This window comes from Populus nigra, chromosome 8 (assembly GCF_951802175.1).
Source record: "Populus nigra chromosome 8, ddPopNigr1.1, whole genome shotgun sequence".
NCBI classification, from domain to species: domain Eukaryota; kingdom Viridiplantae; phylum Streptophyta; class Magnoliopsida; order Malpighiales; family Salicaceae; genus Populus; species Populus nigra.
Window position 1 is genome coordinate 20,675,745 of NC_084859.1, and position 72,089 is coordinate 20,747,833.

The following is a 72,089-nucleotide window of genomic DNA, read 5'->3' on the forward strand; positions in this document are numbered from 1 at the left end:
AAAACATTGAGGGCCTGACTTTAAATATAATCAAACTTTGAATTGAAGAATAAAATTGAAAACCAAAATTAATTCACAAAAGAATCCAAAATAAAAAATAAAAACCAAGAGAATAAGAATCAAAATTAAAGAAATTGAAAATCAAGATTATAGATTCAGAGATGAAATTTAAAACAAATTAAGAATTGATAAAAATACTAAGACTTAAACTTAGAAATCAAAATATTAAGGATTAAATACGAAATGTCATAAAATAAGATAGCAAAATTGATTTTTTAATGGCCAACACGAAATTTGATGGGAGAGAGGAAAATAAAAAGAAGAGGTGATCGATGAGAAACTATTATTGCAAACACCACATGCGTCCCCCACGTGGAAGCTGGTGTCGTGAAGCTTCAAAGACCGTAGCGGAAACTGGTGTTTTATCGGACGACGACTTAGGCGTTGGTCAAAGAACGCGAAGTAGTCTCATATGCGAGCACATGTGTAACAAATTTTTTTTAATAATTGTTAAAAATGGAGAAAGATGATTGAATACCCCTAACCCAATTTAATAATAATAAAACAACTTATATAAAATGACAAAAACATCTATGGATGCCAAACTTAGAAAAATTAATTTTAGAAGTAATTTAGTCATTTTAATTAAAAAAAAACATTAGAAACCAAAAATACCCTTTAAAGTAATTAAATGAAAATAACTTTTAAGAGTAATATAGTAATTTAGCTCTGCTATCAAAATATAAGATAATTATAATAACCCTCTTGAATTTAACACCGAGTTACCGACCTAGCTAACCAAGTTGTTCATGTAAGGAAAGGGTAAAATGATAAATTTATTATGCTAAACACAGTAAATTAAGAGTGTATGTACAGTAAAAAACCGATCGCCTTTTAATTTTTTTTTTTAACCTTTTGATATAATAATTGTCTCAATTTTCCTGCATCTGTGAAGACACCTGAACAATGGTAACCCTCTATTAAATGCCAGAGTTGCAAACAAACTAGCCCTTGACTCCAAACAACTAAACTGTGACCATCCAATTATACCAAAAAAGGAGGTTCAAATTTGTGTACGTTAAAGCTTATAGCCAGTACTACAAGAATCATATAGAATTTGCTAGACCACTAGCAGATGGCACCAGGTGCTTAGGTCACTAAAATTTGGAACTGGTTCCCTAGGAGGCTCTGAAATGGTCTAAATTTGTTCTATCAGTCGCGGAATTCAAGGCTTAACGTGACAAAATGTTTATAGCAAATGTGAGGTGAGGTCCACTCGTGCTACAGACCAAATTGACCCTTTGTCGTCTACTTGTGGATCTTGGCATATTGCAATTTAAAGGGTTTGTTTTTGAGAAAGTAGTTTTTAAAAAATTAATTTTTAATTAATTTTTATATTTATTTTTCATTAAAAAAATTAATTAATAAAAAATATTTTTAATTAATAAAAAACATTTTCTAATCAAAGAAAAATTTAGCTTGGTTTTCAGGAAAGTGTTTTCCTTTTATTTTGGATAGAAAATACTTTCCAGAAGTTGTGAAAAATTTAGAAATGTCATATTACTTGCCGATTATATCAAATTTGATCCTCAAACTTTTGATTGCTATATAAATATATTTTGTTTTGAATATTTGTTTTTCAATTTCATCTCTTAGAATTTAATTTTTATATTAACTTTGGTCCTCATTTTTATTTTGTTTTTTCCCTTATCATTTTTTAATTAAAATTTTTTATCTATTAAATTTGGTTCTTATTCTTTTGATTGTTACTTATTTTATTTAAAATAATTTATGAAATGTTAATTATTATTATTTTAATTTCTTCATCTTTCAATTTTTTTATTTTTTATTTGATCTCTATTATTTTGATTATTATTTATTTTATTTGAGATAATTTATGAAATTATATTTTTTTTAATTTTATTCTCATTCAAATTTTTAATTTGTAAGTTTTGTTCTTCATTATTTTAATAAACTTGAAAAAAAAGTTATTTTCCAACTCATTTTTCATGACATAACCAAACACTGAAAAATATTTTTCAATTTATTTTTTATTACACTATCAAATATCAAAAAATATATTTTTAGAATTTATTTTCTCTAAAATTCATTTTAAAAAAAATATTTTCGATAGTACTTTAATGAGAATCGGCCCCCCAGTCATCAACCCAACTTGTTATGTTATGGTTGCCGTAATGGACACAGGGAGAGGGTCGCAGAGGTTGGTGGCCCTTACTTTCCTCTTATAATTGACAAACATCAGTAGGTTACTTTAGTGTTTTGTTTTTCTAAGCCCAGCTAGGTGGAAAGACATATCATTTCAGTTCTTGGACAAGCAATCGATCGAATGTGAGCTTCAATTGTAGTTATCACATTATCTATATATCCCCATAAATTTCCAGTGAAAGCTAGAACATAGAACTAAAATTGTGCCCTATGGCAATTTGGTGTGTGGCGGGGCAATTCTATTCTCATCCCTCGTAATATATTCTATTGCTTCAAGAAAAAATTATCAAAAGTTAGGTCACGTGCAATGTTGAGTGTACGATTTGCATGGAACTTGGCATCATGTTGTAAGGTCATGGACACGCTTTTGAATTTTGAGCCATATCCAGTCCATTTTGTCAAAAGCTTGATGGATACAAACCATGAAACAAAGTGGATCGAGTTGGTGCCAAGCTCTCAAGCTTCTCTAGTGTCATGATCATCTCAAGTAAAACAAGAAGAAAGGAGGCTTTGATTATGAGTTTGTCCCCCTTTTACTAGTTTTGACCATGACTAAACTTTGGAACCCTCTTTTCAATGTCAGGCCAGTGTTTGGTTAATTTTACTATGATGTTTTCAACATGCATGGCATCTATGTTTACCGATGAAGAACAGGATCTTCGTGACCATGATACTTTAACATTTTTATGGTGCTATAAAGGCTATTCTCTAAGTAGTCAAGAGAGTCAAAGCAGACATTTGGTTTTGAATCTTTTGATGAATGGGATCTCTAGGATCCTTTAGTAATATCATATTATGTTTGGATTGAAAGTAATTAATTCAGTTCAAGGAAATTATCAACTTCTATTGCCCGTTAAAATGATTTCTAAGTTAGGTAATTAACAAGATTTCCTTTTCAAAGTTAGGACTTCCAACCTCTCGAAGTAAGGACTTGAAACCTTTTGTAGGTGGTTGTAAAAGCATATAGTTTTGTAAGGCTAAATGTTCATTTACATATTTGATGATGGGTGCTGCTGCCTGGATTTTGCTACTCGGCCTCTTATGCAACTACAAGACTTTCATTTTCTGGGCTCGAGCATTGGACTGTTTGTACTTTTTTCATGCTGGCGGCTCTTGTTTCTTCTTCTTCTTCTTCTTCACTTCTCTTTTTGCCCTTTGTTACACTAGGATAGAGACCCATTGGGCTTTAGCTACAGAATTATAGCCTATAGGAGGAGTAGCTCTTTCTTTCCATGAAATCTCTTTCCCTAGCTTTTCTAACCTAGTAAAAAAACAATTGGTTTGTTGACTAAGGAGGTATGTTCACTTCCTTAACTTTAGGAATTCAAACCTTGAAACAGGAAAATTTATTAATTTTTTTATATATATCACATCAATACTGAAAGTATTTTTTTTTTAAATTATGAAATTTAGTCTTAATTGATACATAAATTGATTCAATTATACCCCTTATCATTAAACAAAATTTTATTTTTCTAACATTGATGATTAAAGTATTTTTAGACTAGCTTTCAATATTTATCAAACACTAAATTCTAATGGATACAGAAAATTCATTAAATTCAAACTCAATATGAATGCAGAACAAATCTACTTACCAAAGTATTATTATTAAACGAGCTAGTCAAGATAGCTTCCTATTTCTCCTTTATCAAATAATGAGTCAATGTGGCTAAATTACTATAGTGTCTTTAGACCAACTGCATACACCCTTTTAGCAATTAAACTTCTTCAAGGTTGAAATGATTTCTACTCTGGTAAATAAGTTACTTTTTCAAAGGCAGAAAGTAGTTTTAATGGTCAGTTATGTGACTTTAAGGTTGAATACATCATATCTATGTTGTAGAACTTGAAACCGGCAGCTTCAGTCGAATGTTTCCTCTTTCAAACACATAATCACTTGTTCTTAAGTCAAGACATATAAGATCATAGGACCATTCTATAAGTAGGCAATAATTTCCAGTTGAACAAGGATCCTACAAGGAAATGTAGGAAATATCTCGACACCCATAAATTAGTTGACCTGGTTTATTTCTCTTTTTTGGTAGAGAATAATAGTACCATAGAGTAAATGCAGAAAAAAAGGTACCCTAGTGGAAATGTAGGAAATAGAGGCTAGCACACATAATTATGTCTAGAATCACCGGTAAAAATTTGCGATTACGTACTGGTAACACTTGATTTTTACATGACAAAGAACAATTGTCCTTGAAAGTGGAGAAAATTCGTACGTAAAAAGGATAAAGTGATCAATCATGTTCATTAAGCTTGGATATAGAAGGTTACTTAAATATTTCTTGAACAATTTAACATGCTCCCTCTTCGTAGTTTCATGAGGATATCAAAAACTTAACACACACATATCTTTTCTTTCATCTTTTAAAGTCTTTTTAATCTCTCTCTTGATTGAGAGAGAGAGAGAGTATTCAAAGTTAATTACATGATCTAAAAGTAACTTTGAAGTGCAATTTTACTTCCATTCTAAAAGAAGTGTCGAGTACTCTAAGGTTATGTGGTATTTTTTCTCAGTTATTATACAGAAAATAAAGATTTGAGTTCATAATTTTATAACATTATCAAGGTTTAGCGTGTGATTGGAATTAATATTGCGATTGGAATTATTATTTTAGAACATGTGGTATAAGAAAGGGAGAAATCATAAAGGAAATGAATGTAGATCCAGGAGTAAGTGGATGAGAAAGTAACATTCAAAGAAAAAGATAAAGCACATGCTTCCAATAAGAGAATATGGACCTTGTACCAGGTGAAAGATACAGAAAGTCCAAGATATATTGGGTGCAAGATGATAAGCCCACAATAAGGAGAATTTTTTATTTATTTATAAAAGCCCACAATAAGGAGATGAGTCCTTGTATGAGAGATGATGTGATATAAGAGGCGACAACACATGAAGAATGAGAAAGAGTGAGAGATATTAGTTCTTAAAGAGCCATTTAGAGAGGAAAATCATGGAAGAAAGATTTTTGGCCAAAAAAATGTGAAATGGTTAAGAGAATCCATGTTCAAGCAAATAAATTTATTGAAGAAAATACAAATAAAGAGATGGCAATTTGATGCCGCAAACTAGCCATGGTGAGAAGAGAATGACTAAGACGAAGATACAAGAACTAAAATTTGAACACCAAAAAAATATAAACGTGAGTTTATTCAGAAAATCCTTTTAGTTCTTACAGGTTTATATACGTAAAGCATTAATGGTTTGATTATCCTTAAATTAATAAATGTATATGTTGCAAGTATTATATTTCAACTCCAAGTTCACATCCTCCTTCCCCCATTTAATATGATATGATAATGTGAGATGTGTTTCTATCAAGCTTCCTCCTCCTCCTTCCCCCATTTTTTTTACTAACAACGTGATAGAAATAGCACTGTGAAGGGACACATACGGCCATAATTATACCCAATATAAGAAGTTGAAAGCAGTTGATTGTTAGGTGTGATATAAAAGTTGCAGCTCTCGATTGCATATTTGTGGACAAAATGAAATTTCCACCTCTAGAGAGTTCAGCTCCCTAGCCTGATTTTTCTTTAGCTAGTTTAATTGTTGCGTTTTGTCTAGTTTTTGATGTTTGAGCTTCTACCCTTTTGTATTTGTTTGTTTCGTTGGCTAATCTTAACCTTTTATAATTTTTTTTTTCTTCATCGCATTCAAAAAAATAAAATAAAAATGAAAGCATGCTTCATTACCATGAAAAAAAAGGAGAGTACTGATTGGAAAATCTAACACTATCACATAAGGAAAAGGTGTCAATTTGTTTTTTGATCTGCAAACCACAGCTTGCTTATCTTCAATTCTTTAAGAACGGTGAGCTATGCTCTTAACTTAAACAATACATGTAGCTAAATTGTTATTAATTAAGCTGAATTAATTTTATGTTTTGACCGTTTTATACACCCTTTCTGCATACTTGCAAGGTTATGATTTCTTTTGAGGTAATTAAGTTTCTTTTTCTAAGGTAGAACGTAGGTTCAAAGGTCAGTTATGCGACTTTAAGAATTGAATACATCATATATATGTGTTGGGACCAGCAAGACAAAATGACTGTGTGTCCTTCTCTTTCAAGTTTCAAATTCACAACAATGGAGAAACGAAAAAAATATATAAGAAAAAGTTGGAAGTGAATTAAATAAGGATATCTAGAGAGGACCACTTCTATAAGTTGGCAATAATTCCAGTTCAATTTAATCACAAGGATCCAATGGTGAAGAGCAAACAATTTCATAATCACCGAGGCAGTGTAATAGTAACAGACAACACAAGAAACAGTTTTATGTGTTCTTTGTAAATCAAAATTTGTTATACGACCTGTGCCAGAGTACTATTTAATTTGATCAAATTAACCTCTTCAACATCCATTGACAATATAAATTGTTGTATAAATCGATCAAGTTTGAAGCACATATTGATGGTAAGACGATCAATAGCTCAAGATATAAGGGTTTAATAGGTGATCTTTCATTAAAAATTGCGTATTTTTATCGCATTAGTCTCTAATTAGTGATCAATTTTTATTTCATAGATTTCGTTTCGCCATTAATATAAGAAGATGACATGTAGTTGAGAAAATTCCAAAAACATGTTGGTTAGATAGTGTAAAAACTTGTAACGTTTTTTTTTCTTTGTGAATTAAAACATTGTTTCTCGAGTGAAAAAGGAAATTGAAAATGATTGATGGAGACAATAAGGAAGGAAACTAAAGAAGAAAAAAAAGGGAGGATTTTTCACGAGATAAATTTGGTGATCTACAAACCACAAACATTTTGCTTATCTTCAACAATCTTTCCGTATCTGTAAGAACCTGCTCGCACTCATGTTTTAGCAACTCTATCTATCCCTCCTCCTGTGTCCTAAGAAATGATAAAGCAATTTAATCGTAGCACTGGCCAAGAATGGGTCATACACATTAAACGAATCCTTGATGAAGGTATAGATGATGAAGATGTAGGCGTTCCTGTCTGCATCTTCAGTGTATCCAAAGCCATAGTTTCAACCAAACAAGAAGCATACATCCCTCAACTAGTTGCAATAGGCCCTTATCATCATCGACGCGTAGAGCTCTTCGAAATGGAGCGTTACAAGCTCATTGAAGCGGAAAGAGTCCAGAAGAAGTATCAAAACATTAGGTTCAGTGACATAGTTGAGCATTTGGAGGAAAATGATGCCACTGTCCGAGCTTGTTATCATGCCTACTTGGATTTTGATCGAGAAGAACTGGCCTGGACTTTTGCCATTGATGCTTCCTTCTTGCTTGGGTACCTCCGAACCTTCACAATTAGAACTGAAGAGCCATCAAGGAATCGTTCATCTTCTAGTCTAGCAGATATGGTCAACCACATCGCCAAGAAGAAAACCATTCGCCAAGCAATCCTCGGGGATATGCTGATGATGGAAAACCAAATCCCTCTTTTCGTGCTAAGAAAAGTCAATAGGTATTTTCAGTATGAAAATCCTGATGAAGCGTTGGCCATGATGTTAATGAAATTTTGTAAGCATGCGTCTCCGATTAAAATCGTGGATGGACAGCAACGTGTCAGCGAAGAATGTCTCCAAAAGAACCATCTTCTTGATCTTATCTATTGCACGGTTGCACCAAAATCCGAAGATATTGAAAGGGAAATCGAAGAGTCGAACGAGGGCAACGAAGAGCATGAGGAGAATGGTTGCCGTAAGAAAACTTGGAAGTCAATATGGAGCTTTTTATGTTTCATTATTGTAGTTCCTCTTCGGTTTCTTGTACGAATACTCAAATCAAAAGCTGTCAAGGCTGCAGTAACCTTGCCATGGAAACTCATAAAGAGTGTTTGCCATCTTAAACCCACAAGTGAAATAACCAATCTTGTATCAACAGCAGAAACTGTAGCTGCAGAGATCGAAAGTGTGTCTGCATTGAACGATGCGAGTCTATTGATCGAAGAGCTATCGATTCCATCTGCGACAAAACTTTTTGGGATTGGTGTCAAATTCATTCCCACAAAGGGAGGCTTGAAGACTATCAGCTTTGACAAACCTCGTGGAGCATTTTATCTTCCGGTGGTGAACTTGGACGATGACTCAGAGGTGTTACTGAGGAATCTTGTAGCTTATGAGGCTTCTTTATCACCAGAATGCACGGTGTTAGCACGCTATGTTGAATTGATGAGTGGGATTCTGGACACAAAAGAGGATGTGAAGATTTTGAGGGATTCAGGGATTGTCTTGAATCGACTCAAGAGCGACGAGGAAGCAGCAAATCTTTGGCATGGAATTACTAAATTCATGAAGCTAACCAAAGTTCCAATTCTTGACAACGCAATAGAGGAAGCAAATTCTTATTACTCAAATAACTGGAAAGTTCGGATGTCAACGTCTTTGAAGAAGTATGTTTATAGCTCATGGCCTATTCTCACATTCTTAGCAGCTAATCTTCTCATCCTGCTGTCTGCTTTGGAGGCCTTCTGTTCTGTGTATGGCTGCTCTAAATGGTCAGCTTCTCTATGATAAATTTGTAGTACTGTATTTTTTAACATTTCTATTGCCAATGTCATTGTAACACACTTCTAAGAAGTTTCAAACAAGTGATCATTTTCATCCATACTATTACAGGGAGGCAAACCATGCAGCGGATAACCTGGCAAAATTATGGAGGACTTCATAGAACAAAAGACCTCATTGCTTGGCTTTAATTTCTGTAACAGATTTGATTAGTTTGGATTTTTTATTTCTGTTTTTGACCTTTTAAGAGCTTTCTTATTATGTAATCTATGAATCTTGTTGGCTTCAAATTATGGGACACAACATCCTTGTGTTCCTCGTTTCCTTAATGAAAAAATATTGAGAAGAAAAAAAATTATAGAAAGAGTTGGGAGTGAATTAAATAAAGATATCTAGAGAGGACCACTTCTGTAAGTAGGCAATGATGCCCAGGTCCATAAGATCACAAGAATCCAATGAAGAACTGACAATTTCATAACCACGATCGATGCTCTGAAATAGACAACACTTAATTAAACAGCTTTATGTCTACTTTGTAAATCAAAATTTGCTGTACAAATTGTGCCAAAGTATAATTTAATTTGATCAAATTACGTTTTCAACATCTTGAAAATATAAATTACAAATACTTGTGTCAAATTCATAATCTCTTTGATCATAAGATTTTTCTTTAAATTAGATAAAATAACATTATTGAATAGATCTACAAAATGTTCCCAGAAATCATAAAATAAAAATAAAAAAGTAGTGGATGAAAAAGCAATGAAATCTTTTAGAGAATAATATAAATTATTTATTAAATTTTACATAAAAATTAATAATTATAATTTAAATAGTTTTTCAATTTTAAAAAATAAAATACAGAATTGATTATTCAAAATAACGGTAAACGTACTTCAAGGTCTCATTTTTTATTTCAAGTTTTTCTCTCTCTCCTCCCCTGGTAAGCTTGGTGGTCCTCTGTTTTATTTTTCTTCTCTCCTGCTGTCCTGACTTTTTTCTTCTCCTTCTGGCCCATGAAATGTTTGGGCTTTTTTTTCGTCTCTTTCTAGCCCGTGAGATTACATTGCCGCTTTGGGTGAAAAGGAAATTGGAAATGATTGATGGAAACAGTAAGGAAGGAAAGGAGAGAAAAAAAAAAAAAGGATTATGCATGAGCTAAATTTGGTGATCCAAAAATCACAAACAACTTGCTTATCTTCAACAATATTTCCACTTTCCAGCTCTTTAAGAAGTTTGAGCTGCACTCATGTTTTAGCAACTCTCTAACTATCCCTCCTCCTGTGTCCAAAGAAATGATAAAGCAATTTAATCGTAGCACTGGCCGTGAAGGGGTCATACACATCAAACGAACCCTTGATGAAGGTATAGAAGATGAAGATGTTCCTGTCTGCATCTTCATTGTACCCAAAGCCATCTTTCAACTAAACAAGAAGCATACATCCCTCAACTAGTTGCAATCGGCCCTTATCATCATCGAAGTGTAGAGCTCTTCGAAATGGAGCGTTACAAGCTCATTGAAGCAGAAAGAGTCCAGAAGTATCTAAACAATTGGTTCAGTGACATAGTTGAGCATTTGGAGGAAAATGATGATAGTGTCCGAGCTTGTTATCCTTCCTACTTGGATTTTGATCGAGAAGAACTGTCCTGGACTTTTGTCATTGATGCTTCCTTCTTGTTGGGGTCCCTCCGAACCTTCATAAGTAGAACTGAAGAGCCATCAAGGAATCGTTCATCTTATAGTCTAGCAGATATGGTCAACCACTTCGCAAGAAGAAAACCATTCACAATGGAATCCTTAGGGATATGGTGATGCTGGAAAACCAAATCCCTCATTTCGTGCTCAGAGAAGTCAATACCTATTTTCAGTATGAAAATCCTGATGAAGCGTTCGCCAGGATGTTAATGAAATTTAGTCAGCACGTGTCTCCGATTAAAATCGTGGATGGCCAGCAACGTGTAAGCGAAGAATGTCTGCAAAAGAAACATCTTCTTGACCTTCTCTACTGCAAGGTTGCAGCAAAATTACAGGATGTTGAAAGGGAAATCGAAGATTCGAAGGGGGGCAAAGAAAACCAGGAGGAGATTGGTTGCTTTAAGAAAGCTTGGAAGTCGATATGGGGCTTTTTATATTTCATTATTGTAGTTCCTATTCGGTTTCTTATACGAATACTCAAATCAAAAGCTGTAAAGGCTGCAGTAACGCTACCATGGCAACTCATCAAGAGTCTTCGCCTTCTTAAACCCAAAAGTGAAATAACCAATCTTGTATCAACAGCAGAAACTGTGGCTGCAGAGATCGAAAGCGAGTCTGGATTGAACGGTGCAAGTCTATTGATCGAACAACTCTTGATTCCATCTGCTACAAAACTTTCTGGGGTTGGTTTCAAATTCATTCCACAAAGGGTGGCTTGAAGACTATCTGCTTTGACAAACCTTGTGGAGCTTTTTATCTTCCTGTGGTGATCTTGGACGATAACTCAGAGGTGTTACTGAGGAATCTTTTAGCCTATGAGGATTGTTTAGCACCAGAATGCACGGTGTTTACACGCTATGTTGAATTGATGAGTGGGATTCTGGACACAAAAGAGGATGTGAGGATTTTGAGGGATTCAGGTATTGTCTTTAATCGACTCAAGAGCGACGAGGAAGCAGCAAATCTTTGGCATGTAATTACTAAATTCATGAATATAACCGAAGTTCCAATTCTTGACAAGGCAATAGAGGATGCAAATGCTTATTATTCAAATAACTGGAGAGTTCGGATTTCAACGTCTTTCAAGAAGTATGTTTATAGCTCATGGCCTATTCTCACATTCTTAGCAGCTGATCTTCTCATCTTGCTGTCTGCTTTGGAGGCCTTCTGTTCTGTGTATGACTGCTCTAAATGGTTGGCTTCTCTATATTAAATCTGTACTGCATTTTAACATTTCTATTGCCAATTGGCACTGTAACACACTTCTAAGAATAAGTCTGAAACAAGTGATCACTTTCATCCGTACTATTACAGGAGGCAAGCCATGCAGCAGATAACCTGGTAAAGCTATGGAGGATTTCATAGACCAAAAGACATCATTGCTTGGCTTTAATTTCTGTAACAAATTTGATTAGTTTGAATTTTTTTATATCTGTTTTGGGCCTTCTTAGAGGTTTCTTTTGTAATCTACGAATCTAATTGGCTTCAAATCATGGGACACAACATCCCCTTGTTCGTCTTTTTCCTTAATGCAAATCAACTTAAGTTCATCAAAATATTATGGGCATTGTAAGAAGAGTTTTTGAGTCTGTTAACATCAAATTGAATTTTTTACAAGTTTTAGAAAAGGAATCGCAACCATTCATCAGAAAATGAGTACGAAGATGAAAAATCAAAATGGTAAGAAAGTATTATAAAATTATTATTGGAACCTTTACACCTTAAATTTTTAGAAAAGTTAATTTTTTAATATAATATCAGAGTTTTGTTGACCAAGTGATCACAAGTTCAAATCTCACCATTCAATTTTAATTAATAAAAATTAAACACAAAATAGTATGGAGCTATACAATCTTTAAGTTCAAATAATTTTTCACTTGAGAAATGTGTTAGAAAATAAATATAGATTTTTATAAGTTTCAAGTTCAAAAATTTTTACATGAAGAATCTTAAAAAAAAAACTCACTTAAACTTTTAAGTGAGATAATTCTTTAATAAAAAAATAATAATAATTGCATTAATTTTTTTTTGTTTGGTTTTTTTTTATGAAATGACTAAAACAAAAGTTATTAAACCCTGAAATTTGATTAGTAATTAAAGCTTCATTTTGAATAATTTTTCTAAACCAAGTTTTTAATGGAACGTTGAATATTTAAATATTGGATCAAAATGAGTAAATTTATTGTTGATTTTTTTTTTATATAAAAAAAACCAGTTAAGATTAGTTTATTTAGCATGCCTAGCTATCATTTGACTCTTAAGGAGTTGGCCTAGTAATTAAGATGATTTACTTCCATTTACTTATTTGAATCGTGAGTCTAAAACTAGAGGTAAATGGAAGTAAATCATCTTAATTACTTCCATTTACTTATTTAAATCGTGGGTTTAAGAAAAATAAGCCTTGCCCATCCTGCAATGGTGGTGGGTTGGGTTGGGGTACAGAACTCTCGGTTCGACATGGACATTAATTGTGGTTATTGGGTCTAGGCTTTGGATCTCTTTAGCTGGACCAGATAAATTTTAAACCCATCTAAAACTAGAAATAAATAATATTTTAGCTTATATTTTCACCTTCTTCAACTGTATACCCAGCATTAATAGCTTATATATTAGCAATAAGCTCGACATGGACGTTTTTAATTGATAGATTTGTTTTACAAATATGTTGTTTTCCAAATCGTAATGTTGCCTTCGTATATATAATTGGCTGTCTAGAGATAAGGTTTATATGCATGTGGTTGTTGTTAGCTTATTGCTAATTAATACATTGATTAATGGAGGAGGATGGAGCAAAAATGAATTTAAAATAATACTTAAACTTGAATTATTTGTGTCCTTTACTGATGTCCAAGTACTGTAAGCCTCTAGGAAGCATGCCACGATTAATTTCTTGAAATATGCAATGATTGATTTAATAAAATATAGTTTTTTTAAAAACAATTTAATATTCTAAATTCTATGGGGATATTGAGTATGTCGAGGTGTTTGTTAACAATAGTATACAGCAACTAATACCAGTCCAATACATAAAACGCTGCCAGATCTTCCATGATTCAAAACAATGCATAAAAAGGTGATTAACATACTCAGTTTCCTTGGTATAGAAAGGACATACTGCTTTGCTCCAATTGATTAAATTTCTTCAACTAAAAATTCCCTTGTACTATCTCTATCTTGAAGAAGCAGCCACAAGAACACTTCAACCTTTGTTGGCGCAATTGATATATATATATATATACACTCCAAGAAATTCAATTCGATCCAATATATTGGTGCTAGACTTGACTGTATATACACCTTGACTTTCTGCTATCCTCTTAATTTGGACTCAAACTAACATCATTTAGCAATTGTAGGAGTTGTTGACAGTGAGAGTTCTGATGGGCTTAATGAAGCTTCTTTTCCAGTTTAACTTCCAATGCCAAGTTTCCTTCACATACTCTCCCATGTCAGCCAAACAATAAGCAGGTGCATGCAGCAGACAAAGCATAAAGGCCTGGAAATTTGTCCCTTAAAATCCCACTTTGTAACCATTTGTCTGTTAAAAAATAAATTGTTCTTCCTTTCCCAGCCTTGAAATAGCACTCACTCTTCAAAACTGATATAGTTTCAGAATTGGAGTCTATAAATACTCTTTCCATGTTTCTGAAAGTGGGACATTAATTAAAATATGGAAGACCATATTTTGGAATAACCTTAAACTCACCTTGTTTTCTTGGATCAATTTAGCAACCAAATTTAATGGTTCCCGAGATTAATTTTGGAAGAGAAGCTAAGCTTCCTTTTCATCAATAATTTATCTTTTCATGTCCCCGTAGAATCAATCATATATTTACTTTTCTTGTCGAATGATGCGAGTCGGATGATATTTCAAGATTAAATTAGTAATTTGATTGAAACAACCTCGCAGATCCTCCATAATTTGAACTCGTACGATAACCTCCAATCAGAGAGGAAAAAAGGGCTAGAAATTATTGTTTGATCTACCAAGTTTTCCTTTCCTGCCCCACTAATGTATGATTACAAAGCCAGCTGAGATGAAAGAGACGTACGAGACATTTTTTGAGCAACTTGTCCAATTCTCTAACCTACATATTTGGAAGCAACGACAGCCAACCAGGAGAGGTTTCTTTTCAGCTATGGAGACTTGAAGAAAGATATTTAACACAAATGTCCCATCACATGAGAGCTTTGTGTAACAAGAAGGTATTCTTAGCAGTTACAGGACATTTATGACCATACACTCTCTTATAAAACTTGGCTGGACACTGTGCTTGAGACATGGAACTAGGATTATTTTAAAAAATAATATTATTTTAGATTTTATTTTTAAAAATGTTAAACTAGGATCCTTGAACAATTTTTTATTTGGTTTGATATAAAACCTGACTCGAACTAAATTTTGTGCTATTAGATCAGGTTAAATTTGTTTTTTATAATAAGAAATCAAAAACCAACTTCCTACTAGTTTGATAATACTTTATAATATAAATTTTATACCAAAGTTTTAGGTTATGGATTGACTTGCTGGAACGAATCTTATTTTTATAATAATACTTTAATATATATATATTGATGGAAACAAGTTAACAATGCAGTTGCATTTGCAATAAATATCAGGAAACCGCTGTGACAAAAGGGAAAGTGTCATATTTTATTTTATTTTAAATTAAAAAGAAGAGTTAATTTTCATGGGAAGTATCGAATCCATCCAATTACAAATCGCATCATATGATACTCTCTTTCTCAATCTATTCTGCAACTTGCATGGATGATTTGGCCCTTTGGATAAATTCAACCAAATAATTCTTAAAATAGCTGGTTTATTAATTGATTGTCCTTTTCATGCCTTCTATATTCCCTTCACAATTTATTATATGAATCCCAGTGGACCCTAATGAAGAAAGCTACTAAGAATATTTTAATTATTGGTCGCGTGCATTGCTACTAACCTGCCAATAATAATTAAAAAAAACTTACAGCAAATTTATGAGAGATGTCCATTTTCAATCTAAATTTTTTTACTAGTTGGGATCACAAGTTTGAGTGGTGATAATTAATACAATGATTGATATTTTTTTTCAATTCTATATATATATACACGTGTGTCTGTGGATATGGTATGTATGTATGAATGTATGAGTGATATCACATACGTTAATATTGAATAAGAAATGTTTAAGATTAATTGAAATTTATTATTGTCAAATTCAGTAATTAAAACCATAAAAAATATGAATTAATAAAATAAATTTAAGAAATTATCATCATCTCAAATTTTATTCAAATTAAGTACATGAGCATATAGGAATCAACAAGCCTGGATTTAATGGAAAGAAGTCTCGAGTAGCTTAATTGTTTTTAAGGACTGGGGAGGTGAGGTCAACCTTCCTTTATCAATATTTAATAAAATGGGAGGAACTAAAAGATCAATTTACAGTACATACTTCATTTGATATTAAATTAATAGATTGATTACATACTCGACTAGAAAGATAATTTATCAAATAATAATAATAATAATATAACTCAAACTTAAAAATTAAAATTAAATAAATTACCCTTTATTAACTCTGCTATACTTCTAGAGTGCCTTTTTTTTCCAACTTGTTTTTCAAAGTTTTTTTTTTAGAAAAACATTAAATTGATTTTTAGATATTTTTTAATGATTCTAATTAACTGATATAAAAAACAATATAAAATAAAAATAATTTTTAATATAGATAGACAATTAAAAAATATTTTTAAAAATCACAAAACATCACATTATTAAACACTGTTCATGCTGTCCAACAGTTGAGGTATTGTTTTTTTCTTTCAAAAGTTATCATACGGACATTATTGGGTGGAGAAGTTGGCTTTGGTATTTTTCATATCATCTTTTAGGTTTCGACTCCAATGTTATGAGAAAAGACATTTTTTCATAAATTTTTTAATTCTGGTATAGATAAATTATTTGTCAATATTAAATATAAACTTAATTCTTACATCTAAAGATTAACATTAAATAAAAACAAGGGAAAGAAATTCCATAAATTCCAAATTTCATATAGTGATTAATGAAAATCTAAAGCTAACGACGAAAACTTTCATCAAATATTTTGTGATTTTTGCTTCGTAAACAAGATTTTTATTTTTAAAAATTAAAATAATATTATTTTAGTTTTTTAAAAAATTAAACTAGATTTTGATAAATTCAGTTAACTTTCACTCAGTTTTTTTTAAGCCTAAATTGTACCCATAACACCTTTTGTTGAGATGGTGATTCCAATAATAATTGAAAAAACTAAATAAATTCTTTTACTTAATTTATTAATTTGGTTTAGATGATTTATCTAAGATTTGACGAGAAAAAAAATTTAATCTTTCTATACCAAATGAGCAAAAACCGTTCTCTTCTTGTTCCAAATCTGGAAATCCAATAAAAACAGGAACAACCCACAAAAAACCCGGGAACTTAAAATATTTACAACTTATATATATATATATATATATATATATATATATATATATATATATATATATAACCCTTTTAACAGCTAAGTTCTTACTTTATATTTAAATAGATACATAGCTCTGTGTTGTTGTCTCTCAACGGTTGTCAAAAGATAGATTCTATGTTTTTGTAGTTTTACTAATCAGATACTGCAGATTCCTCTGTTCCAGTTCTGCAAATTTTAGTCATAAGCAGCCTTCCATAGAAACCGACACCTTATCCGTGATTCTTCTCTGTCATCTTATACTCTCTCTTGTCTATTCTAAATCCCTCTCCCTCCCTCCCTCCCTCCCTCTCTCTCTCTCTCTCTCTCTCTCTGTATGTGTGTGTGTGTGTAGAATACACATTCCTTGTTGTTTTTGGTTTCTTTTCTTTTCTTATCTTTTGTTTTTTAATGTGCACGAAACCAAATTCTTGCCTTTCACGAGATGATAAGAGAGTAGTAGTGGTAGTAGGAGGAGTAATAGCTTCTAGTCTTTTTAGCTTGATATTTTTGGACTCTTTCTTGCTATTGTTGGCGTTGTGTGTATGTATATATAGGGACTTCACGTGCCCTGTTTTATTCAGCTATTCAAGGCCCTTTGGTTTTGATTCTTTCTCGCTTCGTTTTTGGTTATTTTCTTTGACTTGGAGTCTTGTACAATTCTGTGTTTATTGCTATAAGATCAGTACCACTTGAATTTGATGATTTTGAGCTTTGTTTCTGGAAATTTTGGTAAAGTGCGATTTTAGTTTCTGGGTTCTAGTTAAAGTTCATGTTTTGATTCTTTTTAATTGAGTTTGAACTCAAAAGAGTTGTTCTGCTAAGCTTAAGTTAACTCAAATTGGGTGTTCTTGAACTGTGATTTATGCAAATGGAAAAAGAAATGAAGGGTTTGTTAGTTTTGGCCATGGTGTCTATGCTATGTAGTTTTGGTATCAGCAAGGAGTGTACAAACATCCCGACTCAGTTATCTTCACATTCATTTCGATATGAACTGTTATCATCACAGAATGAAACATGGAAAGAAGAAATGTTTGAACATTATCATTTGATACCTACCGATGATTCTGCCTGGGCCAGTTTGCTGCCAAGAAAGATACTGAGAGAAGAAGATGAGCATAGTTGGGAAATGATGTATAGAAATTTGAAAAGTCCTTTGAAATCCTCTGGAAATTTCCTTATCGAAATGTCATTGCATAATGTGAGATTGGATCCAAGTTCAATCCATTGGAAGGCTCAACAAACAAACTTGGAGTACTTGTTGATGTTGGATGTGAATAACTTGGTCTGGAGCTTTAGGAAAACGGCAGGTTTGTCTACACCAGGAAAAGCTTATGGTGGTTGGGAGGCACCGGATTCCGAGCTTCGAGGACATTTTGTTGGTTAGTTTTTTGTGGTTTTTGCTGATGATCTTGACTTTAGTGTTGATCAATATTGGTACATATATTTTTATGACAAACAAATTTGATTTGGCTTGTTGAAGGGCACTATTTGAGTGCATCAGCACAGATGTGGGCTAGTACTCATAATGAAACTCTGAAGAAGAAAATGTCTGCAGTAGTTTCTGCTCTATCTGCCTGTCAGGTGAAAATGGGAACAGGATACCTTTCTGCTTTCCCATCTGAATTATTTGATCGGTTTGAAGCTATAAAGCCAGTCTGGGCTCCTTATTACACCATTCATAAGGTAGTATCTACTTCAAAATGGTTCACTGTAGTGATTCTTTAGAAAGTTGTACGACTAACCATTTGTGTTGTTGACTTTGACAGATCCTAGCAGGTCTTTTGGACCAATATACATTGGCAGATAATGCTCAAGCTTTAAAAATGGTTAAGTGGATGGTTGATTACTTTTACAATCGAGTTAGAAACGTTATAACCAAGTACAGTGTTGAAAGGCATTATCTATCACTCAACGAGGAAACTGGTGGTATGAATGATGTCCTTTACAAGTTATTTAGCATAACAGTAAGTACACTAATCTGTGCAGTTTCCTTTGCTTCTCCTGATTCTTCACTTCATGAGTCCTATGAATTGTCTCCCTGGAGCTGGAATGGATATATTTTTGAATTTACTCTGTTCCGTGGAAGATAAACCTCTGGATATCTTTAACTCTAGCCTTAAATGTTACTTTGGTGCAGGGAGATTCCAAGCATTTGGTGCTGGCTCACCTGTTTGACAAGCCTTGCTTCCTTGGTTTGCTTGCAGTACAGGTAATTTATGACTATCAGTTGTTGTTTATCAGCTTTTGGCTGATGTTTTAGTCTTCTGGTTTTTCAGGTCTTTTCCTTCCTTTTGCTGATAAGAATAGTTTCCCTTTGAGAAAACAAGCTTCTGATTTTGTAAAATGAAATGTTATCATCTTTGACATAACCATTCCAATCAGTTAGAGCAAGCCTAATTTAAGATGAACTTCTGAGTTTTTTATATTGCAAATAGAATGAATTTGGAATGCAGGCTATTTTATAGAAGCTTCTTCTCTTCCTTGTAGGCCGATGACATATCAGGTTTCCACGCCAATACACATATCCCTGTTGTCATCGGTGCACAGATGCGATATGAAATCACTGGCGATCCTCTTTATAAGGTTAATGCTTTATATTAATCATAGATTACCTGAGCAGCATTTTCTATGAAATGTTGTAGCATTTTGATTACTGTTCTACTGAGCTATTGCAGTTCATGTTAGAGTAGTCATGCATACATGATCTCTGATCTTAAAACTGCCTAAGACAGATTTGATCTTCCAGGATATAGGAGCATTCTTCATGGATGTAGTCAACTCTTCTCACAGCTATGCAACTGGAGGAACTTCTGTTAGCGAGTTCTGGTACCGATTGTTGTTTTTCGTTCAATAATAATAGTGATATTCTGAAGTAGGTTTAATTCCTCCATATAGAAGAATCTTGCATCTACTTTCATAAAAAAAGCTTGCTAAGATCTTATCCTGTGTTGGTTGACACCTTGCCTGATGTGTGAGTAGGTCAGATCCAAAGCGACTGGCTAGCACGTTACAGACAGAAAATGAGGAATCATGCACAACTTATAATATGCTGAAGGTGTGTTTCATTTCATATCTCTGCTTACTGATTTAGATTTTATGTGTACTTGATGAATAGAATTTGTTTCGATCTTTTCAAAAACTTATTTTGACTCCAAGGTCTGTATGTCAGTAAACATTTTGGCATCTATACGGCATTTACCTGGCAGTTTTTTCATCTTCGTGTTACATAAAATTTTCCTGCTTAAATACTCTGCACTTTTTTTGCAACCTGTAGGTCTCTCGCCACCTGTTCAGATGGACCAAAGAAATGGCTTATGCAGATTATTACGAGCGAGCTCTGACAAACGGTGTGCTAGGCATCCAAAGAGGAACAGAACCTGGAGTGATGATTTACATGCTTCCACAATATCCTGGAAGTTCCAAAGCCAAAAGCTATCATGGATGGGGGACTTCGTATGATTCTTTTTGGTGCTGCTATGGAACAGGTGTGGAAACTGTTATCTGCCTCATCCTTTCTTAGCTGCTAATACAGTTCACTATTTTTAATCATTTTTTACTTGTAAGAGTAGAAACATACCTCTGCTTCTGTGCTAACAATTTGATATTATCTTTTGTTGTTGTACCCACAGGAATTGAATCATTTTCAAAGCTGGGAGATTCCATATATTTTGAAGAAGGAGAAGCCCCAGGCCTTTACATCATTCAGTATATATCAAGCTCTCTTGATTGGAAATCTGGACAGATTGTGCTCAATCAGAAAGTTGATCCTATCGTTTCTTCGGATCCATATCTTCGGGTGACATTAACCTTTTCTCCTAAGAAGGTATTTACTGAATCGATTTATCATATGAGCATACGGAAACTAGTGTTACTTTTGAAGGAGGCACTTGCCAATAAAAAAAAATTCAACCTGGATCCTCCTTGGCTGGGAAAAGGATGTTAAAAAGTGGCTAAATGTACTGGAAATTTATAATTATTTTTGTAGTGTGCAAGTGCACAGAGAATAGAAAGTCTTAACAAGAGGTGGAAAAAAAAGGCTTACCTGTGACCATAATGGATCTGATTCGTGCAGGGGACTAGCCAAGCATCGACCTTGTATTTGCGGATACCAATTTGGACAAATTCAGAAGGTGCTACTGCAACAATAAATTCTCAGAGATTGCGTCTACCGGCTCCAGGTGTGAAGTATAATCTTGACTATTTGCATCTGTTAATCTACAGGTTTCTCATATCTGATTTAATACATTTTATAAGTGCTAATAGGAGAGTTCATTTGGCATCTTCAGAGTGATACCTGGAATAATCTCTAATACTCTGCTTCTAATGCAGGTAGTTTCTTATCAGTCAATAGAAAATGGAGAAGCAGTGACAAGCTAACCCTTCAGATTCCCATCAGTTTGAGAACAGAGGCCATTAAAGGTATTTTCTTTGGATTCCTGTTCGTAATGTAAAATATTTTCGTGAATGTCTATAATGATGATGGACGTAGAGCTGACAAAGTTCTCTGAACAACATTCAGATGAGCGGCATGAGTATGCTTCTGTTCAGGCAATACTATATGGTCCTTACCTACTTGCTGGTCATACAAGTGGTGACTGGAACCTCAAAACCGGGTCAGGAAATTCTCTTTCAGACTCAATAACACCAATCCCTGCCTCTTATAATGGACAATTAGTATCTTTTTCCCAAGCGTCTGGAATTTCGACTTTTGTGTTAACAAATTCTAACCAATCAATATCCATGGAAAAGCTCCCGGAATCAGGCACCGATGCTTCTCTTCAAGCCACCTTTAGACTTGTATTTAAAGATTCTTCTTCCTCGAAACTCTCAAGTGTTAAAGATGTTATTGGAAAATCAGTCATGCTTGAACCCTTTCATCTTCCTGGAATGCTTTTAGTGCAGCAAGGAAAAGACAGAAGCTTTGCAGTCACAAATTCTGCTGATGATGATGGATCATCTATCTTCCGCGTGGTTTCTGGATTGGATGGAAAAGACGGAACTGTATCCCTGGAATCAGGTATCCAGAATGGTTGCTACGTGTACAGTGGTGTGGATTATAAGTCAGGTCAAAGCATGAAGCTTAGCTGCAAATCAGGGACATCATCAGATACTGGTTTTAATCAGGGAGCCAGCTTTGTAATGAACAAGGGACTAAGTCAATATCATCCAATCAGCTTTGTTGCAAAGGGGGACAAAAGAAATTTTCTTCTTGCACCATTACATAGTCTGAGAGATGAATCTTACACTATTTATTTTAACATTCAGCCTTAACAAGTGTTGATAGAGCTGTTGATTAGTGACTCTGCTTTTAGATAAATTAAGTTCAAAGAGGAGGGTTGAACTTGAAACCTCTTACGAGTAAAGGGGACACTAATTGGTGTGGGGCACTTTCTTCATTAGTTTAGTATAATTATTTTTATTATATTACTTCCTTAACTGTTAAGATTTTTTGGTGTTTGAAAAGACTCTAGTGTAAGAACATGCTTATCTTTTGATTCCATCAAACTAAAATGTTTTTAGAATGTTTTAAATGTCTAATTATATAGGATAACCAGCTTACAGGCTGTTTTTGTTTTAGGCTCAAATTAAGCTCGAAAGCTACCATTTAATTTAATTTTTTTGTTGTTTTTAAATTCTTTTTTTCCTATTTAATTAGAATAGGATTTTTGATGTGCGACAACTAATCCAAGATTTTATGGATCAAATTGACAAATAAAAATGGTTAAAGACTCAAAATAATTATAGTTTTTTATTTAATTATTAGATCAAATTCAAATTTTACAGTGAATTCTTGATAAAAAAAAAACAATTTGAACTTATGATGAGCATCTTTTCGCACTCCAAACATGATCACTGCACATACTCACCAAATTCCACTTCAAAAATCCTGAATTCCACTTCAAAAGTCCTTAAAATTGCCTTCAAAGTTTTGGACCCTATTTTGAACCTTTTCCTTGTTAATTTTGGATGTTAGCTTTATTATTTTTCAAAATTAGTTGTTTTCTAGCTATTTATGAATATTTAGGGTATTTAAATTTATATTCTCATATTTTATATGACTTTCTGATTAATAAAACTATAGTCTTGTAGAACTTTGATTGTGTTTATATCTTATCGTGTGTTAATTAAATTCAAATCCTTAGCTTTCTCTACATCAATTTTTAATTTAATTATGATTTTACAAATTAAGTTTTTTCTTGTATTGAAACAGCTTTTTAAGCTATTTTTTTTTAAATAACCTTAGATTTAAGAACACTAATTTTTTTCTCTCTATAGTACAGAGCCCTAAAATCTTAGGAATTAAAGATCCTATCTATGTTATAATAACTAGTAGAAAACTAATCCTATTCCTTGTATATACTCAAGATTTTCATTTGCCATTTAAATCATAATTTTCTAATTCCTTTAACATATAATCCATATTTCTTTGCTAAAGCAGGCAGTTCGATCAAGAGGTCAGCTTTATTTTTTAATTATTAGATTTTTTTAGGACTCACATTTTTTGTTCTCTCTTTGACTTTTGATCATCTCTTGTACATGTGCCTTAAAATAATATACTGAAGAATATATATGCCAACCGTGATTTTTTTTCCTCAATGATTGGATGAGCTACGAGAGATCGCACATTGATATTGGGCAAGCAATCGCGTGAAGGATCCACGCAATATTTCAAGTTCTTCGGCGCTGTACATAGAACCATTATAAAGGAAATCCTGAGCGAAAAAAGTACAAGTTAATCCCAGTCTGAAGCTGAAAATGATGCAAGTTCAGGGAAATAGCCAGCATGTTTTGCTGCAACAAGCTTAGCAACCACTTTGAATTGATTCTTTAACATAGTATTAGAATCTTGATGATTAAACGATCATGAGTTCGAATCTCATCATTCTCATTTATTTGATAAAAGTTAAACATAATATAATGTAAGCCTGTGTAAGTTTCAAGTCCAAAAAATTTTCACTTGAGAATGTGTATTAGAAAATAATATAAATTTTATTTTGAGACCTTACACAAAAATTTAAGCTATTTGATTGAATTAGTTATTTGACAAAGTATTCAAATAGGAGGGCGCGTTAATTTCAAGCAGGAGAGACTGATAGATGACAGCTTGATGAAGGAATCCTGGACCACATGGAATAATAGTTTTGCAAGGAAGAAAACACCTCAAGCCTGCATCCGTTCTTTAACTTATTTAACATAGACTCCTATATTGGGGTTCTTATTTTATTAATATTGCTGCTTAAGTTTAGGACTTTGATTTATGTCTTTAGTTGTAATTTTTCTATTCTTCCTTATTTTGCTATTTATTTCCATAAGTAATTATCTTATTAGAATTAGGATTGGCAACTTATAAATACGAGCAGCCCTACTTATTGTAGACACTCTTGATTTTTGAAATAAGAAATTTTTTCAGAAACATTACTCTATTCCTCGTGAATTCGGGTATTGTACTCTTGCTGGTGGATTCGAGTAAATAACAAAAAAGGGACGGAAACCTTTTTTCATTGTTAGTTTTCCACTATAATAATCTTCAAATTAGTGTTGATTGCATTCAACGATAGACAAATACCAAAAGATAACGTTGACTGTTTGCATGGTCTTTGTATCACGTTGTAGGCTTTTAATTTTCTTTTATCATCTCTCTTTTGTTTCCTCTCCATTGGATCTCTTTTATATACAAACTATATCTTTTCATGACGGCCATCCTCTAAATGGCTAGCATGATTTTAATAATACCTTCTATTATTATTATATATAAAAAAAGAGTTGCGTAATTAAAATCGAGGCTGATGATCACTAATCAAACTCAAGGCATGTGAGAAATATAAGTAAGGTCAATGAAGCTTTTAAAAATTTTTATGTACTGTGACAATCTGGCATTTATATTATTCACACCCGAATTCAGATCGGCATTATGTAGGTAAGGTCTATTCTGGTTTATTAAGAAGTGCAAAAACGACGTATGCAATATGATATCATGCTGCTGCTGCTAGCAATGATCATCCTCGAAGAATAATTACAGAAAGGACAGGGCTTGAGCTTTGAGTCTTGTTTATTTATATAGTTTAAAATTATAATCAATAAATCGGGGTATATATTTGATGGAGGAGGTTCTAATCAATTAGAAACAAATTTATTATATTCAATCCACGTTTGATAACCTAACAAATATGTATTTGGATCTAACAAATAGGTACAAGCCTAAAAAGAGGTTTAGTCCTCCCAGATGACCTATCTAAATGAAAATTAAGCCCAAAACTTTTAGATTCGATTATTGGAAGTGACTCAAATTTATTTGGAGATTCTACAAGTCTAGGGTCAAATTGTTCTATCAAATAGATTTGCACTAGTAGTTCAAACAATACAAAGCCATAATTAAAGGGCTTTTAAATAATGACTTTTTTTTTTTAATTTTATATTTTGTTAGACAGGCTGAAGCTGAACGAAATGAAGAAGTTTGCAACATTTTAGACCCTCATTTGTGACGTGGGAAAGCTTCTTCGCTATATTTTTTTTTGTATAACAATGTTTATTACATTAATTAATCAATGATTAAGATTTTTATTTTTTTTAGAGTTAAAAAAAATTCTAGATGCAGTTTAGTAAATTAAACATAATTTATAATTTAACTGTTAAATTAAGTTTAATTTTTTCTAGAAAAATTCAAAGGCCATGTTTTGTATTTGATTAAAATTTTATGATGATCACAAGTCAAGAAAACCTTAAAATAATTCTTAGAAGTTACTATGCGAGATTTTTTATTTATTTTTCAAGTTGTATTTGAATTCTTTTTTCTACTTGACTTAGAACTTTAATTCAATTAGTATTTTATTTTATATAAATCCTAATACTAGATAAGTTTTATTAGTTAGGTAAGTTTTAATTAAGAATTTTTTTCTATAAAGGATTTTAGTTTAATGAAGATTTATTTTTTATAAAGGATTTATGACTAATATAATTAGGGATATCAAGTTTATGTTAAGATTACGCATATTAATGAGATTTTTTTAAAATACCATAGTTTTCTTTAAATTTTTCTATAACTTAGGTTTATAACTTTAAAGCTCCAGAATTCTACTTTCTATTAACGCCATACGCCATGTCAATTTATTTTGCTTATACAAAGGGGTTAAATATTTATCACAATTGAAGGATAGAGCACACCGTTTGTATGACAGTGAGTACTAGGAGAAAAGTAGCAGCAACAACGGAGATGCCAGTCCATTGATTGTTGAAGTAAACCTGCTTCAAGGTTGCCTTCCACTTGTACCTACGCTTTCTGCAATGTAAATTCAGCTCTTCGCAGAGACTCGAAAGAAAACTTTCTAAAGAAATTGTTGTGCGTACTGGACCAAAAATAAACATAAATAAAACATAAATAAATAAATTTATGTGGTTCTTTAAAACCAGGTATGTCCATGAAACAACAGATTATATATTATTAAAAAAATAATACAAACACTCAACTAAACCCAATATAATCCTACAAAATTTAGTGTTTCACTCTTATACTCGGTATTTCTCTCAAATCTACTCCTTTTCATTTTCAAAGTTGTACTTACACTCATTTGGCAGCAATAAAAAAAAAACAACTCATAACTATTATAATAAATATAGTGGTCAAAAGTCGTGGTTGATGATGGTTGAAAAATGTTGTTAAATTTGCTACAGAGAAAACATTTTCTATGAAAAGATTTGACACTGCTTCGTCACGGCTCAGCATATTTTTCAAATTCTCAATCTGAGCAAGTACTTCCACATCTTTGGTAGCACTGACGAGGCAGCTAATGAAAGTAATATAGTCATTTACGAAAGTATCCCCGTGCACAAGATGGCATTGCTCATAGGCCTAGAGATTTCTGAATAAGATTTCTATCACATCATTTATTTTTAGTTGTGGAATGTCTAGAATCCCATTACTGAATGTTATGTCAAATAGTGAGCTTTTTTTCTGTATTTTTAAACTTCACTCCAGATTGTTGGAGCGCTTAAGAAAGTAGTTTCTTTCGCTGGAAGACTCTGTTCCGTTGGGTACTGACACGAAATGAAATGAAAGACCATTGACCTTTCAATAACCCACAGGTATTCCCAGGATAGAGTGGCATTTTTTAAATTCCCAAGTTGTACTGCCTTAGGAGGGAGATTAATTTATTCAGCAACAAGAAATGAAGGGAGATTAATTTATGATTTTAAGTACATTGCAATCATAAAAAGAAATAAAAGTGCAAAGGGGTTAAATATTTATGGCAATTGAAGGATAGAGCACACTGTTTGTATGACAGTGAGAATAAGAAGAAAAGTAGCGGCAAAAACAGAGATGCCAGTCCATGGATTGTTGAAATAAACCTGCTTCAAGGTTGCCATCCACTTGTGCCTACGCTTTGTGCAAAAGGACTTCAGATCTTCGCCGACACCCGAAAGAAAACCTTCAGTACTGGCAACATTTCCTTTGTCGAGGCAGTAAAGAAGATTTGACACTGCTTCGTTACTGTTTAGCATATTTTTCAAATTCTCATTATGAGTAAGCACTTCCACATCATTAGGAGCACGGACGAGGCAGCTTATCAAAGTAATATAGTCACTTACGAAAATATACTCCAACCTATGATGGCATTGCTCAAAGGCCTGGAGATTTCTGAATAAAATTTCTGTGCTGTCATCTATTTTTAATTGTGGAATTTCTAGAATCCCATTACTGAATCTTATGTCTAATAATGAGCTTTTTTCGGGACGCTTAAACTTCACTCCAGATTGATGGAGCTCCGTCGCAGTGGGCGCGCTTAAAAGAGCTTCTTCTTTCGCTGGACGGTGCGTCTCTGTTGGCTGCTGACACTTTCTTAGGAAGTCAACGAAATGAAGGACCCCAGAGGAATCGATTATTTTCCAACTGTCCTCTTTTACCCAGTCAGGCCATGTTACTTTTAATAACCCACAGGTAAGCTCAGTAAGGGTACAATTCTTAGGATTGGAAGCTACACTGGATAGCTCAAACAACTTCTGGAGGATGAAGAATGGAAGCTGATTTTCAAGCAAGCACATATCAAACACTACGTCCACTAACTTAAATGGACGATAGAAAATGTGGTCACGACGTCCACTGTCATAAAACTCGCTCAAGTACTTCGTGTTCAGTAAGACCATAATAATGAAGACAGCATCCAGTAAGATAATTGTTGCGAAGTTTTTCCAACTAAGATCAATGGTTTCGGCATAACTATCACGTAATTCCGTTTCATTCTCCTTGATAATGTTAATTAAAGCCTCCACACTTACCTTGCTCTGTTCAAGAAACTGCTGCAGGTACGTTATTTTGTGGTCTGCCATAGCTTTTAGATTCTCCATACGGTGGTGAATAGGGCCTATTGAGACTACTCGAGGTGTACATGCCTTTTCATTTAACTTCCGCAATCGTTCCGGGACTCTGTAGATGCAGCATGCCGGGGAGAAAGCCTTCTTGATTTTCAATTGCTCCCTTAAAGAAATAGCTAACTCATTGACATCAAGTGAAACTTCATGGCTCTGATCCATTATCTGCTGATCAGTACTTGATGTTCCACCAATTTCCATCCTGTGATTGAACTGATACAATCGCTGGTGTTTAGAACCAGCACGTGTATACTATCACTAAGTCATGAAAAAACATATTCTGAAAACAACCACAATAATAGTTTGCATGAAATCAAATTTGTACTTCTTTCACTTAAATCATGTCTCTTCACATGTTCACACAAATAGCAATATAATGGCTAAACGCAGATATTTTTCATGGACACTTGGCTCACTTAAATTATAATGGCATCAAAATGTACCTTCTTATGGGAAGCAAATCATATGGCAGACCAACTTCTCATTAACAAGCCCACAAAAAACAAGAAGAAGAAAAAAAGAGTACCTTCTCATTAACAAGCCCACAAAAAAAAGTGCCCTGACTATTCTGCTAGGCTTTATCTATTTGTTCTTGCCTATTCTAGGCTTTATCTATTTTTCTTATAAAAAAGAAAAAAAAACCTTCTTATAATTAACATGCCCACAAAAAAGAAACAACAAGAAACTATCGACTCGTCTGCTATTGAGATAATTCATTTCACTCGAACTTTAGTTCGCAACATTATTGAATTTTTAATAGTTTTTGAACCTTGTGACGCAGGGCGTTTTTTAAAAAACATTTATGACATAATTGTTTTTATTATTATATTTATTTATTAAGAATTACAAGGATTTATTTAGTTTAGAAATTCAAATGCTACCTAGATTTTATTAACAGTGGCTAATTTTATGACATAAATTTTCATATTACAGTGGCTAATTTTATTTTATTTTATAACAGTCGAGGATTTAATATAAATTGCTGCTAGTGCAATAGAGCTAATTAATGACAAACTAGCAAGAAAAAACAAAAGTTGTATATATAAAAAGAAAAGGCCAAAAAGAAGATAAAACCATGCAATAATAATACATAGAAACATCTTATAGTAAAAATTAACAAGAGTTTACTTAATAGACAAAATGAGAATGATTTCTGGAACTCTAAACAAGTTGTTTCTGTGTATTAGTAGTTTCTATCTACTGTCTTAAGCCATAACACCAAACCTCAAACGGTAAAGAACTAACTCAAATATTATATCTCAATTAAAAATCTCGTCTTGAAAAACTGATTTGTTTCTAGCGAATCAGATCCCCATAGGATACCATGAGCTAACATGCTCATGAAAATTGCATTGCGCTGAAATTCTTCTTTAACAATGAATTCTCTTTCAAACAACAATTTGTCTATGCTGTTCGCCATTGTAAATTCAACCGTTTTAGAAATCAGTTCTACAATTTCCAGACAATATAACAATGCATAAAAAGGTGGCTAACCTTGATTTCTTTGACTAAACAATATTACAGTGGCATATGTAACTAAAAACTTAACCAAACAAAGAATTATCATTAATGGTAAATACAATAACTTTAGAAGTAGAACATACCTTGATATCTTTGAAGGCGACCTGCCCAAGCACCAAGTAAATCGCACTAGCTTTCACTTTCTGCACAAATTCTTTAGCAGTGTTTTGGCGACAAACTTCCCCACATACAGTAATACAGCTTTCTTAGTTACGACAGAAAGTTTCGGAAGGTTATATATAGTACATGTGAATCTCAATAAAACAAAAACTCACTCCAGTTTCTTAACTGGAGAATAATCTTATGACAAGTTGAACATGCGAACAAACTTAAAAATACAACTCGCATAATTGACTAGACATATACCTTTAAGAATTTGTAAGCGGAATTACACAAAATAATTAAGAATATTACTAGTTGAATGACACCCAGAAACGAAAAATAACAAGTCACTAGTTGATGAATAATGAAAGGAAAAAACAGCTGCAATGCCCAACAAGAAGTATGTTTATTCTATTTAAATCATGTTAAACCATTCATAGCATTCTTGCTCCATTTTATTCATGTTCAAGATTAAGTTACTCAAAATCTTGCTTATATTGATTTTGTATCGTTTTCTTCTCTCGTTTAAGACTACCATACTCATCTTTAACAACCTAGAAACAACTTCTCTCTCCTTAGTTACATGTCCGACATCCTTCCTTAGCTCTCTTTTTTTTTATTAATCAACTTTCTCTCAATTTTAATACCATATTTATCTCAATCAAGAAGCAGTATTCTTTCTTTATTAGCATTAACATCACCAAACTTGATAATATATTGATTAACAAAAGAAAATGGGAATAGTATTCTATTCTGAAAATAAACAAAGTGTTAGAAAATAATATAAATTATATCTTGAAATTTAACTTAACAGTTTAAGCTATTGAGTTGAAATGGTTCTTTAAAATGATATCAGAGCCTTGATAACTGAGTTCGAATCTCACAATCCTCATTTATTAAAGAATAATATAAATTATATTTTTGAACCTTACCTAGCAGCTTAAGTTTTGGGACCTTATTACACGTGAGTCTGAGCAAGCTTTTATTTAAGGAGATGTGTTAAAAAAAAATATAAATCATAACTTGGGATCATAACTAGCTTTTGTGTAATATATGAACAAAAAAGTAAAACAAAAAAAAAATAGTTGCAAAAAATGTTCCTAGCTGTAGTGAAGTTATGTTTACATATCAAAACATGCTCTCCACATGTATAGCTGATAGCGAGATTCTCGGAGAAAATTTCTTCATTAATCAAAGTAGACTAAGGACATGCTCTCCACTTGTCAACTTGAATGAGTCGACTTGTTTTGGTTTCATTAATAAGATAACAACTATTAATTTTAATATTGTTTTTAATAAGCAAATCAGGATTGTCGGGATTTTTTTTGTTTTAAAATTTATATATAGCAATTTCATAGGAAGCGATAACAGAATACACAGTTAATTTACAGAAAACAGCTGAAATAGCATAATCAAACAACTTGAATGATTGAACACACTGTTTGTATGATAGCGAGTATGACGAGAGCAGCAGCTGCTACACCAGAGATTATTGTCCAAAAACTAACAGTTGAAATGGCAGTACCTAAGCAACTTGAATGATAGAACACATTGTTTGAATGACAGTGCGAATGAGGAGAATTCCAGCTGCAATAACAGAGATTATGGTCCACGGATTATTGAAATAATTCTGTTCCAAGGCTGCCGTCCATTTGTATTTCCGCTTTCGGTAGTTCTTGTGCTTGGGGTAGTACTTGTTCAGATCTTAAACTACATTAGCAAAGTAGAAATTGTTGACGTTGATCAGATTTTCCTCCGAAAGATTGCGGAAAAGGCTTGAAACTGCATCATTATCAGGGAGACCATTTTCTAGGATTCCTTTCTTAACGAGTATTTTCACATCCTTGGCAGAGGAGACAAGCATAGAGAGCATGGTAATATAGTTACATCCATATTTATTAGCATCGTAATTGCATTGCTCAAAAGCTTGGAGATTTCTGAATAGGATTTCTGCGTGATCGCCTATCTTTAAATGTGGGATTTCCAATGTTCCTTTTTATCATCAAATTTTATGAGGAGGAGGTTTATGCTGGACCCTAACTTGAACTTGATTCCAGCCCCATGGAGCTCTGCTGCACTAGTTGGGGTTAAATTCTCAAGTTTCTTTGGCTTCTTCTGCTGTGCTGGCCGCTGACAGATTCTTAGAAAGCCAACAAAATGCTCTACTTTAGACAAATTGATGGGCTCCAAAATGTCCTCTGGCACCCATGAACCCCTTGCAGATGATAAGAGATCATGAGTAAGCTTAATCATGGAATATTCCTTACGATGGTGCACTATTTTGGATAGATTGAACAAGTCCTCAACAATGAAGAATGGAAGCTGATTTTGAAGCAAGCACAAATCGAACTTTATTTCTTCTGTCATCCATGGTTTATTGAATATGCGGTCAATATTTTATTTTGGATAACAGGGGAAAATGCCTTTAGAAAGTACATGATGAGAAGGGAGCAATCCAGCAACACCATTTCCACAAATTCCTCTTCACTTAGATTATCAATGGTTTCTGCATAACAATTACGCAATCTAGTCTCCCTCTCCGCAATAGCTGCAATAAAATCCTTCACATTTACCTCGCTCAATTCAAGAAATCCCCTCAGGTACAGTCTCTTATGCTCTTCCATTTCTTTGAGCTCTTCTTTTCCGTAGTGAATTGGGCCAATGGAGATTACTTGAGGTGTGTAAGCCTTTTCATTTAACTCACGCAATCGTTTAGGAACTCTGTATATTGAACAGTTATTGGAGAACGGACGCAAGATTCTCAACTTTCCTTCCACAGACTCTGCTAGTTTGTCAACGTCAAGCGACCAATGATCGCCACCATCCATCTGATCTCTTGATGTTCCAGCAACGTTCATCCTGTGCCTAGACAATCAGTAGAGTCACAATTATCAATTCGTTAGATAAATGCTAAAAAACTTTCAAGAACAAATGTAAAAGGAGATGAAAATATAACAATCAAACACAAGATTCGCAGACAACCATGAGAATATTTGTAAGGAATCAAATGTGATTTGTTTTTTTTTATATATATAATTTTTGTTGCACACAAAAAGCATGTCTTTGACTACTTGAAAGAGGGAAACATTAAAAATCCATAGCTTCTCTAAATTAAAACTTACAAGCAGTTTTCTGAACAAGAGAAAGACTTGGTAGCTCTCACTTCTTACACAAACTGTGCAGCTCTGAAGAGTTTTCTTGTCTGCTACTTTTTTTCTGCAATTCTGCACCTCTTCTTATTCTACACAGAATTCTTCGTCAAACCTTTCGGAATATGTAGCGACTTTAATGACGAGTCTTCGCCAAAATGTCGTGATAATGATGTTTTAAAAAGAGGTTCTTAAAGCAATGTGAATAATTTGATTCGGATATTCATCTGCGCCTTCTCTGTCGATTTCTAATGATAAAATTTCCATGGAAAACATAGTTATAAACCCAGAAGGTTTAATAACAGTGAAAAAGAAAAAAAAACAAACCATGTACAAAATATCTAAATATCGGATATTAAATCATAATTTTAAAATTAAATTAAAAATAATAAAATTTATACAAGTTTTAAATTCAAAAAAGCACTTTGAAAAATATGTTAAGGAATGAGAGATCCTAAAAATGATTTTATTCTATAAAAATCATGTAAAAAATTGACCGCACTTCTTTGAACACTCACGTGTCCCTTCCTTGGATCCAAAACACATACTCAACAAGATAAACCTCTTGAGCCCACGGGTGGCAAAGGCCCGCTCTGACCATCCGCCAGTGCAGTGATTCGTAATTTATTTTGACTTTCGAAATTGATATATTTTAAACTTGTTTTGGTGCTGATTCCGTACAAAATGTTTTAAGAATCACACTAAAATTATACCAATAAGTTTACATGATATTTCTTAGAGTCCTTAACAAAATTTGTTATCATTTCAAATTCTTTTCAATAATTATGTAAATATTTAATATTGAAGAAGATTTATGAAAAATTATGAAATTATTTTTGTATGTGGATTGGATTTGTATTAGAATATATGAAAATTCTCAACTCAAAATATTTAAAAAATGAAAGTTTTAAGAGGGTTTTTTTTGTTGGTCCTTAAAATTTGACTTGTTTTCTAATGATCAAATAGATGGATAATATTTGATTGAATATAATAATCTAAAGATAAAATTAACGAAATTAGTAGTACAGATCCCAATGTACCACAATTCAAATAATTTATAAGCCGAAACGTTCATTAAACTCAATTCTTATTAGCATGGAGAAGGAACTTAATCTTCCATTTATAAGCCAAATCATATATATATATATATTTTCTCTCTTGATTCTCGACCTCGTTTGCCTATCTATCTCTTTACTATAGAGTAATTACGGTGGTTAATGCTCTAAATTGTTTTGTTTCTGATAAGACTGTGACAAGAGGCAAATAATGATTTAATATACAGCAAATAATGTTTTTGCTTGAATGATAGAGCACACTGTTTGTATGACAGTGAGAATGAGGAGAATTCCACCTGCAATAACAGAGACTATGGATTATTGACAAACATCTGTTTCAAAGCTGCCTTCAAGGTCTTTAACTTATTATGCCTACGCGTTCTGCAATGTGAATTCAGAGCATCGCAGACACCCCAAAGAAAACTATTTGTAGTGACATTGTTGTGGTCATGACTGTAAAGAAGATTCGACACCACTTGCATATTTTTCGAATTCCATTTACGAGCAAGTACTTTCACATCATTAGGGGCCCTGACGAGGCAGCTGATGAAAGTAATATAGTCATCTACGAAAGTATCCTCAATCCAATTATAGCATTCCTCAAAGGCCAGGAGATTTCTGAATAAGATTTCCGTGCCTTCATCTATTTGCAGTTGTGGGATTTCTAGAATCCCTTTACTGAATGTTATGCCAAATAGAAAGCTTTTTTCTGGATTCCTAAATTTCACTCCAGATTGATGGAGCTCTGTTGCAGTGGGTGCTCTTGAAAAGGCTGTTTCTTCGACAGCACGACGGCACAATGCCGGTGGCTGCAGACACTTTCTTAGGAAGTCAACGAAATGTAGGACTCCAGAGAAATCGATTGCTTTCCAACTGTCCTCTTTTACCCAGCCAGCCCATTGACATCTTAGAAACCCACAGGTAAGCTCAATAATGGTACAATTCTCAGCTACACTGGATAGCTCAAACAACTTCTCGAGGATGAAGAACGGAAGCTGATTTTCAAGCAATAGCATATCGAACACTACGTCATGTAGCATAAATGGACGATAGAAAATCCGATCACTAAGTCCATTTCTAAAAACCAAACTCCTGTACTTCAACTTCAGTAAGACCATAATAATGAAGACAGCATCCAGTAAGATCATTGTTACAAACTCTGCTTTATTAAGACCAGTGGTCTCTGCATAACAATCACGTAAGTCCTTTTCATTATCCTTGATAACGTTACATAAACCCTCCCGACTTACCTTGCTCTGTTGAAGAAATTGTTGCAGGTACATTATTTTGTGGTCTTCCATAGCTTTTAGATTTTCCTTATCATGGTGAAGAGGGCCTATTGAGACTACTCGAGGTGTATATGCCTTTCTATGTAACTTCCGCGATCGTTCAGGGACTCTATAGATGCAGCATGCCGGGGAGAAAAGCTTCATGTTTTTCAATCGCTCCTCCAAAGAATTGCTAGCAAGTGAAACTTCATGGCTTTGATCCATTGTCTGGTGATCGGTACTTGATTTTCCACCAATTTCCATCCCGTGATAGAGCTGAGATAATCGCCGGTGTTCAGAACCAGCACGTATAATTAATCGCTATTTATAAAACAAACTGAAATACCAAAATAATATTTGCAGGAAATCAAATTCGAACAATATTCTCTTAAATCACGTCTTTTCACATTTTCACACAAACAGCAATATAATGGCTAAACGCAGATATTTTTCATGGCTACTCAAGCTCACTTAAATTTTATTGGCTTCAAAAAGTTCTTCTCATTTACAAGCCCCCAAAAAAGAAATTTTTTTTAAAAAACTATATCACTAATTTTCTAGTGAGATAATTTATTTTAGTTTGCACGCAGCAAACAATAAATTTTTATCATTATTGAGATTTTTTATATAGTTTATCACCTTTGGGATGGAAAGGTGTGATATTAAGTTTTGATTATTGAGAATAAAATTTAAAGTATTTTTCCTTCTATTATGAGAATTGTGTAAGGCTAAGCTTTCTCAAGCTTCGTTTGTATAGCCTTTCCTGATTGATTACCATACAATCTTAATTAATTTGTGGTTATTTCTATCTGTGTTAGTTTTCAAGGGGTTTCTAGTGACGAGCTTTTTACTCATGTTTTATTATGGAATGCAAAGTAGCGGTGTCTTGCTGTAAAATAAAAGGGTAAGCTTCAATTATTTTCCTTGTAATAGATTCATTAATATTCTACTTCAACTCCTACTCTTATAGTTTTCATAAAATCCTGTTAATATTACTCTTAACTATTTAATATCTTCTTTTTATTTTGGTTTTTCAGTTTTTTAGGTTTCGAATTTTTGTTGTAAGATACTATGACATGCATAAGGACTTGAGAGGAAATAATAAGAGAAAAGTTATAAAAAAAAATAATAATATTTCTGCATAACAATCACGTAATTCTTTTTCATTATCCTTGATAACGTAAAATAAACCCTCCACACTTACCTCGCTCTGTTCAAGAAATTGTGGCGGGTGCATACTTTTGTGTTCTTCCATAGCTTGTGTAGGTACTACACTTTCACGAAACTCAGAAAATTCCGCGGAGCACTCCACATTGTATCTTCCAAAGATCTGACTTATTATCCTTTGATCAGTACTTGATGTTCCGCCAATTTCCCTCTTATGATTGAACTGAGATAATCAATGGCGTTAGAACCAGCACGTATAATTAATCACTATTTGATAAAACAAACTGAAATACCATATTTAAGAAAAACATTTTCAGTAAACAAACACAATAATATTTGCAAGAAATCAAAATTGAACAATATTCTCTTAAATCATGTCTTTTCACATGTTCACCCGCTCAAAAAAAAAAAAAAAAAAACTCGTATCCAGTTCTATATGTTACCCAATTCTGGACTCGAAAATTTCAGTTTTCTGAGGGGTTTTAGCGACAAGCTTTTCACTTATGTTTGATTATGGAATGCAAATTAGTGGTGTCTTCTTGTAAAATAAAAGGGTAAACTTCAATAATTAGCCTTATAGATTCATCATTGTTCTACTTTACTCTTATAATTTCAATTTTTCCACTATAACCCTTGTAGTTTTCATAAAATTCCATTAATATTACTCTAAAAGCAATTAACAAAGACATCAAAAGCCTGTTGGATAGAAACTTACATACCTAAAAGCTCTCGACAACCGGCAGTTTTAGAAGTTCTTCTCGTTTCAATGATGACAATCCACCTCTAGTGTCCAAAAAGATGTGCCAAGAATGGTAGGCTCTCCCTCTTTAATATACCTTCCAAAATGTTCTATTGCCCCTTATTCACCACACACGTACTTATAAATAATCTTTAATCACAACCATATAGGTGGTGGTCCAATAATAAGAGTTTGGGACCAAGAAATTTACTTTCTTTGTGATCTCAGGTTCAAACCCTATGGTTATTCATATGATGACCACTGGAGGCTTACATGGTCGTTAACTTCAGGGCCCGTGGGATTAGTCGAGGTACACGCAAGCTGGCCCGGACACTCACGTTAAAAAAAAATTAAAAACAAATAATCCTTAATCACCACATACAACACAGTACAATTGTAAGATCCCTATTATTTTATCTAGATAATTTCTCAATTAAATATAAAAATTTAAAGTAATTTTTATTTTTATTTTACTAATCATATGAACAAGCATTATAAGATGCAATTACTTAATTTAGCATAAAAAAAAATTTAACATGACATTCACATTAGTTACATATAAAAATTATATTCTATAACCAAAAGGATTCGTTTAATATCATTTACATAATTAATTTATTCATCCCATAATATAGATTAATTATCATAAATATATAAAAAATATCTAATATTCAAACAAGATCTATTTTATTATTGCAAGGGTCTGAAAATAAATTTAATATTCTATCAACATAATTATCAAAAAATACAAAGCATCATTTTATTACATCCATATAAAAATATTTTTTATATATATTTTATAATGAGTCATTAATATCTCGGGATCTCAATACCTTCTTATCCAGCAAGATTCTCCTTCTGTTCATGTAGAAAAGAATAAGTAAAAAATTAGGAGTTAATTTCTCCTCCTAAAATGTTAAACACTTTATTTTTATTTTGTAAAAAATAAAACTTGGTATGGGTAGAGAAACCAAAACATATATTTGGTTTCTTTAATGTAAAATGATATTTTTTTCATTAGAAAAACAAAAGTATGATAAAGAAATGTGCAAATAATAATGTGCAAAAAAACTATTGTGGTAAAAAAAACTGGTCTCATTCTCACTCCTTTTTTTCTGAGGATTTTTTCTAACATCTCTAAAAAAATCAAAAACTAAAACATTAAAAAAAAATTAAGACCCAGATATAAATTGCTTAAATAATAAAGATTAAATAACACAAAAATTAAAACCTTTTAAACAAAAACAAAGTTTTTCGCCTGGAAATGAAAAAGGTTCTTTATTTTTATTTTTTTTGTTTACTTTTGTCTTGTTCATTCAACTTTTCTTAAACTATAGTCTTGGATTCTATTTTATAAAATTGATCGTTAATTTAATTTCAAAATCTATAGAAACACTTTTAATTTGAAAAATCATGCAAAGAAAAGTAAATCTCAACATATAACATATAAGTTGAATCAAGTAGTTCTCCTACGTATTTTCCTTAAAATTTATTTTCCCTTCTCTAAAAACATACTTTACTCTTTAAATTCTTTGTTGAATCCTTAGCACCTCAAACCCTTTCTTTAATTACTCAAAACTTTTCATGTTACTCACTTTTCTTATATTTGTGGTTTTTTAAGTAATTTTCATGAAAAATAACAAGAGCTCTATATTCTTTATTTTCTTTTCTTGATTGGTTGCACACTTTTTTGTTTTTTCTTTTTTTTTTCTTTTTTTTGGTGTTTGTGCTGCTAGCAGCTTATAAGGAAGGTTTTATGATCTAATTTTCAATTTGGCCCTTGAAGAAACTTCTAGACACTTATTTGTACTATTTTTTATCCATTAACTGTACTTAAATTGAAAAACAATTCTTATTGACCTCTAAAAATTCTAAAACTCTAACCTAAATTAAAACAATATTTTATAAGACTCCATATAAAATTTCAACTTAATCTATGACCATATTAAAAGTTACTTGCTATAGCACAAAACTAGGCGACTTATGATTTTTCATCAAAAATTCAAATTTTTTTATTTTATTCTTGCATAAATCATATAAGTTATTTTAATCAATTATGGAGACCATTTTATTATCTCAAATATATTTAATTTATATTTTTACCATTTATTTTATTTACAAACTTATTATTGTTTTCCAGTAATATTGTTGATTTTAAATCAATGCTTATAGTACAATTATTTCTTAAATTTCCTTTTCATTATAATTCCTAGGAACTATTTTCTCATCCTCAGTACATATTTTATTTCAGACTTTTCATACAATATTAATTTAATTAATGGTTTATTTTTGTAACCGGGGTTTATAACAATCTAAATTAATTAATATGCATTTAATTAACAGTCAACAACCCTAACCTTCAAGTTGCAATACATTGAGAGTTCTAGGGTTGGATTCAAGAAAGGAACAATATCCTTGAAGGCTGAAGGAAATAAATTTTCTGTGTGTGTGTAAGTTATATAAATTTTCAAGAAGGGACTGGGTTATTAAAAGCAAATTTTAATTAAAAACAAATTAAGAATCATGCCAAGATGGGTTGTGATATTTTATGAGTTTGTGAGCCAAAATCTATTTTTCATGACAAGGTGAAAATTCTAAATCACTTAAATGCAACTTCTCTATGTAAAACAAATATATTAATACCATGATTATATTTTATTGTGATTGAAATAGGGTGAACCAGTGTCTTTTTTTCTCCTTCCTGTTTTCCAGTGACTTATTCTCACATCTCTAAAAACACAAGAACCCGAACAAATTTTAAAATCCTCAAAACATTTGCTTTATGACGATCATAGGCAGAATAATTTTGGACATCAAAGGCACTTTATGACGATAGAATATAAAAACAGGGGGGTCTATATTCCAAATCAGGTAAGAATGCATACATGTCATCTAACCTCAAAACATTGCACAATTGTTTTTGAATTGTTACAGGAAAATCCTCAATGATGTCCAACAAGATTGTGGAAAAAGAAAGAAGCATTGTGTTGATGATAACAAAGAATCAGGTTTGATCATGGAATAAGAAGAAGATAAGATGAACCCTACTATTAGAAAAATCTCAAAGAAATGAAAAGATCAACCTTGCAATCGGGAAGCCCCGAGTTTTCAACCCTTACAATCAGGAAGCACCGAGTTTCAAACCCTACGATTAGGAATTATCAGGAAGCACTAAGTTTTTCAACCCTTCTGTTGTCATCCCTTCAGGTCTTCGCCAGGTAAGTTCCATTTTTCACACTTGTCACATCATCTTTTATTTGGGTAGGTCATCCATAACAATGAGACCACTTTATATTTTTTTCATCTTTCATTTGGGTAGGTCACCAATCATAATGAGACCATCATCTTCCATTTGGGTAGTTCACCCATCATAATGAGACCGTTTTTCATATTCTTTCATCTGGGTAGGTCACTCATTACAATGAGACCACTTTTACATATTTTCTTTGGTTTTGGTTAAAGGAGGTAGCTAGATGGGATATCAGGTGGCTTTGGTTAAAGGGAATAGCTAGATGGGATTTCAGGTTGACCGAGCTACACACATTCTTTGATTTTAGTTTAAGGAGGTCGCCAGATGGGATCTCAGATGACTTTGGTTAAAGGGAATCGTTATATGGGATTTCAGGTTTGTTGCTACCTAATTTTGGACCCATATTTTGATAAATTTTCAGAAAAAATCCAAAAATAGAGAAAAACAATGAAAATCCAAAAAATGTGTTTTAATATATTTTTGTCATTTTAGCATTTTCAACGTCGTCTAAAAAAGAATTTAAATTTTCAAAGATCTTTCAAACGCGTTCAACTTTTCACGCGTTATTTTTTAAAATCATTGATTTTTCTCATTGAATCGATGTTGATATTGCTCGTTTAAAAAAAAATACAAAAAAATTAAGAAAAATCAAATTTACAAAAAGAAAGAAGTTGAGGGACCAAGTTTGAAAACCTAGCAATATTTTTGCCTATAAATACTGGTCTTTAACACACAAAAGGGAGAGGGGGAATTTTGCACATTTAGAGGAGAACACAAACAAAAACCCTAACCCATCTTTTTCAAGCAAAAAACAAAAGAAAAAAAAAACTAAAATCAATTGTGTTGTGCGTTTTCTGTTATTGCAGGTAATGGTGTTCCTCATAGCCGGCAGGGAAGGGAAGAGAAGAAGATAGCCGACCAGATTCGTCCATTTCAAGGCGTTGCTTGCGGCGGCGCGTGAACCCACGCGCCGCCAGTGGCAGAGGCGCGTGGAGCAACGCGTCGCCACTGTTCCTGCAATGTTCCGACCCTGCACTATTCCTGATTCTGTTTGAGGGGTTTTTTTTGTAACTTTAAGTTTGTTTAATGTAATATTTGTTTATTTTTGAGTTTTTTTTTATAATTTGTATTTTGTAAATGTGGATGTAAAAGAAAAGGAAAAGAAAAGAAAAAAACAAAAAATATATAGTAAAAGTGAGTGTGTGTGTTTGGATTTTCATTTCTTTATTTATGTATGTATGTTTTTTTTTATGACAAAATTGCAAAGAATAAAGAAGAATTTAATATTTTGATTTGCTCACGGTCCAGAATTATGAACTTATATGCAAGTCATATTTCTAATATCCGATGAAAAAAAACAATTATTAAAACTTCTTTAACACGTCAAAGCCATGAAGTAGCTTACCTCAGGTAGGGTGCGTTAGGGGTGCTAATACCTTCCCTAATCATAACTAGTCCCTTACCGGCGAATCTTTGACAAGACCAGCACATCCAGGTTTCCTAGTAGCCCTCAATTAAATACTAGGTGGCGACTCCAACAAACCAATCAAATCAAGCAAAACGAAGCATAACGAAAAATCACCAGCCGACGTCCCGCGATGTTTGTTTTAGGATGTTCTCACGAAGAAGATTTTTTATCGTAATACTAAGAAGGGAGGGTTATATTATATGGATGATTGAGACCTTGGAAAAGTTCATTCCGCCCAATCATCACAGCGGTAAGGACAAGATATTTGGTTATGGCATTACTGGTTAGAACACCCATCATTCAGCTATCTACAACATTTATTCCCTACTTTATTTGAAAAGGTATTGCTCTCTAGTTTCAAATGTAAGGATTGTATCCTAGGTAAAAGTCATCGAACAAATTACCCCATCAATTATAATAAATGCAATGCACCATTTGAGATTATTCACTTTGACTTATGGGGCCCTGCACCTGTTATGACTACCGCTGGACTTAGATGGTTTGTCACCTTTATTAATGATTGTACAAGGGTCTCTTGGTTTATATGTTGAAACATAAGACAGATGTCCTACCAGTTTTTCAGAAATTTATCACCCTTATACAAACTTAGTTCTCTATGGGCATTAAAACTCTTCGATCTGATAATGGAGGCGAATATATTAGCCAAGAGTTTAGATAATTTTGTGATAGCAAGGGCAGCATACACAAGACTACTTGTCCACATACTACTCAGCAGAATAGAATTGCCGAACGGAAAAATAGACACATACTAAAGATAATACGAACCATTATGAGAGCTGCCCATATGCCCCAATAATATTGGCCTGATGACGTGAGTACATCTGTTTATCTTCTCAACCGGATATTATCCTGAGTACTTAATTTTCACACAACACTCCAGACTTTGGAACAGTATGTTAAACTACCTTCAACACTCCATATACCTTCAAAGATATTTGATTGTGTTGTATTTGTACATGTTCTGAAGCACCAACGATCCAAGTTGCATCCATGTGTTGTTCGTTGTGTCCTTCCTAGCTATGGTTCTCATATGAAAGGATACTGATGTTATGATCCCCTTACACGGAAACTCTATGTTACTATGGATGTAACCTTTCTTGAGACCGAATATTTCTTCAATGAACCATCCTCGTTTATTTTTCAGGGGGAGAATATACATGAACAACAAATATGGGATTGGGTTCATCCTAACTATACTCAAACAGAATGAGAAATTTCTGAACAGATCAACCACGCCGACTTACATACTCAAGCCACATCGAATAACCCCCTCTCTAATATACAACACGACCAAAATCAGAATTGTAAGGACAATTCCGACACTACAACTAAGGTAAGATGTCTTGACTCTTCTACATTACTTGATTTTATGACATATAGTTTACCTCACAGGCATAATCAGGGAGTAACCCCAAACCGGTACCCACAAAAACAAAAGGAAGAAAGTCCAAATACTCTATTGTAAATTTTATCTCAGCCTATAACATGTCAGATGCAACAAAGGTCTTCATGGGAAAAGTATATTCAGAACAGGTCCCACAAAACATTGAAGAAGTTATGCTAGATGAACACTGAAAGATAGTTGTCTATGATGAAATGAAAGCTCTCCAGAATAATAATACTTGGGAACTAACTACATTTCCAGATGGAAAGAAAATGGTTGGATGCAAATGAGCGTTTATTGTGAAATATAAAGCAGATGGGACAGTAGAAGATACAAAGCGAGACTGGTAGCTAAAGGATATACATAGACATATGGCATAGACTATTAGGAAATGTTCTCACCAATAGCCAAACTAAACACAATTCGGATACTTATATCACTTGCAGCAAACCTTGACTCGCCTTTACATCAATTTGATGTAAAAAATACATTTCTTCATGGAGATCTAGAGGAGGAAGTGTATATGGATGTTCTTCTTGGTTTTACTGGAAAAAAAATGTGGTGTGTAGGCTTACAAAATCACTTTATGGACTGAAACAGTCTCCCAGAGTATGGTTTGAAAGATTCAGTCTAACAATGTGAAAGCATGGATTTAGCCAGAACAACTCGGACCATACACTATTTCTGAAAAGAAATTAAGGGGGGGGGGAATAGCCTTGATTATTTATGTTGATCATATGGTAGTCACAAGAAATGATGAAGAAGGAATTTCTGAATTATAAAGGTATCTAGCAAGTGAATTTGAAATGAAGGATCGTGGTGGGTTGAAGTATTTCTTGGGCATCAAAGTATACAAATAAAAAATGGGCATATTCCTCTCACAAAAGAAGTATGTATTGGACCTATTATGTAAATCCCGAGAAAAAAAAACCAAGGCTGGATTAAATTAAAGAAAATAAACTAAACTAAAAAGAAGTGGGGGCGAGAACGAATACACTTAAAGAAAATGGCGCCTAAATGCAAATAAGAATAATTATAGAGCATAAATACTCCTATTCTCACCAAAAACAGATCTGCAACTACGTAAAGAAAGAAAAGAGGGAGTTTTTATATCTATTTTTACAAATCAAGAGAGAAACACCAAAATTTCAAGAACCCATCCCAAATTGAGGGTTATAGGTAAAATAAACCCTGGTGGAAAAGGGATTAAAAAGAAAAATTGAATAAGAAGAGAAGAGGGAAGGGTCGGCTGTCATTAGAAAGAAAAGAAGGGATCGAAGCCTTGATTCGCACCAGGTATGATATTCTAAACCTGGTCTTATGAGTCATTTCAAGTCGATTATGAATTGATGCCTGGATGTTAATTTATATATTGAGTTCTTAGACTTGAATTGAGGAAAAAGTATGAGTTGTTAAAGTAAAGAACTTCATGTGTTGTGTGTAAATGGAAAGGTTGATGAATCTGGATAGTTTCGTCTCTTGACCTTCAAAGAGATTTTAGGTAGGAGAATGAAGGAATTAGGATCAAGTTCCTTCATAGAAATTGTAGTTTTGGATGTTTACTAACTAATGAAATTGGTCTTGCTCAATTTGGAGTCATAGAACTCCAGTTATGGGTCACCAACCGAGACTGGGTCATGACAGACCCTATAGGGTAGTAGGTCTGGTTCATTGATAAGCGATTTTGACTATTTTAGAGACAGAACTGGGTTCTTCTCAAAACATAGAACTTGTAGCCTCATGTCTTACATTTCCAACGCCATAAATTTTTCTTGAATCGGAGTTATATAACTCTAGATATAGTTAAAAATCTAAGGAGAGGTCAGACAATAACAGTTCAAAAATGGACAGTAACAGTTGGACAGTAACAGTCCAAGTGTTTGTTAATAAGCAATTTTGACTATCTTAGAGGCAGAACTGGGTTCTTCTCAAAACATAGCACTTGTAGCCTCATGTCTTACCTTTCCAACGCCATAAATTTTGCTTGAATCAGAGTTCTATAACTCCAGATATAGTTAAAAATCTGAGGAGAGGTCAGACAGTAACAGTTCAAAAATGGACAGTAACAGTTGGACAGTAACAGTCCAAGTGTTTGTTAATGAGCGATTTTGACTATCTTAGAGACAAAACTGGGTTCTTCTCAAAACATAGAACTTGTAGCCTCATGTCTTACCTTTCCAACGCCATAAATGTTGCTTGAATCGGAGTTCTATAACTCTAGATATAGTTAAAAATCTGAGGAGAGGTCAGACAGTAACAGTTCAAAAATAGACAGTAACAGTTGGACAGTAACAGTCCAAGTGTTTGTTAATGAGTGATTTTGACTATCTTAGAGACAGAACTAGGTTCTTCTCAAAACATAGAACTGGCGTTGGAAAGGTAAGACATGAGGCTACAAGTGCTATGTTTTGAGAAGAACCCAGTTCTGCCTCTAAGATAGTCAAAATTGCTTATTAACAAACACTTGGACTGTTACTGTCCAACTGTTACTGTCCATTTTTGAACTGTTATTGTCTGACCTCTTAGAGGCAGTAACAGTTCAAAAATGGACAGTAACAGTTGGACAGTAACAGTCCAAGTGTTTGTTAATGAGCGATTTTGACTATCTTAGAGACAGAACTGGGTTCTTCTCAAAACATAGAACTTGTAGCCTCATGTCTTACCTTTCCAACGCCATAAATGTTGCTTGAATCGGAGTTCTATAACTCTAGATATAGTTAAAAATCTGAGGAGAGGTCAGACAGTAACAGTTCAAAAATAGACAGTAATAGTTGGACAGTAACAGTCCAAGTGTTTGTTAATGAGTGATTTTGACTATCTTAGAGACAGAACTAGGTTCTTCTCAAAACATAGAACTTGTAGCTTTATGTTTTACCTTTCCAACGCCATAAATTTCGCTTGAATCGGAGTTCTATAACTCCAGATATAGTTAAAAATCTGAGGAGAGGTCAGACAGTAACAGTTCAAAAATGAGGCAGTAATAGTTGGACAGTGATTGTCCAAATATAAAGAAAGGAATGATAACTAGGATTGGACAAAGAACGACAGTAATAATGAGTGAAATGAGAAAAATATAAAGTACTAAGAAATGACTGAAAGAAAGACTTATTGGTTGTTGATATGGTTATTATAAAACATATCCTTGAGTGAGGAAAATTTATAAGATAAACCTGTGATTTACAGGAAGGACTACAGATGTGGTGCAACAGCAGCAGCAGGGGAGCACGAGTAGAGCTTCTATTGCAGGTAGGTGATTCGCACCTATGCTTTCTAGTTAAATTCCATGATTTAATATATTTTTGATGTGAAATGTGAATTACTGAATGTATGTGTATTCAAGGTGAAAAGTTGTTATGTGAATTGCCAAGTGATGAAATTATCACTGATAAAGGAAATATGAGAAGTGTGATTTGAGGCATAAACTAGCATACATTGAGTGTATGTTAGGATCCCGGGTAAGGGGATCACCCTGTATTGGCTAGTATACATTTAGTGTATGTTAGGATCCCGGGTAAGGGGATCGTCACGAATGGACTAGCATACATTTAGTGTATGTTAGGATCCCGGGTAAGGGGATCTCCACGTATTGGCTAACATACATTCAATGTATGTTAGGATCCCGGGTAAGGGGATCACCATGTATTGGCTAGCATACATTTAGTGTATGTTAGGATCCCGGGTAAAGGGATCGCCTTATATCGACTCCTATGGGGTGGTGATGACGAAACCAGTGAAATTGGTATCAGTAATGTGATAAGCAAAAGTAATCACGTTGATCTTATAAGGTTTGGAATGAAGGTTGATAGTGGTAGAGGGAACGGTTATTAATAGTTTGAATAAGGAAAAGATTTTAATAAAAAAAAAACTAGAAGGGAGAAGTAAATGAAATATGAATGCATGTTACCCTGTTGAAATTATTAGATATTCATATTGTTATATTTATTATGATATTCACCTTGCAATAATATGTATTTTGTTTCAAGATCATCGCATGCACGACATGAGTAGATCCTAGCTTATGTTCCCTTCTTGAAATCTAGGTTCTAGGGAGTATGCCCTTGTATTTTGTAAACATGAAAATGTTTGTATAACTTAATTTGTATAATTAATGTTTAAACTTGAGTGGATGAATTTAACGTTGTAGTTCATATAACCATATTTAATGTCTATGTATTTATATTTATTTAAATTATCCATCCATAATGATATTTTTGTTATATAATGCATATCATAAATATTATGGTTGATAGGTGTGAATATAATTGTGGAATTGAAATCCAGGATGATTGGGTCGGGAATTAAGTTATGAGATGCGAACTGTTAGAAGTCTAAACAGGTTACATGTCGGTAACTCGGGACCTTTCGGTATAGGGGGGACTCCGTCGAAATTCCGGTAGATGTTAATACGAAGACTATGAATATGTATATACAAAAAAAAAATTAACTACTCTGTTTTTCTATTGACATGAGATTGTTGTTTTATCCTAGAAATGGGGGATGTTACATATTAACCGATCGTACAAAATGATTGTTTAGCGGAATATCCAAATCAGGTTCCCACAAACAGAGAACGATATCATAAATTGGTGGGAAGCCTCATCTACCTTTCACATACACACTTTGATATCGTATATGTAGTCAGTATAGTCAGCCAATTCATGCACAACCCAAGTGAAGTACATATGGAGGCAGCATTGCGAGTACTTAGATACTTAAAATCCTCTCCGGGAAGAGGAATTCTTTTCTCAAAGAATGATCACCTTAACATCATTGGTTATACTGATGTAGACTAGGCAAGAAATCTGACTGACAGAAAGTCTATTTCACGATACTTTACCTTTGTTGGAGGAAACTTAGTGACTTGGAAAAGCAAGAAGCAAAATGTTGTTGCTTTATTTAGTGCTGAAACAGAATTGAGAGGGATGACCAAAGGATTATGTGAAATACTATGGATAAAGGGGCTACTTAAAGAGCTAGGATATCTTATGGAAACTGAGATCAAGATGTATTGTGACAACAAAGCTGCAATTGTCATAACCAATAATCCAGTTCAACATGATCGAACCAAACATGTGAAAGTAGATAGACATTTCAAACAGAAACTCGATGAGAAGATTGTGATTTTTTATTTTGTCAAATCCGAGGATTAACTAGCAGATATACTTACGAAAGCAATATCAAGTAAAGTATTTCATTGCTCTCTCAACAAGTTGGGCATACGAGATATCTTTGCACCAACTTGAGGAGTAGTGTTGACAAAGATTAATTCTTGACTTTAAAAAATATTACAAATAAGAAAAACTAGAAGCGAGGAACAAGTTTAGGAAAGATTTTGATATATTTTTATTTTTAGTTTTTCATCTTTAAAAAGGATTTAGTGTACAAACAATGAATTGATATACAAGTTGAATTGATACAAACAATTATCTCGCAACTACCCGGACATTGTTGACATTTATGAGATATTTATTATTTCCATCAATTCATCAATTAGCTTAATAATCAATAAATAATTATTGTAGAATATTATTTTGAATGATTGGCTCTCATTTACTTCAATAAGATGACAAGTTCCTTACCTTTTGGGCAGCCTTCAATTTGTAGGATATGATAACGGGATCATAATTTAAAGTTTTTTCGAACAACTTCAAGTTTTTTTTTATTATAATTCAAAACCTCATTGATTCGGTTAAAAATTTAATTGCAATTCATTAACTATTTTTATTTTTTTTATTAAAATAATATCATTTTGATTTATAAAAAACTAAAATTCATCCAAATAATTCATGAAAGTTGCTGTGATAATGATGTTTTAAAAAGAGTTTCTTGAAGCAATGTGAATAATTGGACTAGGATATTTATTTGCCCTATCTATGTTAATTTCATACTAGAATTATATTTTTAAAATCTGACATGACAGGTTTATTCAAGATCTAGAGTTGGAACTGGATCAAGTTTAAAACAAATAGAAGTAATTAAAAACCTGGCTGATCCGGTTAAAAATCTAATTACAACTCATTGATTATTTTTATTTTTTTATTAAAATAATATCATTTTAATTTATAAAAAATTAAAATTGATCCAAATAATGCAGTAACGTGATCAAAATCTATGACCAAAAAAAAAAACACTGAACAGAATTTCCATGTAAAACATGGGGTCTCCATTATTAAAGTTTAATGCAAGACTATAAAAGTCATGCCAATTTCCATGAATAATTGGCATGACTTTCCGCAAAGCCTACTTTTAGGCAGGGTAGAGGACTGTGACCGCAGGTATTGTTTGTTTCTGGCATAACTTTCCACAAAGCCTACTTTTAGGCAGGGTAGAGGACTGTGACCGCAGGTATTGTTTGTTTCTGGCATGACTTTGCACGAAGCAAAGAATAATCTTATTTTACTAGGAAAAAAAAAAGGACGAGAAGAGAAAAAAAAAAAAAAGAGAAGAAAGAAAGAAAAACGACGTTTTGCAGAGAAAGCAAGACACAGACATAGAGGAAACTAACGTTGTTAACATTTTGCAGGGAAAGCTCGAGCCTTGTGTCAAGGATGGCGACAACATTTCTATCTAATTAAATATAACCATATACATGTTTATACAAAAATATTATGAATTCAAATTATGAATATAAAACATATTGATATATAGATAGAATAATACAAATATTTTCCTGGAAATAGCCCATGATGACGTGTTCATTTTCTTTTCAGTTTAATGAAATTTGATGATGTTATGAAAAAGAAAGAAAGAAAATATTAGAAGAAAAGAAACGGAGAATTAGTCGAGCACTTATCTATAGGCCATGAACAGATTGGCCATGAATCAAATCCGTAAGTGGGTTATACCTAACTAGAAATCTGTGTCATCTCGGCGTCTAGCTATTTCATTTGCCAATACAAAATAATATAAAATTATTCTTGAAAAATTATTTAATAATATCTCTAAAAGATTAATTTATTCAGAAATCAGATCAGGAAAACAAGTTATATTGCCTTACGAGGGAGATTAATTTATCCAGAAATATGATCAGGAAAACAAGAAATGAAAGGAACAGTCATTGCTTAGGATTTTAAGTACACTGAAATCATAAAAAGAAAGGAAAATACAAAGGGATTAAATATTTGTCACTTATGAATGATAGAGCACACCGTTTGTGTGACAGTAAGAATAAGGAGAAAAGAAGCAGCAGCAACAGAGATGCCAGTCCATGGATTGTTGAAATAAACCTGCTTCAAGGTTGCCTTCCACTTGTGCCAAGTCTTTCTGCAATGTGAATCCAGCTCTTCGGAGACACCCCAAAGAAAATTATTAGTAGAGCAAATATTTTCTTTGTTGGGACTCTTAAAAAGATCTGACACTGCTTGGTTACTGCTTAGCATATATATTTGTCAAATTCCCATTATTAACAAGTACTTCCACGGCGACGACGCCGCTGATGAAATAAATATAATCATTTATGAAAGTATGCGCATTCCTGCCATGGCATTGCTCAAAAGCCTGGAGATTTCTGAATAAGATTTCTGTCTGGTCAAATATTTTTAGTTGTGGAATTTCTAGAATCCCATTACTGAATCTTAAACTTCACTCCAGATTGATGGAGCTCCGTTGCAGTGGGTGCGCTTAAAAAAGTTTCTTTTTAGTTGTGGAAGGCGCTTAAAAAACTTCACTCCAGACACTTTCTCAGGGAGTCAACAAAATGTAGGACTCCAGAATTTGATTATTTCCCAACTGTCCTCTTTTACACAGTCAAGCCATCTCGTTTTAATAACCAACAAGTAAGCTCAATTCTTCTACAATTCTTGTTGAGAAGATAGTTTGAGTTGATCTAAATCGACTGTAATTCCACCTCTATTATTTATTTATCTGATAAAAGGGGACCACCTCTATTAATTATTTATCTGATAAAAGGGGACCACCTCTATTATTTATTTATCTGATAAAAGGGGACCACCTCTATTATTTCTCACTTCTCACTCAAACTGTGCAATTCTACAGTTTTCCTGAAGACTTTTCTAGTCTTTTTCCTTATCTTCTACAGTTCTGCACCACGGGAAAATGGAGCACTCTCCAGCTTTCATTCCACATGGATAGCAATTAAAAGGCAACGGTAAGTGGGGGAAATGCAGCGACTTTAACGGGTTGTATAATAATATAAATTATAAATTATATTTTATTTAATAATTTAAATTTGTTAGTTGAATTAATTTTTTTATATAATATCATAATTTTAACGATCAAATAGTCACGAGTTTGAATATTAATATTTTTATTTATTTAATAAAAATTAAAAATAATTTAAACATATACAAGTTTAAAATTTAAAAAATATTTATTCGAAAGAGTATTAAAGTTTAAAAGTAATACAATTGAATAATTGGATTCGTATATTCATCTGTCCTATCTCTGTCGATTTCACACTAGAATTTCCATGTATAAACAGCCTTAGGTTTTCAAGCTGTCCCTTCTCTTTTGTCGTCTTGTTTATATTCACCTGACGTGGAGGGGATGCTACCTGACTTCATTGACATGAGTCTTCACCAAAATATATAATTCATTCGGTAGTTACCATCTGAATTACGAACAAAAAATTTAGAATTAAAAAAAAAATAGTTCGCTAACATGGAGGTTTTTACAGGTGATTTTTTCCGACGGAATCACCGATGAATTCAAAACGGCAACTTCATACGGTGATGTGACCGGTTCATCGTTTAACATGCCGACGGAATTACCGAGGGATTTGAAATTGCAGATCTGTACGGTGACGTGTTGATGTTTTCATCAGAATAGCCGACGGACTCACTGACGGATTATGCCATCGGTGAAACCGTCGGAAAAAGTTAATATATCCCTCTCTTTGCCGACCCTCTCCTCTCCTATTTCTCCTTCTTCTTCCTAATCCCAACTCCCCTCATCTGCAAATAACCAGCCCCCCCTCCCCCCCAAACAAAAATTTCCCTCATCTCAGCACAACAAGTTATAGTTCTTGAAGTTTTGTGGTCACAGCATCCGTGTTCTGATTTACCGACGGATTTTATCAATTTTTATAAGTAATTCTATCTTTTTAAATTTTAACGTTTAAATGTCAATTTTATTAGTTTTTTAGTATATGTATTTTGTTAGTAGATGTACATGTTTTATTGTTATTTCTCAAACAAACTTGTAGCATATGAATGTATAATTTTATACCTGTTATGGTTTGTTTTAGATTTTGTAAGATTGTATTTGTTTGTAAATTGTTAAAACTTTATGGAATTATCGAATTACATGTGCTGTTTTGAAATAATTAATAGCTTGCTTAATGGGTCCGTTTTAAGTTTTATTAATGGTATTGCGGAGTGGTAATTTCCATAAATTTATATATATTAATTTGTATGGATGTTGATAAATGATAATGAATATTTAATATTTATGAGAAGTTGTGATTGGTTTGTTGGATAATCTCGAGGTAAATTAATATTTTTGCAAGTTTATTTACCTAACTTAGTTAATTAATACATGATGTTATCATAATTTTATAGAGGTTCGATATAAGTCATGGATGATCGCTCATGGATGTATCGAGATTCACCCCAAGGATTGTGGAGGATGGATTATTGTAATGGGGTTCAGGGTTTTATTAATTTCGCAACATCTATTCCCAGAAATTTTACTGGAGGCGGTATTAGGTGTCCATGCAGGAAGTGTCAAAATAAAAAGTATCTGCATCCAGATGTTGTAATGATGCATCTTCTACACAAAGGGTTTATGAAGAATTACCAGTGTTGGTATGCACATGGAGAAGTATTTGTTAGTAAGAGGAGAATGAGAGAAAAGGTGGTTGGGTCAACTTCTAGTGCTAGCAACGTGCATGAAGCGGCAAATGACAACACCAATCCTTACAAAAATATGGTTATGGATGCAATGAGAATGAATCAAGGTAATGTCAGTCAATGTCCAATCGTAAAAGAAGAACCTAATGCAGATGCAGCTAGGTTTTTTGATTTGTTGAAAGATTCTGACGAACCATTATGGGATGGCTGCACAAACCACAGTAAATTATCGGCCGTAGCACATGTGTTCACCATCAAGTCAGATCACGGGTTGAGTAAGGCCGGGTATGACAATTATTGAATGAGCGAGAAGCATTTTACCTAAAGGGAACAGGCTGAAAGAGAACTTCTATGCTGCGAAGTCCATGATGAAACCCCTTGGTTTAGGATACCAGAAAATTGACATGTGCCCTAACTTCTGCATGTTATACTACCTTGAAAGTGCTGAGATGACCGAGTGCATGCAATGCAGGCATTCCCGTTACAAACCCAAAACTGGCAAGGGAAAGACTCTAGTGGCATATAAAAAACTTAGATACTTCCCAATCACACCTAGACTGCAGAGGTTATTCATGTCACCAAGGACTGCTGAGCACATGACATGGCACCAAGCACATGATGCGGTTGATGGAGTGATGGTGCATCCTTCTGACGACGAAGTGTGGAAACTCTTTAACAGTGTTCATCCTCACTTTTCAGCTGAATCAAGGAATGTGCGTCTTGGGTTGTGTACAAACGGATTCAACCCATTTGGGTCATTTGTTGCTCCTTATTCTTGTTGGCTGGTCATACTCAAAGTTTATAACTTACCACCGGGAATGTGTATGAGGCCGGAGTTCATGTTTTTATCTACTGTAATACCCGGTCCAAGCAGCCCGGGGCGGAATATAGATGTTTGTCTTCGACCGTTGATTGATGAGTTGGCACAGTTGTGGTCCTCCGGAGCTCTGACTTATGATAAATCGAGGAAACAAAATTTTCTTATGAGGGCGGCTTTGATGTGGACTATCAATGATTTTCCAGCCTATGGAATGCTTTCTGTTTGGAGCATGCATGGGAAACTAGCATGTCCATACTGCATGGAAAACAACAAGGCATTCACGCTAGCAAACAGAGGTAAAGCTTCTTTTTTTTACTGTCACCGTCGCTTCTTGCCACTTAATCACAGGTACAGAAAGAACAGAAAAGATTTCTTTGTTGGCAAAGTTGAAAAAGATGTTGCATCCCCGCGTCTTTCTGGTGAAGAATTGCATGATGTTGTATCAGAGTACGGTGACATTGTGTTTGGCCTTCAATCAGGTAAGCAAAAGTTTTCTGGTTTTGGTTTGACCCATAATTAGGTAAAGCGAAGTATCTTTTGGGAGCTTCCTTATTGGAAGACCAATCTGCTCCGCCATAACCTTGACGTCATGTACATTGAAAAGAACGTGTTTGAGAACATTTTCAACACCATCATGGATGTGAAGGGGAAGACAAAGGACATCATCAAGGCTAGATTGGATATAGCTTTATACTGTAATCGTAAAAATATGGAGTTGGTTTATGATGAGTCACGGGTCGCAAAACCAAGAGCAAGCTTCGTGTTAGAGAAAAACGCACAACTGCTAGTCTACAAATGGCTTAAAAGTCTGCATTTTCCAGATGGACATGCATCGAACATATCAAGGCTGGTTAATATAGAGGACTGCAGATTGTATGGAATGGAGAGTTATGACTGCCACATGTTTATGCAAACACTCATCCCATTAGCTTTTCGTGATTTGTTGCCAAAGGGAATATGGGATGCACTCACGGAGATCAGTCATTTCTTTAGAGATATATGCTCCTGCAAGTTGAATGTTGAGCACATTGAGAGGCTTCAAACGAATATCATCGAGATACTATGCAAACTTGAGATGATATTCCCTCCATCATTTTTTGACTCAATGGAGCATCTACCTATACATCTACCGTTCGAGGCAAAAGCTGGAGGACCGGTCCAATATAGATGGATGTACCCATTCGAATGGTTAGATATTACAGTTGCAATGTATTTCATATATAAAAGTATTTTCTATGTTTTTCTTAATTGAAAATACTTGATTAATTCAATGCAGGTACTTGTTTAATCTCAAGAAAAAGGTTAAGAACAAGGCGCATGTTGAGGCTTCGATATGTGAGGCCTATATTGTTGAGGAGATCTCAACATTTATCTCGTACTATTTCGAACCTCATCTGAGAACGAGAATCAATCGCGTTCCACGACATGATGATGGCGGTGAAGTGCTTTCCAGTGGGAACTTGTCAATATTCTCCAATACTGGACGACCCACACCTAAAAATACCGTAAGAGGAAGATATTTGTCGGGAATAGAGTTCAAACAAGCACACAACTATGTTCTATTTAACTATGATGAGTTGAGACCTTTTATTTAGTAAGTTTATGTATGTGTAATACTAATTAAACTTTGTTAGTAATATACTGTTAATTATATATTGTAATATCATACACTCATTATCACTTGCAGGCAACATCGACAATATGTGCACTCCAATAACTCACAGCTGACCGAATCCCAGATCTTTCAATTACAAGATGAACAATTTGCCACATGGTTTAGAACACATGTAAGCACTATCACAAACTCATTCTAACTTGTAAAATTACTGTACGTATGCATGTCATTATAAGATTCTCATTCATTTACTGTTTATTGATGTACATTACATACAAGGTTTATCAAATGGGAAGGAGTGCGCCTAAGTCATTGTCTTCACTAAACCTGGGGCCTGAAAGAAAAGTTAAGTGCTACAACAACTATTTTGTCAATGGATATGTTTTCCATACTGAAGAATACGGGCATGGAAGAAAGACATACAACAACGGTGTTTGTGTTAAGGGATCCAATAGTAGTGAGTTAGAAGTTGACCACTATGGTAGATTAGAAGAGGTCGTCAAACTGCAATATCATAGCGATCAGAATAGAGTGTTTTTATTCAAATGCTATTGGTATGACACAACTAACAGAGGAATCAGAGTTGATCCGCACCATGGTCTGGTCGAAATCAACTCAAAATATAGACTCTGCAACATAAACGATGTGTTTGTTTTCGCAAAGCAATATCAACAAGTTTATTACACATACACCCCTTTATTTAGAAAAGATCGATCAAGAGTGGATTGGTTGTCCGTTTTAAAAACAAAACCCCGGGGTCGTGTCGAGGTTGTTCAAGATGACAACGAAGACACAAGTGTGCGAGATGAAGTCTTTCAAGTTAGGGAGTTGGTCGAACCATATCCAGTTGCTCCTTCGATTGAATTGGAAGAAAATTCAAATTTTCGTGTTTTCGATGATAGTCTTGTTGATTGTGATGCAGAGGAGTTAAATGTTGTTTTGAGCTCTAGCGGGCAAGCAAATGTTGATGAAGATGATGATATCCATATTGAAGATTGCGATGAAGGTGATGATCATTCAATTGATGACGAAGAAGAAGAAAATTCTGACTAACTATCAAAATGAAACCCTATGTAAAACCCTTTTTTCATGTAATTTAGATTATGGATGATATATTTTGTAACACGAAATATTTATTGTTTAAGCACTGTTGTTATTGTTTTGTGCGATGGACAGTTTATCATTTAAGTTTTTGCAAGAAGGTAAATACGCAATACAAATACAATCATTTTGTACAATGCCACAATCACCGACATCAATACCGATAGAATATTATCTGTTGGCATTTCACAGAGAGTTCGAAAACAATTACTTGAAATGCCACAATCACCGACGTCAATACCGACAGAATATTATCGGTCGGCATTTCACAATCACCGACGTCCATACCGACGGAATAAGGTCCGTCGACATTTCACAAAGAATTCGAAAACAATTACTTGAAATGCCACAATCACCGACGGACTAAAGTCTGTCGGCATTTCACAGAGAGTTTGAAAATAATTACTTGAAATTCCACACTATCACCGACGAAATAAAGTTTGTCGGTCATTTGTCGGCGGGTAAGATTTCCGACAAAATCACCGACGGACTGTGCGAATTTCAAAGGGTGGTGCATTAAATGCATCTCTGATCGCGTGAGGTTTCCGACGGAATTACCGACGGACAACGAAACATATGGAGGGTAATTAAAAATTGGTGCGAAATTCAAAACTTTCCGACGGATTTTTGAAACGTCACCGACGAAATAAATTAAAATAATATTTTTTTTGTATCCATCGGTGAATCCGTCGGTAAAACTGCACTATAAATCCCAGTGACCGCCCCTTCAGTTTATTTTTTCATTTCTTCCGTTCTTCACCTTCAATTTTGAATTTTTTCCTCTGATTTCTTCAAGGCGTTCACGTACAATCTCTAGCAAGTGTTCTTGTGATTCTTCATCGGATTAAAAGGTATGTGTTTCCTCTATTTCATTTGCTTTAAGGGTTTTTTTTTTGTTTTAGGTATTTTTATTTTTTTTGTGTTTTTTGTTTTGGTGTATTTTTAAAATGTAGATAAAGTCTTGAAATCAACACATTATTAAGGTAAGCATGTTTCATTCCTAAAGTCTATAGTTTTTTTTTTTTTGAATTTATTGAATATATTTTATTGTTGTATTGGCATAATTTGTTGAATAATTTGTTGAATTGTAATTGTTAATATTGAATTTACCTTAGAATAAGTAATTGAATATGTTGGAATAATTAGTAATTTTACTACATTATTGCATGATTTGTGTTTAATTATTTGTATTAATTTTAATTGTTAGTCTAGAGTTTTTGTTGAATTTATTGAATATTTTTTATTGTTTGTATTTATATAATTATTGAATAATTAATTTGTTGAATTGTAATTGTTAATGTTGAATTTACCTTAGAATAAGTTATTGAATATGTTGGAATAATTAGTAATTTTACTACATTATTGCATGATTTGTGTTTAATTATTTGCATTAATTTTAATTGTTAGTCTAGAGTTTTTTTTTTAATTTATTGAATATTTTTTATTGTTTGTATTTATATAATGATTGAATATGTTGTTAATGTTGAATTTACATTGTAATTAGAATGAATGTTAAATGTATAGATGTTATGTTATATACAATATTAGTATAGATGGAGTCAATTGGTTGGGGCTTTTGTCAATATTTGCAGGTTTGTGGATTTGGGTAGTATCCAGTATAGGGGAGGTGCTGTCGGTTTTTTTTTAACATTCGAATTTAATTATATAATTATTCGTATATAATTGTGTAGATGCGTAGAACAAAAACCAGAGATTGTCGCTCACGTATAGTCGCAGTTAGTTCTTCTAGCAGCGAGGATGACGTATCTTTAGGTGCCTCTCAAGAAGCGGCACCTACACCACCTGCAATGTCAACCGATGCTGCCTCTTCCAACGTGGGTTCATAGCGCAGAGGTGGCGTGCTATCACAGCGGAATCAGTTCACCCGCAAGTATGAGGCACAGTGGAAGGACGACCTTTCAATGTAAGTTTGTTAAGGTTTTAGTTTTTTCTTTTAAATTATAACATAATTTATGAACAACTAATCAATATTTCATGAATTTAATTTACTTTCAGGTTCACCAACATTGAGGCCGCCCGAGTAATATCATCAGTGTTTAAATCGTCGATGGAGATTTCATTATTTCAATGGAGTCAGATATCCAGACATCCTGAATGGATAACTCAAATCAATGCATGGTTTAGCAGATTTGAGGTTGGTGTTAATTTCTAATTTCCAGCTTATTTCTAATAATTTATTAATATAATTGTAAATAAATTATCATTTTTATTTATCTAATTATTTATACACAGCACAAATTCGATTGGGACGGAGCGCATGACAAAGTTGTGAGGAGGGTGTGGGAAAATCACGTGGAAACTAAGTAACATCGAAAACAATACAAGATTTTTTTAGAAAAAAATTTATGTTTCAACTTCTAATTTCTCGCTATAGAAGTAGGTTGCGTGACTTTTGGTATGAAGCATAAAAAAAGGCAAAAAAAAACCGCGAGAGATAAGGGTCTCCAAGGCTGGAACGACGTGGCGGTTTGGAGGGATTTCAAACCGATATACATCCCGAAAGATATATGGCCACACTATCTTGAGCATGTGACGTCTGAGCGGTTCACACGATGCTCACAGTCCGGTGCTGGCAACCAGAATTGGCCAATTCATGGCTCAGTGACAACGTACACCAGCGGCTTCGTTCCGTTTGCTGCACATGCGAAACGGATGGTAAGATTAATCTAAATGAAATATATCATTAAATTAATTTGTTGTCAATTAATCTTTTTTCATTATAGGCTATGTCTCTTGGACGTGAGCCAAACCCGATGGAGCTGTTTGTGGAGACGCACGTGCGGAGTCAAGACCGCCAAAAGGGGGCGCAACAGTTCATTGACAACCGTGCTCTACACTTCGCGGTACGTTTGTTCAACCATTTTATTTTGTAAGTTATTATTTTTATTGAATTGAATATGATGATTACTTTTTTTATTTTCAGGAGACCTATAATAATCGGTTGAGGGAGAGATATGGGGACGATCCTTTGACCCATCCGGAATTCGATCCAGATTTGTGGATGGAGGTTGGATTGTCTGGTGGGCCCGATAAAAATCGGGTTTACGGGCTCTCCAACACTAACTTGCAGCAACACACGGCTCAGGTCACCGAAAAATACGAGTACCTATCAGAGGAGCATACACAACTCAAAGCGGAGCATGCACAACAAAAGGCATTGGATGCACAACGGTATGCACAACTCAATGCAGAGCACGCACAACAATATGCACAACAAAAAGCGGAGCATGACCAGCTTCGCGAATTTGTCATGAACATGATATCACAGAGTGGTGATACATGTGCGCCTCCTTCTTTTTGGCCGTATAACAACCAGCCTCCTCCTCCTCCTCTAGCTCCACCGTTATGTTAATTTTTAATGAATATTATTTAAATTTAACAGTTAATTTAATATTTTTTTTAAACACATTCAGTTTGTAATGAATAATTTAACTTTATTTCTTTTGTTTTTGATGTTTAATAAAAAATTTATTTGCATAATTGGTTTTTATTACCATTAATTTATATAATTTTATATTATGTATTCTAAATGATTTTTTAAAAACATATTTAAAAATAATCACCGAGAGGTTTACCGACGAAATTAATCTGTCGGCATTTGACAGTAGCTGCCACAGTCACCGACGAATTTACATACGAATATATTCGGTCAGTATTTCATACACTCACCAACAACTTTACCGACGGTTTTATCTGTCGGTATGTTACACTATCACCGACGGGCTAAAATCCGTCGGTATATTTCAAGCGGGAAACTTTTTTTTTTTGCGCGCAATGTCCTTCTGTAAAACTATCGGTAAATATTTTTTTTGTTTTTCCGACCGATATAGCGATGGAATATGTTATTACCGACGAAAAGAAAGCTGGCAGAATTATTCCATCGGTGATTACGTCGGTAAATATATTACCGACGAAACCTTAAACACATAACGACGGAATATGTCCGTCGGTAAAACTGTGAAATCTCGTAGTGTATTATTTCTCAAAAAAAGGAGACTACCCTCTATAAAAGTTTCTTAAAGATGTGAATAGTTGGATTCACATATTCTTCTGCCCTGTCTATGTCGATTTCAGACCAGATAATAAGTTTCTTAAAGCAATGTGAATAATTGGATTCAGTTGTATAGTTATCTACGTACCTGGATGATATTTCTCAACATCTTCAACCTTTATGAGATCCGCTTTTACAATAGTAATATTTATCTTCAATTAAAGGATGTTTATTTTATGTAAGATATTGTAGAGGATATAAAATATTTTACAAACAAATCTAGAAACTTAATTTATTAATTAATTGTTTTAGTCTATACAGGATTTTCTTAATAATAATCAAATCTTAATATCATAAATCTTTCACCTGCCACTACCATTCAATCACTGATTTTGAACATGTTTTTCTTAAATATTTTACAAGTAATTCTATATTATAGAAATTTAGCTGCTTTAGATATCCTCCTTGAATTTATTTACACGGTTAGACGACCCTTATTCAATGACGGAAGAAATTCGAAGGAACAATCTGCTCCATGATTTGTCAAGTTTTCTTAAAAGATAAAAGAAAATATTATCATTACAACTAGTGCCACTGGGCAAGCGGTGTTTTGTGGCTTTGATCTTGAACTATTAAGGAAAAAAGTTCTAAGAGTTTGTCTTCCTAAAATATTTAATATTAAAAAAAAAACATTTGGTTTAGCTAGCTAGGCAGGGAAACCGAAACGTATATTTGACATCCTTAATTGATTTAATGTAAAATGATATTTTATCCTTAGAAAGAATTATGATCAAGATATGTGAAATTAATGCACAGTACTGATTCCCAGGTTAGTGGGCTACCCATCTAAATTTACAAGGTACAATCTTTGCTTCCACTTGAAAGCCTAATCTTATTTTATTAGGGAAAAAAAAAAGGATGAGAAGAGAAAAAAGAAAAGAAAAAAGACGTTTCGCAGATGAAGCAGGACACAGACATAGAGGAAACCAACATTGTTAACATTTTGCAGGGGAAGCTCGAGCCTTTTGTCAAGGATGGCGACAACATTTCTATCTAATTAAATATAACCATATACATGTTTATACACAAATATTATAAATTCAAATTTTGAATATAAAACATATTGATATATACATAGAATAATACAAATATTTTCCTGGAAATAGTCCATGATGACGTGTTCATTTTCTTTTTCAGTTTATTGAAATCTGATGATGTTATGAAAAAGAAAAAAAGAAAGAAAATATTAGAAGAAAAGAAGCGGAGAACAAATTGGCCATGAATCAAATCCGTAAGTGGGTTATACTTAACTAGAAATCTGTGTCATCTCGTATTTTTCATTTGCAAATACAAAATAATATAAAATTATTCTTGAAAACTTATTTAATAATATCTCTAAAAGATTAATTTCCAAGTTATATTGCTGATGGAGATTAATTTATTCAGAAATAAGATCAGGAAAACAAGTTATATTGCCTTAGGAGGGAGATTAATTTATTCAGAAATATGATCAGGAAAACAAGAAATGAAAGGAACAGTCATTGCTTAGGATTTTAAGTACACTGAAATCATAAAAAGAAAGGAAAATACAAAGGGATTAAATATTTATCACCTATAAAAGATAGAGCACAGTCTGTATGATAGTAAGAATAAGGAGAAAGGAAGCAGCACCAACAGAGATGCCAGTCCATGGATTGTTGAAATAAACCTGCTTCAAGGTTGCCTTCCACTTGTGCCAAGGCTTTCTGCAATGTGAATCCAGCTCTTCGCAGACACCCCAAAGAAAATTATTAGTAGAGCAAATATTTTCTTTGTTGGGACTCTTAAAAAGATCTGACACTGCTTGGTTACTGATTAGCATATTTGCCAAACTCCCATTATTAACAAGTACTTCCATATTATTAGGAGCACGGACGACGCAGCTGATGAAATAAATATAATCATTTATGAAAGTATGCGCATTCCTGCCATGGCATTGCTCAAAAGCCTGGAGATTTCTGAATAAGATTTTTGTCTGGTCAAATATTTTTAGTTGTGGAATTTCTAGAATCCCATTACTGAATCTTATGTCTAATGATGAGCTTTTTTCGGGACGCTTAAACTTTACTCTTGATTGATGGAGCTCCGTTGCAGTGGTGCGCTTAAAAAAGCTTCTTTTTAGTTGTGGAAGGCGCTTAAAAAACTTCACTCCAGACACTTTCTTAGGAAGTCAACAAAATGTAGGACTCCAGAATTTGATTATTTCCCAACTGTCCTCTTTTACACAGTCAAGCCATCTCGTTTTAATAACCAACAAGTAAGCTCAATTCTTCTACAATTCTTGTTGAGAAGATAGTTTGAGTTGATCTAAATCGACTGTAATTCCACCTTTACAGGGTTAATAGTTTGTGTAGGACTCAATCTCTTGTAGCTCCGACTTCTCAGGCATATACTTGTATATATAATCGTTGTAACACTGCAGAAGAATGACATTCAGAAATAAATTCCTTTCATTCTTTTGGTTTTCATTCCTTTAATTTGTTTTCATGGTATCAGGAGCATGGTTAAATCCTAACGTCTCTACCAAGCTTTCGCAAATTTTTTCAATTGAGGACAGTACTGATTCAACAAGTGCTACCAAAACACCACCCATTAGAACATGTTTTTTTTAACCATTGATCCATCTGATCCTTTTTTTTTATCCATGCCTCAGACCATCCAAGTCAGATTTTCTTTCGTCCATGGAAGTTTGTTGACGTAGTGTTCGATATGTGCTTGCTAGAAAATCAGCTTCCATTCTTCTTCCTCGGGAAGTTGTTTGAGCTATCCTGTGAAGCCAATCCTACGAATTGTACCATTATGGAACTTACCTGTGAGTTATTAAAAGAAATCTGGGCTAACTGGGTAAAAGTGGACAGTTGGAAAAAAATACATTCCCCTGGAGTCCTACATTTCGTTGACTTCTTAAGAAAGCGTCAGCAGCCAACGGAACAGTATCTTCCAGCGAAAAAAACAACTTTCTTAAGCGCACCCACAGCAACGGAGCTCCATCAATCTGGAGTGAAGTTTAAGAATCCAGGAAAAAACTCACTATTTGACATAACATTCAGTAATGGGATTCTAGAAATTCCACAACTAAAAATAGATGACAGCACAGAAATCTTATTCAGAAAATCTCTAGGCCTTTGACCAATGGCATCATAGGTTGGCACATGTATGGATAAAGTGGCTTTTGAATAATGACATTTTTTAAACTATCCTTAATGATGCGGGGCACTATTTTTTAATATTTTACGGCATAATTATTAAGATTTATAAAAATTTGTTTAATTTAAAAATATTAATTAATGTAATTTTTCATAATAATCATTTCTTATAAAAATTTTAAATTTAAAACTAGTATAAATAGAGATATTTAATTTATTTTATATTAAAAAATTGATAATTCAAAAATTTAATTAAAACTTTTTTATTAAGATTTTCTCTACTATTTAGAGCCTTAAAACTTCAAGAATAGAGTAATGTATAAATTACTTAGAAGGTATTTTAAATTGTGATAAATGGTGTTTTTTAAAATAATTTTTTATTTTAAATTATATTAAAATAATTTTAATTTTAATTTTATTTTTAACTTTAGTATATCAAAATTATAAATAAATATTTTTTAAGTTAAAAATACTTTAAAAAAATATCTAAAAGTAGAATTTATACCGGACACAACAATTCAATTGACATTGCCTATATTGCTCGTGTTTTGACACATTCAAACGGTTTGCTCTATCCTTTAATTGTGATAGATATTTAATCCCTTTGTATTTTTTGTTTCTTTTTACGATTGGAATGTACTTAAAAACATGAGCTAAGATAAATTTTATGGTGCTTAATGAATCACTAATAATATCCTTTTAATTTTTTTCTCCATTCATTTAAAAGAAAAAATTAATAAAAAATTAATCTATTTATTATGACCGATGATTGTTATTTAATAAAAAACATATTATGAAGGGACAATTATGATATTAAGTTGGTGGAGGGACCAATAAAATATTGTTTTAGTAGTGGAGGGATGACCATATTCTTTCTCTAATTTATTAATGTTTTAATTTAATTATATCTTTAAATTATTAATAAGTAAATTTTATTTAAAAAAGGTGTTCATGTGCTACCATCAAACCAAATCATGGACCAGTCTGCTTGAGTCCGAGTCCAATGTATTCTCAGTGAGCCTGGACATGAGTTTTGCACCAATTGGGCTTGATTAGGCATAGATTTCAAGGCTGAAACATGGGCCTAGCTCATATCAGCAATTTATAAGGCTATAGAATTATAATTTAGAAGGCAATTTCCCATACTGGCTGCATCACTCGCTAGTGCAGCAAAAAAAAAAAAAAATCTAAGAGTAAAAGATGAAAAAGCTCATGCAAGGAAACTTTAGATTTTTGATAGCCATGGTAGTTAAGTAATTTTATTGGGTATAAAAAATTGAAATCTCTGTGAAGCCCCCTCCACCATCCTAATTATATCAAAAAAATCCATTACAAAAATACCAAAACACCCCTAATCATGAATGAAAATTTATTTTTTAGGGATAATTTAGTTATTATAAATTGCATAAAAAGTTGAAAATACAAAAAAATCCTAAGCTTCAACTTTAAAAAATTTGATTTCAAAGGTAATGAAATCATTTTATTGTGCATAAAAATTTAAAATTTTTGATATATCTCCATCAACATTGTAATGACTAATGTATCCCTATGAAAATACTAAAGCACCCCCAATAACTAGTTATACGTGTAGTTTTGAGATGGACCAAACATTGGAAAAACACTATGGATTCCTGTTTTTGCCTTTACGTTTTATATTTTCTTTTAATTTTAATATTAATCCAGATCTTGACCAACTAAAATACATGAACTCTGTCCAGATTCTGCAAATTTTAGCGGAGGCAAGGAACAGTTAGCCTGGATATTCTGATACCGCATTTAATTCTTTAGATGTTGGTAACATGTTGTTTCTTCAAATTTTAATTAAATATTTGCCTGCGACTGCATAATTCTATGATTTCTAGTGTCTAAACATAGATGAGCTTACAGTACCAGGTACCTATATGCATGAAAATCAAATCATGTCATCAGGAATATTAGCATGACAAATCATTTGCTTTGATCTTATATTAATCAAGGATAACATTCTGAAGCATAGTGCTACTTGATAACTGGAAACTTAAACATACTAATTGAGGGGGAAAAAAACAAAACATGAAAGAGACAAGCATTGATCACACAGCAATCCAAATCCATGGGACACGTAATTGAAATCCTGGAAGCTACAGTTGAATAAGAGAACACACAGTTTGCACCGTAGTGAGTATGAGGAGAACCAAGGCTGCGATAAGAGAGATTATGGCCCATGGAGTATGGAAATACTCTTGTTTCAAGGTTGCCTTCCATTTATTCCAAGGCCTCCTGCAGTATGCATTCAGATCTTCAACGAGACTAGCGAAGATGAAATCATCCGCGGAGAGAGCATTTTCCTTGGAAATATTATGAAGAAGAGTCGTAACTGCTTCATAGTCATGTATCCAGTTTTCTATAATTCCATTTTGAACAAGGATTTCCACATCCTTAGGAGTAATGACAAGGAAATTGATCATTGAAATATAGTTAGCTATATACTCTTCGTGGCAATGGCATTGCTCAAATGCCTGGATATTCCTGAATAAGATTTCTGTGTCGTCATCTATTTTCAATAGTGGCATTTCCAGGATCCCTCTATCGAATTTCATGTCGAGTAAACTTTTTCCCTGTTTAAACCTGAACTTAACTCCAGCTTGATCGAGTTCAGTTATACTTGGTACGTTTATGGTCTCGAGTTCTTTGTCCGTTTTATCTGACTCTGATGGCTTCTGACAATTTCTTATGAAGTCAACAAAATGTGCTACTTCAGACGAATTGATTTCCTCCAAAATTGCATTTTTCAACCAAGAATCCCATCTCTTTTCGAAGAACTTGTGTGCAAGCTCAATCACTGAATATTCCTCTTCAACAGGGCTATATCTGGTGATGCTGGATGCTTCAAGCAAATCCTCAAGAATGAAGAATGGGAGCTGATTTTCAATCAAGCACATGTCAAGTGATATATCGCTCAGCATCCATGGTTTATTGAATATACGGTCATTGCTACTTTCAAATCCTTTACAACAATCTTTGAGCAGGACCATAATGATGAAGGAGGCATCTAGTAACATCATTTTCACAAAGTGTTCACTGCCAAGATCGATGGTTTCTGCGTAACAATTACGCAATCTTGTCTCTCTCTCCTTTACAACTTTAATTACCTCCTCCATGCTTGCCGTGCTCCATTTAAGAAATTCTTGCAAGTACAATATTTTGTGCTCCTCCATTGCTTTAAGCTCTTCTTTTCCATGGTGAAGTGGACCAAGGTTTACTACTTGAGGTGTGAAGATCTTTTCATTCGACTCACGTAGTCGAATAGGGACTCTGTAGATACAACATTGATCGGAGAAAGAATGCAACTTTACCATATCCGCTCTCAAGGACTTCGCCAACTTGTTAATATCAAGTGAAAGTTGTGAATTTTCCTCTTCGCCAACATTTCCATGGCTCTGATCAATCATCTGCTGATTAGTACTTGATGTTCCACCATTTTCCATCTTGTGCTTGAACCCAGATGATGGCGCGCACTGTTTAGAACCAGCACGTATAATTAATCACTATTGATAAAAACAAACTGAAATACCAAAATAATATTCGCAAGAAATCAAATTCGAACAATATTCTCTTAAATCACGTCTTTTCACAAGTTCACAAAAACAACAATATAATGGCTAAACGCAGATATTTTTCATGGCTACTCAAGCTCAATTAAATTATATTGGCTTCAAAAGGTTCCTTCTCATTTACAAGCCCCTGAAAAAGAAATTAAAAAAAAAACACTATTTTAATCGTTTTCTATTGAGATAATTCAATTTACTCGATCTTTATTTTGCAACAAATAATCAATTTTTATCATTGTTGATTTTTTATATATATAGTTTATCACCTTCGGGATGAAAATTAAATATAAAGAAATAATGGGAAAATTTTCCTTCATGAAAGCATTATTGAGCATGGTTTTATGGAATGATTTTTCCTTTATTAATTCTGAATCTATGCCTTTGAAGATTAATACTTTCACTGATTTGTATTTTGTCAGAGCGGGTCACAAAAAAGTATTTTTGACTCATAACACATCATCAGCTTATACTTTCTAGAAGCGGGTGGGTGTAATTGTGAAAGAAAGAGGCAACCACCAATATTAAAGAATGCAATAGCCATTAATGAAGGAGGTGCAGTAACAGAACAAAAATGAAGAAAATAGAAGGGTTGATGTAATCAATGAGGTTTCTTAGTGTTTTGTTTTCCTATACTTAGGCATATTGTTTGGGAGTTTAGATGTGTGGATTGATCAAGAGATTAAAGAGTGTTAGAGAGAGCATTGTAATCTTGAGTATTGTTTGAAAGAATTCTGAATTTAGTGTTTGTTTGTGTGTATTTATCTCTCATGGAGGTGCACCACTAGTAACCTCAATCATCCACTCCACCCAACTATTGTATCAAAGCCTAAGAAGCAAAAATAAAAGGTGTTCTTGATTTTTTACCCTGAAATCATAATGTTTGAAAGTGTATTCTGAATACACCATTGAAAAGTACTCGACAAGACTATTGTAATGAGGCAATAATCAGCTCAAACAGAGTCTAGACGAACCTCTTGAAGTTTTACCGTGAAAAGTCATCTTCGCTGGAGAAGACAATCTGAAAAAACCAGATCGGTCAATTTCTAAAATTGCTAAACAACCACATAAGTTTCATAAATTTCAGAATAGACACTAAATATTTAAAAGCCATCCAAAATTTTCATAAATTTCATAACAATTACTCATGTTTGTAAAATTTAATTAACACCCCCAACAATTTCAAAAATTGAAAATAACCCCAGAAGTTCTAAAGTTTTTAACAATCTCAGGAATTGCTACTCTTCCATAACCAATAGACCAAATATTAGTCTACATTACAAGATAAAAAGGAAAGCTCATGGAGAAGTTCAGAGGTACAAGACTAAGCTTGTCGCAAAAACAGAAAGAATTCACTATGGGGAAGTCTTTGCCCAATTACTGGACTTGAGATCATATTTTGTTACCTGCTGATCATCAACCGATGTTCCTACATACTCCATCTTGTGGGGATACTGATCAAAGCAATTCTATTGTCAGATTCAATATAAAAAATTTGACTACCATTAAGTAGCTAGTCTCAGATTAATTCTGATTGCTTCAGTTTAAAAAAAATAAATTGTTTTATAATTTGCCATCTACTACTAGCATGTTATAATATAATCGACTATTAAAAAAAAAAAAAACTCTCACTACTAAAACAATTACTTCACTTTCTTAACTGCTGAAGTATCTAATCTTCTTGGTTAATAAAAAGGATAATGACGACTGCAACATGTAAACACGCTAAGCGAATTGTAAAGTACTGTCACCCGTTTGAACAATCAAGAAATTAAAAAAAAATCATTAAAGAATAATATAAAACTATTTTTGTAGCTTCATCTAGTAACTTCAATTTTAATTTGAAATATTATACCTTAAGTGGATCATTTTTATGAGTGTGTCCATGATATAAAAAAAATATTTAATATATTATTAAAGCCTTAATATATAACTAAGGAGTGAGGAGCTCAATTTCATCCTGTATTGAGAAATAATATAAAATTATTTATAGAGATTTTTTGGATTAAGACAATATTTTAACATAAACTAGATAATTAATTGAAAATGGCAGCTATATCAATGTAGTATCAGGAAGAAAATAACAATATGCATTAAAACAATTAACAAAGACATGAAAAGCCTATAGGACTCGAAAACAATATGCATTAAAACAATTAAAATATAGAACTGGATACCAGTTCTATATGTTACCCTATTTTGGACTCGAAAATTTCAGTTTTCTGATGGGTTTTTAGCGACAAGCTTTTCACTTATGTGTGATTATGGAATGCAAATTAGTGGTGTCTTCTTGTAAAATAAAAGGGTAAACTTCAATAATTATCCTTATAGATTCATCATTGTTCTACTTCTACTCTTATAATTTCAATTTTCCCACTATTACCCTTGTAGTTTTCATAAAATTCCATAAATATTACTCTAAAAGCAATTAACAAAGACATAAAAAGCCTGTTGGATAGAAACTTACATACCTAAAAGCTCTCGACAACCGGCAGTTTTAGAAGTTCTCGTTTCAAATGATGACAATCTACCTCTAGTGTCCAAAAAGATGTGCCGAGAATGGTAGACTTTCCCTCTTTAATATACCTTCCAAAATGTTCTATTGCCCCTTTACAATTGCTCCCATGGCAAGAAAAGGATTCTCTTTGATAATAATTAGCTTTTTCCAGAATATTTATTCTCCCATGGTTGGAGCTGACTTCCTGGCTACCTTAGTGGCTAGCTGCTTCCTTGGGGCTTTTCCTCTGGTTGATTTTCTTGCTGTTTGCTTTGTGCCGTTGAAATAAGTGAATTGGGAAATAGGGTTTTCGGGTTTCTGTTTGTTTCTCGAGAAAACGAAGGGAGGTTAGGGATTTGAAAGTTTTTGGCGAGTAGGGATAGGAGGTTCTGGGTATTTTTATAGGGCAAGGGGAGAGGTGAAAGAGGAAGGAAGGGGACAGTGAAATGGGATTTGAGCACGTTTTTATATTTTAACACAAGCATTTAATCATTATCGTACCTCTTTTGATATCTTACCTGCTAATTTTGAACACGTTTTTTTTTTTCAAAATTGATTTCGTTTTTCGTAGATATTTTAAAAGCAATGCTATATTCAAGAATAATTATTTATTGATTAAACTAATTGACCCCCATCCAATGGTGGAAAATATTCGAAGGAGCAATCCGAGACATGATTTTTTGGAGTTTTTTTTCGTAATAATGACAGATGGGACAGATCTAGAGCTTCGAGTCTTGTTTATTTATACAGTATAAAATCAAATTCTGCTTATCGGGGTAAATACTTTATATGAAGACTATTTAAAACTTTGTTTTTGATGATGTACAAAAATATACAGAAAATTTATTTAGTTGCTTTTAGTGGAAAAGCTATAAAGGTCATCAAGGGGGTAAAGGTGAAAGTAAATATTGTATCTGTAAATATTATTACTCTTACAAGTAATTTGTGTGTTTTTTTTAATAAAACAATTCAACCGTGCATACGGGTTAGAGATAGAGGGGTTTTACAGGACAATGTTTAATAAATAACGCAGGATGCATATCGACAAGTTTAAAAAATTTACTTTTTTTAAAAATTAACTAGTAATATATATGATAATTTAGAGGATTTTGGATTTGAGAAGTCGATCTATTTGGTATATGGTATAGTGATGTGGGTGTGGGCTGGCCCCAAAACAATAGATGCTCTGTGGAAGTTTATCTCTATAGTTATCTACTTAGATGACATTTTTCAACATCTTAAATCTTTATGAGATCAGCAATCCAAGAAAGGACTGGGTTGTTAAAAGCAAAATTAAAAAAAATAAAATAAGAATCATGCCTTGATATTTTATGAGTTTGTGAGCCAAAATCTATTTTCCATGACAAGATGAAAATTCTATATCAGCAACTTCTCTATGTAAAACAAATATATTAACACCATGATTATCTTTTATTGTGGTTGAAATGGGGTGAACCGGTGTCTTTTTTTCTCCTTCCTGTTTTCCGGTGACTTATTCTCACATCTCTAAAAACACAAGAACCCGAACATCTGTAAAATCCAAGCCGTCAAAATCAAGGCAAATGGAAAAATTATCTTATCATCAAAAGACGATGACGGAGAAGCTAGATCATAGGCAGAATAATCACTACAAGATTTCACAGTTTTACTGATGGAAAAATTCCGTCGGTGTATGATTAGAAGTTCGTCGGTGATTTTTTTACCGACGTCATCACCGACGGATTACGTCAGTCGGCTTTTCTTTCATCGGTGATTCCCCTTTCCGTCGCTATATCGGTCGGAAAAACAAAAAAACCATTTGCCGATGGTTTTACAGACAGAATTTGCGCGTCAAAAAAAAAAGATTCCCGCTTGAAATATACCGATGGATTTTTAGTCCGTCAGTGATATCGTGATTTACCGACGGAAACTAACCGTCGGTAAATCTATCGGTGAGTGTATGAAATACCGACCGAATATATCTGTCTGTAAATTCATCGGTACTAGTGGTAGCTACTGTTAAATGCCGACGGATTAATTCCGTCGGTAAGTCTGTTGGTGAATGTTTAAAATACCGACCGAATTAATCCGTCGGT

General features: G+C 33.3%; 6 protein-coding genes and 1 pseudogene across 10 annotated transcripts; 3 read left to right on the plus strand and 4 right to left on the minus strand.

The window, feature by feature from the left end:
* The first annotated feature begins 6,991 nt into the window (after positions 1 to 6,991).
* Positions 6,992 to 9,086, plus strand: LOC133701214 (putative UPF0481 protein At3g02645). The gene is made up of 2 exons (XM_062125051.1): positions 6,992 to 8,712; positions 8,834 to 9,086. The coding sequence occupies exons 1-2, from the start codon at positions 7,106 to 7,108 to the stop codon at positions 8,883 to 8,885; spliced, it is 1,659 nt and encodes a 552-aa protein (XP_061981035.1). The 5' UTR covers positions 6,992 to 7,105; the 3' UTR covers positions 8,886 to 9,086.
* Positions 9,087 to 10,220: 1,134 nt separating this feature from the next.
* LOC133702019 (putative UPF0481 protein At3g02645) lies at positions 10,221 to 11,631 on the plus strand. Its single transcript, XM_062126198.1, has 3 exons — positions 10,221 to 10,478; positions 10,592 to 11,101; positions 11,209 to 11,631. The coding sequence occupies exons 1-3, from the start codon at positions 10,221 to 10,223 to the stop codon at positions 11,629 to 11,631; spliced, it is 1,191 nt and encodes a 396-aa protein (XP_061982182.1).
* Positions 11,632 to 16,983: 5,352 nt separating this feature from the next.
* On the plus strand, positions 16,984 to 22,322 carry LOC133701689 (uncharacterized). Its single transcript, XM_062125712.1, has 12 exons — positions 16,984 to 18,279; positions 18,381 to 18,583; positions 18,667 to 18,864; positions 19,038 to 19,109; positions 19,388 to 19,483; positions 19,647 to 19,726; positions 19,880 to 19,955; positions 20,175 to 20,385; positions 20,530 to 20,723; positions 20,973 to 21,078; positions 21,230 to 21,319; positions 21,420 to 22,322. The coding sequence occupies exons 1-12, from the start codon at positions 17,763 to 17,765 to the stop codon at positions 22,169 to 22,171; spliced, it is 2,595 nt and encodes an 864-aa protein (XP_061981696.1). The 5' UTR covers positions 16,984 to 17,762; the 3' UTR covers positions 22,172 to 22,322.
* Positions 22,323 to 27,139: 4,817 nt separating this feature from the next.
* LOC133702020 (UPF0481 protein At3g47200-like) lies at positions 27,140 to 28,465 on the minus strand. Its single transcript, XM_062126200.1, has one exon. The coding sequence runs from the start codon at positions 28,463 to 28,465 to the stop codon at positions 27,140 to 27,142; it is 1,326 nt and encodes a 441-aa protein (XP_061982184.1).
* Positions 28,466 to 31,412: 2,947 nt separating this feature from the next.
* Positions 31,413 to 32,745, minus strand: LOC133702021 (UPF0481 protein At3g47200-like; annotated as a pseudogene).
* Positions 32,746 to 34,402: 1,657 nt separating this feature from the next.
* LOC133702022 (UPF0481 protein At3g47200-like) lies at positions 34,403 to 35,623 on the minus strand. Its single transcript, XM_062126201.1, has one exon. It carries the CDS (start codon positions 35,621 to 35,623, stop codon positions 34,403 to 34,405), a length of 1,221 nt encoding a protein of 406 aa, XP_061982185.1.
* A 30,247-nt stretch (positions 35,624 to 65,870) lies between these two features.
* LOC133701359 (UPF0481 protein At3g47200-like) lies at positions 65,871 to 70,451 on the minus strand. Of its 5 annotated transcripts, none has more exons than XM_062125250.1 (4): positions 69,989 to 70,451; positions 68,924 to 68,971; positions 68,492 to 68,538; positions 65,871 to 67,427 (listed from the first exon to the last, which is right to left on the minus strand). In XM_062125250.1, exon 4 carries the CDS (start codon positions 67,395 to 67,397, stop codon positions 66,051 to 66,053), a length of 1,347 nt encoding a protein of 448 aa, XP_061981234.1. In that variant the 5' UTR covers positions 67,398 to 67,427; positions 68,492 to 68,538; positions 68,924 to 68,971; positions 69,989 to 70,451; the 3' UTR covers positions 65,871 to 66,050. The 5 variants fall into 5 exon arrangements, with proteins under 5 accessions (XP_061981234.1, XP_061981231.1, XP_061981232.1 ...); XM_062125247.1 differs by having other exon boundaries at positions 68,385 to 68,538; XM_062125248.1 differs by having other exon boundaries at positions 68,385 to 68,538; positions 69,985 to 70,451.
* Positions 70,452 to 72,089: the final 1,638 nt, after the last annotated feature.

Bases quoted from the DNA above. Each gene is read 5' to 3' on its own strand.
- LOC133702022 (XM_062126201.1), bottom strand. From the start codon at position 35,623: ATGGAAATTGGTGGAAAATCAAGTACCGATCACCAGACAATGGATCAA.
- LOC133701689 (XM_062125712.1), top strand. From the start codon at position 17,763: ATGCAAATGGAAAAAGAAATGAAGGGTTTGTTAGTTTTGGCCATGGTG. The intron at 18,865-19,037 runs GTAAGTACACTA...ACTTTGGTGCAG, and splicing joins ACAAGTTATTTAGCATAACA to GGAGATTCCAAGCATTTGGT. The intron at 21,320-21,419 runs GTATTTTCTTTG...AACAACATTCAG, and splicing joins GAGAACAGAGGCCATTAAAG to ATGAGCGGCATGAGTATGCT.
- LOC133701359 (XM_062125249.1), bottom strand. From the start codon at position 68,426: ATGGTGTATTCAGAATACACTTTCAAACATTATGATTTCAGG. The intron at 67,428-68,384 runs GTAAAAAATCAA...GGTTCTAAACAG, and splicing joins TCAAACATTATGATTTCAGG to TGCGCGCCATCATCTGGGTT.
- LOC133701214 (XM_062125051.1), top strand. From the start codon at position 7,106: ATGATAAAGCAATTTAATCGTAGCACTGGCCAAGAATGGGTCATACAC. The intron at 8,713-8,833 runs GTCAGCTTCTCT...ATACTATTACAG, and splicing joins GTGTATGGCTGCTCTAAATG to GGAGGCAAACCATGCAGCGG.
- LOC133702019 (XM_062126198.1), top strand. From the start codon at position 10,221: ATGGAGCGTTACAAGCTCATTGAAGCAGAAAGAGTCCAGAAGTATCTA. The intron at 10,479-10,591 runs GTCAACCACTTC...ACCTATTTTCAG, and splicing joins CTTATAGTCTAGCAGATATG to TATGAAAATCCTGATGAAGC. The intron at 11,102-11,208 runs GTTGGTTTCAAA...GATAACTCAGAG, and splicing joins CTGCTACAAAACTTTCTGGG to GTGTTACTGAGGAATCTTTT.
- LOC133702020 (XM_062126200.1), bottom strand. From the start codon at position 28,465: ATGGAAATTGGTGGAACATCAAGTACTGATCAGCAGATAATGGATCAG.